The 72,089-nt window shown below is 45.1% G+C and overlaps 1 protein-coding gene and 4 non-coding genes across 5 annotated transcripts; 1 reads left to right on the top strand and 4 right to left on the bottom strand.

The window, feature by feature from the left end:
- Window positions 1-21,320: 21,320 nt before the first annotated feature.
- On the bottom strand, window positions 21,321-21,392 carry trnag-ucc (transfer RNA glycine (anticodon UCC)). Its single transcript has one exon. It is a non-coding gene; the product is annotated as a tRNA-Gly (tRNA).
- A 3,675-nt stretch (window positions 21,393-25,067) lies between these two features.
- On the bottom strand, window positions 25,068-25,139 carry trnag-ucc (transfer RNA glycine (anticodon UCC)). The gene has a single exon. It is a non-coding gene; the product is annotated as a tRNA-Gly (tRNA).
- A 3,677-nt stretch (window positions 25,140-28,816) lies between these two features.
- trnag-ucc (transfer RNA glycine (anticodon UCC)) lies at window positions 28,817-28,888 on the bottom strand. The gene has a single exon. It is a non-coding gene; the product is annotated as a tRNA-Gly (tRNA).
- Window positions 28,889-32,562: 3,674 nt separating this feature from the next.
- Window positions 32,563-32,634, bottom strand: trnar-ucu (transfer RNA arginine (anticodon UCU)). Its single transcript has one exon. It is a non-coding gene; the product is annotated as a tRNA-Arg (tRNA).
- Window positions 32,635-38,576: 5,942 nt separating this feature from the next.
- Window positions 38,577-54,875, top strand: LOC140486119 (large ribosomal subunit protein uL18m-like). The gene is made up of 4 exons (XM_072584769.1): window positions 38,577-38,663; window positions 38,765-38,939; window positions 43,233-43,470; window positions 48,361-54,875. The coding sequence occupies exons 1-4, from the start codon at window positions 38,594-38,596 to the stop codon at window positions 48,523-48,525; spliced, it is 648 nt and encodes a 215-aa protein (XP_072440870.1). The 5' UTR covers window positions 38,577-38,593; the 3' UTR covers window positions 48,526-54,875.
- Window positions 54,876-72,089: the final 17,214 nt, after the last annotated feature.

Raw genomic sequence — 72,089 nt, 5'->3', positions numbered from 1 at the left:
GGTAGAGTTTGTATCAAAAGCCTGGCCGGACATACGAAAGAAGTTAGAGAAAATGGATGATTGGGATAGTAAACCTCTAAGTGAACTACTACGGGAGGCGCAAAAGGTGTTTGTGAGAAGGGACGACGAGAAGCAAAAGAAGGCGACAAAGATAATGATGCAGACGGTGCAACAAGTGACAGCTGGAAGAAGGGAAAAGGGAGAGCCGTGGCAGGAACAGGAAAGGGGAGAGTCGTGGCAAGAGCAGCGGAAAAGAGGACCATGGCTGGAACAAAGGAAGAGTGGAGGAACACGAGACCGCGACAGGGAAACGAGGAGGATACTCAGATGTTACTACTGTAATGAAAAGGGACATTTTAAACGAGAGTGCCTCAGTCGTACACCCTGAGGAGGAAGATTAGGGAGGTCGGGGGTTCCTACCCTTGGGGCAAAAGGACTATCGACAGGAACCCCTGGTAAACTTGAAAGTAGGACCCCAAGGGTCGGAGATAACATTTATGGTGGACTCGGGAGCCGAAAGATCAAGTATAATCCAAATACCCCCCGGCGCCCGAGCAGGAGGAACAGTTATGGGGGTATCTGGAATTGGAGGACAGAAATTGCAAGTCCCAGTAGTGGAGGACGTGGAAATTGGGTATGAAAACAGAACTACTAAACGAGACCTCCTTCTACTGCCATCAGCGGGGTTTAATTTGTTAGGAAGAGACTTGCAGGTCAAACTAGGGATTGGAACGGTACCAAGTAACGGGGAAATGGTGGTAAGGTTGTTCACCCTCACCGAAGAAGATGATCAACAAATCGACCCAGACGTATGGTACTGAGAGGGGAACAGAGGGGGTCTAAACATCAAACCTCTCCAAATCACCATGTTACCAGGAAAAGGCCCGGTAAGAAGGAAACAGTACCCGATTGCTATGGAAGGACGGGAAGGGTTACAACCTGTGATAGAAAGATTAATCACAGATGGACTGCTGGAGGAATGTATGTCCTCTTTCAATACTCCAATACTCCCTGTGAGGAAGCCGGATGGGACGTATAGGTTGGTGCAAGACTTGCGGGGGTTGAATGAAGTAGTCCAGGCTAGATACCCGGTGGTACCCAATCCCTACACGTTAATGAGTAAAATTCCCCCCGAACATGAATGGTTCAGCGTAATAGATCTGAAGGATGCCTTCTGGAGTTGCCCCCTTGACAAAGAAAGTCGGAACCTTTTCGCATTTGAATGGGAGAATCCCTTCACAGGACGAAAACGACAGTTAAGATGGACGGTCTTGCCGCAGGGATTCACGGAGTCACCCAACTTGTTTGGACAAATACTGGAGCAGATCTTAGGAGGATTTTAGTGTAACGCGGGGAATCAATTGCTCCAATATGTCGATGATCTCCTACTCTCAGGACTAAGAGAGGAGGAAGTACGAGCAGACACCGTTGCCCTGCTGAACTTCCTGGGGAAACAGGGCCTACGTGTCTCCAGGACGAAACTCCAGTTTGTGGAGCAAGAGGTAAGATATCTGGGCCATCGAGTCAGTAAGGGGCATCGCCGTATCACGCCGGAACGAATATCGGGGATTACGGGTATGCAAATACCCAGGACGAAGAAGGAGATCAGACAATTCCTGGGGCTGGTGGGGTATTGCCGGATATGGATTGAAAGTTACACCACTCTAGTAAAATTTTTGTACGACAAACTCGGACAAGAAGGACAACAGGTGGACTGGTCAGATGAAGAGGAGCAGCGATTTAATATTATTAAAAATAAACTGATCCGAGCTCCGGTATTGGCCTTACCCACCCTGAAGGAACCGTTCCAGTTATATGTCAATAGCGCTGGCGGAATTGCCCAGGGTGTGCTTGCCCAGCTGCGTGCAGGGAAGCGTCAGCCGGTTGCATTTTTGTCAAAAATGTTAGACCCTGTGTCATGTGGATGGCCGACCTGTATACAGGCAGTGGCAGCTACGGCAATGTTAGTAGAAGAGGCCCGGAAACTTACCTTTGGAGGAAGAATCATAGCATACTCCCCACATTCAGTTAGCACCATACTGGCTCAGAAGGCTCACCGCTGGTTAACAGACTCTCGTATCCTGAAGTATGAGACAATTTTGATGACCGGAGACGATCTTATTTTTGCAAAACATCTCAGTTGTAACCCTGCCCAGTTTCTGTACGGACGTCCTGCAGATGGGGGACAGGAGCATGATTGTGTGGAATTTGTAGACCTGCAGACCAAAAGCCGAGAGGACCTGCAAGAGGCACCGCTGGGTGAGGGACAGGAACTGTACATCGACCGATCCTCCCGGTGCGTCAGTGGGGTCCGGTACAGTGGCTATGCTGTCGTAGATGGCGCAACAAAACGGACGATTGAGTCCGGACGACTGCCCGGGAAGTGGTCAGCCCAATCCTGTGAGTTGTACGCCCTCCAGAGGGCCCTGAAGTTGTTGGAAGGGAAAGTGGGGACCATATATACTGACTCAAAGTATGCATACGGAATCGTTCATACTTTCGGAAAAATCTGGAAAGAGAGAGGATTGATAACTTCCCGGGGAAAAGAAGTGGCTCACGAACAAATGATCAGCCTAACGTTGGAGGCCCTGGCGTTACCTATGGAACTCGCAGTAGTCCATGTACCCGGTCACCAGAAGGGGTCGACACCGGAAGCGGTGGGAAACCGGCTGGCAGATGAGGAAGCCAAGCGGGCAGCGGTCGAAAAATCCGTCCAATTGTTAACGTTAATACCGTTGAGGGAAGGGCTCGCTAAACAACCCGTCTTCACCCAGGGGGAGATTGATAAAATGGTTCAATTAGGTGCCCGGCTAGATACTAACGGGAAGTGGACGGTTCCTGATGGGAGACAAGTACTGAACAAACAGATCACCCGAGGTATTCTGCACCGATTACACCATCAGACCCACTGGGGGGTGCAAGCCATGTGTGACACGATCCTGAGAGACTATGAATGCAGGGGTATCTACACATTAGCCCAACAAGAGGTAGTCGGATGCCCCACTTGCCGGCGTATTAACAAGAAAGCCATGCGTTCTATGCCAGCCGGTGGTCAGCCCCTCGCAATTAGGCCATTCCAGAAGATCCAAGTCGACTTTACAGAATTACCCCCAGTACAGAGATGGAAATATCTGCTAGTAATAGTAGACCATTTCACTCACTGGGTAGAGGCTTTCCCAACTGCCAAAGACGATGCACCAACCGTGGCCCGACTGTTGTTAGAGAACATAATCCCGAGACATGGCATAATGGAATCTATCGACTCCGACTGCGGGACACATTTTATTTCTAAGCTACACCATTTGATCTGTACTGCCCTGGGTATCCAATGGAAATTCCATGCACCCTGGCATCCTCAGAGTTCGGGTCGGGTTGAGAGAATGAATGGCACGCTCAAGACCCAATTGACTAAGCTGGTGTTAGAAACTAAGTTACCTTGGCCGAAGTGCCTTCCCATTGCCCTATTGAGGATACGTACGGCACCTCGCCGGGATGTCGGGGTTTCCCCCTATGAAATGCTGTTCGGATTACCATATTGGAGTAAGGTTGATGGATGTCCCACTCTACAAGGGGGAGATGTATTTGTCAGAAACTATTTACTGGCCTTATCCCGTTCTTTTGCAGAACTCCGGAGGAAGGGTCTCCTGGCTCAGACTCCGCCGCTCGACTTCCTCTTGCATAAGGTGGAGCCCGGAGATTGGGTACTTGTTAAGACCTGGAAGGCCGAAAAGCTCCAGCCGCGGTGGGAAGGACCGTTCCTGGTTCTGTTAACAACTGAAGCAGCTGTTCGGACGAAAGAGAAGGGGTGGGTCCACGCATCAAGGATAAAGGGGCCTGTTCCGCCTGAAGGAGAAAGCACTTGGACATGCGAGCAAGGGGACAAGCCGTTGGTGGTAAAACTGAAAAGACAGCGATAATGAACTCTACTTGGACTGTATTGGTGGGGATATTGATCAGTTTACTCCTGTATGTGGGGGAGGGCGAGGGGAGATGTGACAAATGTCGGACTACAGTAAGGCTCGGGATTCGAATCTACTCGGGATCATTTGTGTCTCACTCCCATGTGGACGATTGGTGTTACGATGTGAGTGCACGACACGAATGTTGGGAGGGTGGAAGACCCTATTATCAGGTGTATAATAAGGAAACGGTGGCAAAATCCGTGGATGCCCTATAAATGACCGCTGGGTGTGTGTTAGCAAAACTGGGAGGTGGGGCCTATCCTCCGTGTTGCTCAGGGAGCAGGTTGACAGAGTCAAGGAGGCCAAGATACAGAACACTGATCGGGGGTTGGGGAAAGAGCAAGACCGTCAAGGAACGGTCGTGGTCTCTAAAGTGCCATCTGTATACGAAGAGGTAGAAGAAAAGATTGAACTCCCTGATGTAACACAAAAGCTGTTTATTGATCTCACCTCTAGAATAGCCACTGTTTTAAATGTTAGCAATTGCTGGGTTTGTGGGGGGCCACATATGTCAGAACAATGGCCGTGGACTGGTCAAAGCTTAGACATATGGGAATTGCTGCAAACCACTTGGACTCATGTCAACGAAAGGAAAAGCCAGGGGTGGAGACTGACAAACAGCCCTGAGGGCCAGTTCTGTGTTGAAGGCAAGGGGACCGTGGAGGTAGGGATTAGTCCCTGTCAGAATGTATTGGACGCGACCACGCGAGTATGTTGGCCTGAAGATATTACTTGGTACATTGCAAACCGAGGTCATGGAAATTGCGTTCCATTACGTACTAATTCCTCCTCTGACGAGCTGGGGGCTGATTACTGGAATTGCAGTGGTCCTGGTCCTTATGAGGGCATCCCCGGGGTGAAGGAACTGTGGGATGACGTTGTGAGGCAGGGAGGGCCTGCTCCAGATGGCCTATTTTGGATATGCGGTAATCAGGCATACTCCAAACTGCCCATGGGATGGGCTGGGGTATGCTTCCTGGGTCTAATACGACCTGCGTTCTTCCTATTACCCCGGAAGGAAGGCGACGATTTGGGAATTAAACTCTTTGACTCCCTCCGTAGGTCGCCAAGGGATATCCAAGTCGGTGAATGGGGGGATGAGTGGCCACCGGCCCGGATTATTGAATACTACGGGCCAGCTACATGGGCACAGGACGGATCATGGGGATACCGTACTCCTATCTATATGTTAAATCGAATTATCAGGCTCCAAGCAGTCGTAGAGGTTATTACTAACTGGACTGCCCTGGCCCTGGAGTTGCTGGCTAAGCAGCAGGATCAGATGAGGGCTGCTATATATCAAAACCGACTTGCCTTGGATTATCTGTTGGCCTCGGAGGGGGGCGTGTGCGGGAAATTTAACCTGACTAACTGCTGTCTAGAAATTGACGATAATGGTAAAGCGGTTTTGAAAATTTCCGATGAAATTCGGAAATTGGCCCATGTGCCAGTACAATCCTGGCGTCCTCTTAGTGGCATCGGATAGTGGGATGGTCTCCTGGGTGGCAGTTGGTGGCGCACGGCGTTGCTGGTGGTTGGGGGGGGCATGATGCTTCTCCTCATATTACCCTGCCTAACCCCCTGTATTCAGTTTTTAATTCAGAAAAATATTTCCCAACTCCAGGCAGTGGCGGTTCCACAACATGGGACACAGGAACTTAAGGTGCTGTTGCTGCGAAAGACCAAGGATTTCCTGGGCCCTTGAGGAGGGGAGGCTTATCTTGGTCAGGCACATCTTAAAAAGAGAAAGGGTGGAATTGTGAGAGGCAATTTCGGTTCAAACAATTAAGATGTGCCTGACCCAACAGGCTGCTCTATAATAAAAGACAAGACTTTTGCTTCTTTTCTAAAACATTTTGTATACTCAAAAGTGGGATAATTTAAATTGTGCAAATGCTGACATTTTGTGAGCAGAGTAAAAACAAGTCCTTGATTGATGAAACCATTAACACAGACAGGGAAGAATGAGTCCTTCACTGATAAGACTGCAGGATAGAAAAACAACTCGAGAGACATCTGCTACAGATTGATACAGAGACATCTGCTTCAGATTGATAAGACCGCTAGCACAGACAGAGAAGAATAAGTCTTTGACTGATAAGACTACAGGGTAAAAAAAACAACAACTCTGGAGACATTTGTTGCAGACTTTGTGATAAGGGTGCAAAATGGAGAATAATGACGGTTTAAGAATGTGAACCTCGTGGCTCGTTAGAGCCAAGGAGGGGAGGGACTTTTGCTGTATATAATGAGAAACTTTGTAAGCCTCTGGGCGCCTTTTTCTCAGAAGGGTGCCCAACTCTGCAGACTTGTAAATAAACCTTTGTTTTCCTGAATTTGTCTAGAGCGATTATTAAGAAGCGATTTTCGTTTCTAACAACCAGGTTATAGTCCAAAAGGTTTAATTGGAAGCATGCTCCTTCCAATTAAAGCTGTTGGACTTTCACCTGGTGTTGTGTGATTTTTAACTGTGTGAGACAGGCTGTGTGCCAATTCTTGATTGCGCGTTTGTGCTTCTGTACATGTGAGTGAGTTTGTAAGCATGTGTGCTTTTTTGATTGTGCAACTCCATGCACGTGTTTAGATTAGATTCCCTACAGTGTGGAAACAGGCGATTTGGCCCAACAAGTCCACACTGACCCTCTGAAGAGTAACCCACCCTCCTCTGACAAACTCACCTAACACTATGGTCAATTCACCTGACCGACACATCTTTGGATTGTGGGAGAAAACCAGAGCAAACCCACACAGACACAGGGAGAATGCGCAAACACCACACAGACAGTTGCCCAGGGCTGGGATCGAACCTGGTACACTGGTGCTGTGAGGCAGAAGTGTCAACCACTGAGCCACATGTGAGCACACGAGTGCATCTGTATGTGTGAATGCAAGCTTGAATTTGTGTGTATACATGTGCGTTTGCTTGAGCATGAATGAGTACGTGTGAGCGTATTATTGTCTGTGAGTGTCTGAGTGTATGGGTGTGTGTGACAGAGTTTGGGTGTGAGTGACTCTGTGAGTGTGAGGGAGTTTGCATGTCTGTGTCGATTTACTTGTTTGTGTGTGGAGAAACGGAGTTAATAGTCGGATTTGTGAAGTATTTGTTGAAGGTTGGTTGGGTGGCATGGTGGCACAGTGGTTAGCACTGCTGCTTCACAGTGCTAGAGACTCAGGTTCAATCCCTGTATCAGGAGACTCTGTGTGTGGCTTTTGCACATTCTCCCTGTGTCTGTGTGGGTTTATAGCAGTTTCCTCCCACTCCCTAAAAAAATGTGTAGGTCAGGTGAATTAGCTGTGCTAAATTGCCCATGGTGAACGGGTGAAGGGAGCGGGGTGGGTCGTGGGTCGTGGGTCGGTGTGGACTTCTTGGGCCGAAGGGCCTGTTTCCACGCTGCAAGTAATCTAGTTTTTCTACAAATCCGGACGACACAAGTTTCCATACAAAGGGAGATGCTTTATTATCAGACAGACAGTGAGAGATTCTCAGTGACACAAAAGAAGTCGTGGAGCTACTTGTGGTGGTACTTTGCAACGAATCTCTGCTCCACACACGGAGGCAGGATATTTTATAGGAATAATACAGAGGTCGACAAGTCACATGGTTGATTGCTGTTACATTGTTTAAGACAGGTAATTACAATTTTACAATGTCCAGTGATTGCCAATTTCCTGTGATAACTAGCGAATGGTTTACAGGGACTGGTTATTGTATTCTTCATCAGCATATGTTGATGGGTAGAGATTTAGACAGAAGGATTTTGCTTTGTTCTCATTGTTGGATTCACACACCTATGTTTATAGGTCGGGGACACATAATAATGGGAACAGGAGGCAGTTAATAAGGTTATGGCCAAGGCTATCAGTCTTATCCAGGGAAGACAAACACCTTTGTCTGAGGCTGGAAGTGAAATCCACATGTATGGCTCCAGAGGATTCGGTTCTCCGGGAGTCAGCCAGCAGTGGAATGCTTAACCCTTGAGTTCCCAGAATGTCAGAAAAAAGAAGTAAAAATGGAACTCCTTCTTTTCTGGCTTTCTAACTTCCTCACATTTGTGACATTTATCACATTCCTCTCACTCAAAAGATGTTGCCAGAAATGATGAGTTTCTGCAGAATATTGTGTATCCTGATTGGTTCTGGTCTCCAACAGGTTTTTTTTTGTTTTTCATTCTGTAACAGACCAATTTGTTTACATTTAATTCCAGTATAGGTTTCAAAAGAAAATCAACAATCGACTTATCAATAAAATGGGCTGAAAGTTAATATGAATTAGGTCATGATTGTCATTCTGATGCAAAGTATGTGTTTGGTATCTCCCCATCTCCTGCAGCTCCACACAAAGGCTGCCTTGCTGATCTTTAAGGGACCCTATTCTCTCCCTAGTTACCCTTTTGTCCTTAATGTATTTGTAGAATCCCTTTTTGATTCTCCTTAACCCTATTTGCCAAAACTATCCCATGTCCCATTTTTGCCCTCCTGATTTCCCTCTTAAGTATACTCCTACTGCCTTTATACCCTTCTAGGGATTCATTGGATTTCACCTGTCATATGCTTCCTTCTTTTTCTGAACTAAAACCTCAGTCCAGTGTTCCTGACACCTGCCAACCTTGTCTTTCACTCTAATAGGTACATACTGTCTCTGGACTATCATTATCTCATTTTTGAAGGCTTCCCATTTTCCAGCCGTCCCTCTACCAACGAACATCCGCCCCCTAATCAACTTTTGAAAGTTCTTGCCTCATACCATCAAAATTGGCCTTCCCCCAATTTAGAATTTTAACTTTCAGATCTGTTCTATCCTTTTCTATCATGACTTTAAGACTGATGAGGAGGTGCCTGTGTTGGACTAGGGTAGACAATGTTTAAAAATCACATAACATCAGGTTATAGTCCAACAAGTTTATTTGGAGGCACTAGCTTTCGGAGCACCGCTCCATCATCAGGTAGATAGTGGGGCAGGATCATAAGACTTAGAATTTATAGCAAAAGATCATCGTATCATGCAACTGATACGACATATTGAGCAAACCTAGATTGCTGTTAAATTTTTCATCTTGCAGATTTCGGTTCATTAATTTGCAAATCCCAGAACTTCATTTAAGTCACATTCTCGAGATGACTAAGGTTTTATTTTAAAAAAGGTGATATCTCAGCTCAGATAATGTATTAAAGGTGTGAGGTTAGAGTCTGTCTGTATCCCAAATCTTGAGTCAGACTGGTTCTATTTTCAAAGTTGGAACTTATAAAATGTCAGAGGGATTGACTGCTGCAGACTGTGTGCTTTTTGAGCAAAAATAGAATGTATTTCCAAATAGAATTTTACAAATGCAAATTCACACCAGAGACTTATATGTGTGTGTGTGAGCAGATGAGGGAACGAGAGAGAAAGAGAGAGAGACAGAGAGAGAGTGAATGAGACAGAGTGTACGTATGTGAGAGGATCTGTGTGAGTCTGTGTATGTAAGTGTGTGTGTGTGTGTGTGTGTGCTTGTGTAAGAATTTATAGCGCACTGGGGTCACCTGCAGTGTGACATGAACCCCAGGTCCTAGTTGAGGTCATCCCCATGGGTACCCAACTGGGCTATCAGCCTCAGCTCGTCTGCTCTATGTTGTCGCAACAAACAGGGAGTCAGAATATTTGGTAAGTAATCAAACTGGAAGGTTGTGGCTAGTGATGTCCCAAAGAGATCTGTGGTGGGGCCCTCAATTATTCGCCATTTCATTAACACTTTGGTAATGTTACCAAAAATCAAATATCCAAGACACAAAATTGGGCAAAATTGGAGCAAGTCTAATCAAATTGCAGCATAGATGAGGTGAATGGGCAAAGCTGAGACTGATGGATTTCAATGCAAACAAATGAGAAATTACCCAATTGGTTCGAACAAGGATAGATTAGGATTATTTTTAGAAGGCAATTTGTTTAATACAGTGAACGTCCAACAAGATTTTGAGGTTCAGTTTCAGAAAATACTCAAGACAGCTAATGGAATGCTGGGCTTCAAATCTAAAAAGCTGGAGTAAGGGGATGCATATGGTATGGAAAATCCTAGTTAGATCCCACTTAGAGTACTGTGAGCAGAGCTGGGCATCATACATTAGGAAGACTGTTTTAGCTCTGATGGGAGTTCAACATAGGTTTACAAGGATGATACCTGGGATTCAGGGGTCAAGATATGCAATCAATTTAATCAAATTTGGCTTTTATTCTCCAGAATTTAGATGGTTCAGGAGTGAGTTAATTGAGCTCTTCAGCAAATTAACAGGGAAAGACAGAGTTGATAGAGATAACTTTTTCCACTGGTTAAAGATTCTAGAAACAGGGGCATCGTGTAAGAATTAGGGCCAGGCCATTCACGAGGGACGGTGGTAAGCACTTATTCACACAAGACTTCAAGAGAATTGAATTCTCTTCCTCAAATTGGTGGTTGTTCCTCATTCAATTGTGAAATTGAAATCTGAGATAAACATTTTTAAAAGCAAGGATTTCAAGGAATATAGGCCTAATGCTTATGCAGTAAGGCCATGGATCTGGCTTTTGAATGGTGGAATATGCTCCAGGGGCAAAACAGCCCGTCCTTGTTCCTCTGTTTCGAAACCAACTTTCCAATCATGCAAATATGAGTCCATCATTACCGTTCACGTTGGTGTCATTATCAATCTAACCTGTTACTTTACCTTGCTACCACACTGTTACATGGGGTCATGGAACTAGAGACAGTTTATAGCAAAGAAAGAAGCATTGTCATTGTGTCAGTAAAAACCAAATCAACTCTTGTCCAACACCAGGTCAGATCTTCAGGCTAACGTTCTCACAACTGAGCTATTTCAGCCAAAAATCCACTATTCCTGTGATCCGTTTGACTAACATCACAAATGCTATCTCAATTAATAATCTTGTTCCTTCAAAGATAATCAGTTCAGTTCATCAGTCACGATCTTCTCTTAACGAGTCCATGCTGACTCTCCTGGATTAAAATTTCACACTCTATTTGATCATTTCTATTGTAGCTCAGAGATTTTCCAATCATTTTCTCACCACAGGAAATATAATAGCAGCTGGTCTCCACTCATTATTTCTAACTTGAACCGTCCGATACAAGGGGAACAAACCAGGGTGGGCTGTCCTAGAGGAGGCCGGAAGGTGTGTCAGGGTGGACTGAGAGCTGGAAGGGGCATGAGATAGACCGAGAGCTGGAAGAGGTGTAGGGGCAGGCTGCTTAGAGTGGCCGGAAGGTGGGAGGGACTGGTGGGTTGCTTGTGGTCTATATTGTATACATTTTTTAAAACGTAATTGGACTGTCTTGTATGTACAAATATTATTGGTAGTGTTTTGTAATGATTGAAAGTGGGATTTGAGGTTTGTCCTCTTTTCCCTGAAAACTGGTTGAGCTGGGAGGGTTGGGGCCTGGCTTTTCCACTCCTTTCCCTCGTAAAATTGCTGTTTCTCTGTGTACTGCTGTTAATGTTAATTCTTTTGCAAACTGCGTATTGTTTAATAAGACAAAAACAAACATAGACTTTAGGGAAATAAATGGTGACATCTTGCAAAATGTTGAGATTACAGAGGAGGAAGTGCTGGATGTCTTGAAACGGTTAAAGGTGGATAAATCCCTAGGACCTGATCAGGTGTACACGAGAACTCTGTGAGAAGCTGGAGAAGTGATTGCTGGGCCTCTTGCTGAGATAGTTGTATCATCGATAGTCACAGGTAAGATGCCAGAAGACTGGAGATTGGCAAACGTGGTGTCACTGTTTAAGAAGGGTGGTAAAGACAAGCCAGGGAACTATAGACTGGTGAGCCTGACCTCAGTGGTGGGCAAGTTGTTGGAGGGAATCCTGAGGGACAGGATGTACATGTATTTGGAAGGGCAAGGACTGATTAGGGATAGTCAACATGGCTTTGTGTGAGAGAAATCATGTCAGGCAAACTTGATTGAGTTTTTTTGAAGCAGTAACAAAGAGGATTGACGAGGACAGAGTGGTAGATGTAATCTATATGGACTTCAGTAAGGCATTCGACAAGGTTCCCCATGGGAGACTGGTTAGCAAATTTAGATCACAAGGAATACAGGGAGAACGAGCCATTTGGATACAGAACTGGCTCAAGGGTAGAAGACAGAGGGTGGCGTTGGGTGGTTGTTTTTTAGACAGGAGGCCTGTGACCAGTGGAGTGCCTCAAGGATCGGTGCTGGGTCCACGACTTTTTGTCATTTACATAAATGATTTGGATGTGAGCATAAGAGGTACAATTAGTAAGTTTGCGGATGACACCAAAATTGGAGATGTAGTGGACAGCAAAGAGCGTTACCTCAGATTACAACAGGATCTGGACCAGATGGGCCAATGGACTGAGAAGTGGCAGATAGAGTTTAATTCAGAAAAATGTGAGGTGCGGCATTTTCGGAAAGCAAATCTTAGCAGGACTTATACACTTAATGGTAAGGTCCTAGAGAGTGTTGTTGAACAAAGAGACCTTGGAGTGCAGGTTCATAGCTCCTTAAAAGTGGAGTCACAGGTAGACAGGATAGCAAAGGAGGCGTTTCGTACGCTTTCCTTTATTGGTCAGAGTATTGAGTACAGGAGTTGGGAGGTCATGTTGCGGCTGTTGGAATATTGCGTGCAATTCTGGTCTCCTTCCTATCAGAAAGATTTTGTGAAACTTGAAAGGGTTCAGAAAAGATTTACAAGGATGTTGCCAGGGTTGGAAGATCGGAGCTACAGGGAGAGGCTGAACAAGCTGGGGCTGTTTTCCCTGGAGCGTCGGAGGCTGAGGGGTGACCTTATAGAGGTGTATAAAATTATGAGGGGCATGGATAGGATAAATAGACAAAGTCTGCTCCCTGGGGTCGAGGAGACCAGAAGTAGAAGGCATAGGTTTAGGGTGACAGGGGAAAGATATAAAAGTGACTGAAGGGGCAACATTTTATGCAGAGGGTGGTACGTGTATGGAATGAGCTGCCAGAGGATGTGGTGGACACTGGTACAATTGCAACATTTAAGAGGCATTTGGGTGGGTATATGAATAGGAAGGGTTCGGAGGGATATGGGCCGGGTGCTGGCAAGTGGGACTAGATTGGGTTTGGATATCTGGCCGGCATGGACGGGTTGGACCAAAGGGTCTGTTTCCATTCAGTGCATCTCTGTGACTCTATGACTCTAACTTAAACATCACACACCAGGTTATAGTCCAACAGATTTAATTGGAAGCTCTAGATTTTGGACAACCACCTGATGAAGGAGCAGCGCTCCGAAAGCTAGTGCTTCCAATTAAACCTGTTGGACTATAACCTGGTGTTGTGTGATTTTTAACTTTCTATGCCCCAGTCCAACACTGGCATCTCCAAATCATGCCCTCCTGTGAAAACCCCTTACTGCTGACTGACACCTCCCCCTCTTTTACAAAGTAAAAGAGAAAACTGCAAATCTATCATCAGGATCGAACTTCAAATTATATATTCCTCAAGAGGGTTTTGCTTTTGGAACTGTTACCCGGAATCCCCTCCTCTCCACAATTACTGCAGCGAGGTCTCATTCTGACAGATCCTTTTGTCTTCCAAAAACCCTTCCTAAGTTTTAACACCCGAAAGAACTACGGACGCTGTAAGTCAGAAACCAAACCCGAAGTTGGTGGTAAAGCTGTATGAAGAGAAATCAGAGTTCACGTTCCAGTCCGGTGAACCTTTCTGAGATCTTCGCAAGTTTTAATTGTGTGATCGTTCCAGGTTTGCCCTGGGATTTTTGTGCTATTTTTCTTATTGATTGATTTCAGATGATGAGAAATCCAAAATGCTGCTTTGTGTGTATTAAAAAGTGAGGCGGGGCATCAGGAGACCGATCCACTCAGTAAAACTCGGTCTTTGATGACTTCTCAATTCTAATATTTCACTGCAAAATTTCCAACAAAACAACAACGAAATTTAGAGTCAAGAACTATTATTGCACATCAGCTGATTTCTAGAGGGCTGCTCGCTGTAGCGATGGTGGTATAGTGGTGAGCATAGCTGCCTTCCAAGCAATTGACCCGGGTTCGATTCCTCGACGTCGTATGCTGTGAAGTTTAAACCACTCCACAACCAAAAGGGCCGATCGCTTCAGTGGTAATGAAACACCTCTGTCTGCACATCACATTGAGTCTGCCAGACATCTGGAGTGTAGACACAACTTTGAAGTTGAGGATGTCCCCCGGAGGATTAAGGAGTCAAGTCGCTCCCGGTTCAAATAAACTAGAGTCATGGCAGAATTCCTTGGTTATCCATCTTATTTCGAAAGAAATGTTTCCGGATTTCAACATTACTCTCATTTTGATTTTTGTGAACGACAGCCTAATATCAAGTGAAATGTGGGTGGACAGTTCACAAATATCCAAACAACGTTATTTCTCATATCGAATCGGTAATGTTATTGTTTTAGGTGCAGGTCAGAAATAGGAGGAGTGGACACCAGCTGCTTTTATATTTCCAGTATGAGAAAATGATTCGTAAAAACTCTGAGAGATGATAGAAATGACCACACAGTGAGTGAAAGTTTAATCCAGGATAAAGTTAAAAATCACACAACACCAGATTACAGTCCAACAGCTTTATTTGGAAGCACTAGTTTTAGAAGAGCTCCGAAAGCTACTTGGACGATAACCTGGTATTGTGTGATTTTGAACTTTGTCCTTCCCAGTCCACCACAGGCTCCTCCACGTCATCATCCGAGATAGTCATCATGGATTTCTTAAGGGAAGGTCGTGTCTGATGAAGGTGACTGATTTTCTTTGAAGGATAAAGAATGGATGGAGTGTATCCGATGTAGATCAACCTGATGATAAGAAGGACCATAAGACGCAGTATTTATAGCAAAAGGATTACAGTTTAATGCAGCTGAAATGATATATTAAACACATTTAGTTTAAGCCTTTCATCTTGGATAATGGGTTTGCCAGTTTCCGTTCTTTAATATAAGAACCTCAGAACCTCTTTAAAGCTACGTTGTCGAGATCACTTCAGGTTGTCTAACAAGAGATGCCATCTCAGTTCCGACAATGCATTAATGGTGTGAGGTTAAAGTCTGTCTGTGTCCCAATATTCAGTCAGGCTGGTTTTAGCCTCCCAGTCGGAGAGCACGTCAGCGCTCTGGGCCTTTTGGTCTCGGACCCCTGGGTGACAATCCTCCAAGGCAAACTATGGGACAGCCAACAATGCAAAGTGGCCAAGCAGAGGCTGATAGTCAAGTTCGGTACCCATGGGGATGATTTTAACTGGGCACTTTGGTTCATGTCACACGACACGTGACAACACTGCACTGTATACTATTTCACCGACACTCACAAGTACACGCACACACACACACACAAAAGCACACTCCTACCGACCCACACACACATGCATACCCTCTCTCAAACACAAGCTCTCTCTCATCAACTCACTCAAACACTTCCACATTCACAACCACTCACGCACCTTCTCACAAACTGATACCCCAGTACACTCACACACATGCACCTACACACACTCTCACAGACCCGCATATCCCTACATGCACACACATACACAGACACACACACACAGCCACATACACCCACACATGCACCCACACACACAGACACCCACTCACACAGACACCAACACATGCAGCCACACACATAGACAGACACACACACACAGCCACACATACCCACACATGCACCCACACACAGACACACAGACAGGACACACACCCACACATGCACCCACACACACACATGCAGCGACACCCACACACAGACCCACACACACACACAGTGATTCCGGGTTCTCATGACTCTAAGCTGGAGACTATCATTGCCTGCAGACCCGACCTTCATCCCCCCACCACACCATGAAGGTTAACACTTGGTCATGCCCTTACACAGCCGTCCGTGCCCTCCCTTGACCCCGTTCTTTCCATCTTTCCCACCGCCCCTCCATGCCCCTCAACCTCCTTCCTGCGCTGGGTTGCTCTGACATTGTCAATTTCACGTCCTACGTCAATTTCACTTCCTATGTCAATTTCACCGCACTACGTTTTCTTTTTCCCCTCACGAACCGGGATCACCCTACTCTGTGCTTGCTGACCCCACCCCCTACGTGTGCCCTCCCGGATAGCGCTTTGTGTTTCGTTCGACCCGCGGGAGTAGCTGCGGACGTTCTGCTTAAACCTGAGCGGATAACACTGTTCTGCTCGGAGACAGGGAGGTCTGCAGATGCTGGAGCCCGAAACATCGATTTCCCTGCTGTGCGTTTCCAGCAGCACACTCTCAACACTGTTCTGCCAAGTTTCTGAGAATTTCAAAAGTTTTAATTGTGTGATGGTTTCACGGTTGCCCTTAGATTTTCTTGCTAATTTCGTTATTGATTGATTTCAGATGATGAGAAATCCGAAATGCTGTTTTGTGTGTAAGTGAGGCGGGGCATCATGAGACCAACCCTCACAGTAAATCTCAATTCTACCATTTCGCTGCAAAATTTCGAACCAAACTACAACAAAATTTAGAGTCAAGAACTATTATTGTACATCAGCTGATTTGTCGGGCGTTGTGGGCTGTTGTGATGGTGGTATAGTGGTGAACAGAGTTGCCTTCCAAGAAGTTGCCTTGGGTTCAATTGCCAGCCATCGCAAGCTGCCAACTTTAAACCACTCAACAATAAAACACAAAAAGAGCCGGTGCATTCAGTGGTAATTAAACACTTCCATCTGCCAGACCTTTGTAGTGAAACCACAATTTTGAAGTTGATGTTGCGCCCGAGCGGATTCAGGAGTCAGGTCAATACATGGTTCAAATAGACTGGAGTCAGGGCAGCATTCCTTGGTTTTTCATTTTATTTCAAAAGAAATGTTTCCGGATTTCACTCCTTTCAACATAACTCTCAGGTTTTTTTGTGAAATACAGCTTAATATCAAGTGAAATGTGGGTGGGAAGTTCACAAATATCCAAAGAACATTATTTATTACATCGAATCGGTAATTTTATTTTTTAATTGAAATGTACACCAATCTGATTGTGTCGTGCACAGACAGAATCTGTTTTGCTCACTTCATTCACCCGGACAGACTCTTGAGTATTTCTGCGGGTTGGTTGCAATTCCCACTTGTGGCCAGTAGTGGTCACTAACTTGTGGAACAATGAAGTTCCCTGATCAGAGAGAATGAGAGAACAGACAATAATTGTTGCCCTTGTGTTGGATGGTGCAGGTCAGAAACAAAAGACTGCACCATGTTCTTCGCAGACTGCAACACATTGTCGCTGAGGATGCGCACCTCGCCAAGACCTTCCCTCTGCCTCCACTGCTCAGCTTTAGATCGCCACCAAACCTGAAACAGATCATTGTTCACAGCAAACTGCCTAGCCTTCAGGACCACATTGACCATGACACCATATAACCCTGTCAGGGCAGCTGCTGCAAGATGTGTCAGAGTGTCAACACAGGTACCACCATTGCACGTGGGGACACACCCACCATGTACGCGGCAGGTACTTGGCCAAAATTGTCTATCTCAGAAGATGCAGGCGGCCTCAATGTCACGTAGAGATGGAAGTGTTTAATTACCACTGAATGCACTGGCTCTTTTTGTTTATTATTGTTGAGTGGTTCAAAGCTCAGAGCATGCGATAGCGGGGAATTGAACCCAAATCAACTGCTTGGAAAACAGCTATGCTCACCACTATACCACCATCGCGACAGCCAGCAGCGCCCAAGAAATCAGCTGATGTGCATTAATAGTTCTTGACTCTAAATTTCGTTGATGTTTTGTTGGAAATTTTGCAGTGAAATATTAGAATTGAGAAGTCATCAAAGACCGAGTTTTACTGAGTGGATCGGTCTCCTGATGCCCCGCCTCACTTTTTAATACACACAAAGCAGCATTTCGGATTTCTCATCATCTGAAATCAATCAATAACAGAAATAGCACGAAAATCCCAGGGCAACCCTGGAACGATCACACAATTAAAACTTGTCAAGTTCTCAGAAAGGTTCACCGGACCGAAACGTGAACTCTGATTTCTCTTCATACAGCTTTACCACCGACTTCGGGTTTGGTTTCTGATTTACAGCGTAGACATAGACATCGAGATAGAGATGTACAGCTCGGAAACAGACCCTTCGGTCCAACCTGCCCATGCCGACCAGATATCCCAACCCAATCTAGTCCCACCTGCCAGCACCCGGCTCATATCCTTCCAAACCCTTCCTGTTCATATACTCATCCAAATGCCTGGAAAATGTTGCAATTGTACCAGCCTCCGCCACTTCCTCTGGCAGCTCATTCCACACACGTACCACCCTCTGGATGAAAGCGTTGACCCTTTGGTCGCTTTTATATCTTTCGCCTCTCACACTAAACCTATGCTCTCTAGTTCTGGACTCCCCGACCCCAGGGAAAAGACTTTGCCTATTTATCCTATCCATGCCCCACATAATTCTGCAGTTCTTTCAGTTTCTAAAACTTCTCAAGAGTTTTCTTAGAAAACAAAAACGGCAAAACCAGAGGAACCATTAGACTGAGGCCACGCTGCAGTAATTGTGGAGAGGAGGGAATTCCGGGTAACAGTTCGGGAAGCAGAACCCTCTCGAGGAATATGTATTAATTTGAAGTTCGATCCCGTTGATAGATTTGCAGGTTTCTCTTTTACTTTGTAGAAGAGGGGGAGGTGTCAGTCAGCAGTGAGGGGTTTTCACAGGAGGGCATGATTTGGAGATGCCAGTGTTGGACTGGGGTATAGAAAGTTAAAAATCACACAACACCAGGTTATAGACCAACAGGTTTAATTGGAAGCACTAGCTTTCGGAGCGCTGCTCCTTCATCAGGTGGTTGTCCGAAATCTAGAGCTTCCAATTAAATCTGTTGGACTATAACCTGGTGTTGTGTGATGTTTAACTTCACAGCAAGGGGTAGTCATGGGCAGCTGTTTAGTGAAGGTCGCTTCCACTGATGTGGGAAGGCAGTGCACGCAAAACCCTCCCTGCCCTAGATAGGTAACCTGAACCAAGATGGGCTTTCCAAGGTCAGGGGGTGCAGAGTGCTGAGGCCGCTGTCATCATTTAGTTCCCATGGGTCCCAAGTCCTTGGGATGCCGTGGCGTCTTAATGATGAATGGGATTGTGTGCAACCGAGACAGGGTCGTGGCAGAACAGTGTCGAGAGTGTGTTGCTGGAAACGCACAGCAGGGAAATCGATGTTTCGGGCTCCAGCATCTGCAGACCTCCCTGTCTCCGAGCAGAACAGTGTTATCCGCTCAGGTTTAAGCAGAACGTCCGCAGCTACTCCCGGGGGTCCAACGAAACACAAAGCGCTATCCGGGAGGGCAAACGTAGGGGGTGGGGTCAGCAAGCACAGCGTAGGGTGATCCCGGTTCGTGAGGGGAAAAAGAAAACGTATTGCGGTGAAATTGACATAGGAAGTGAAATTGACAAAGGAGGTGAAATTGACATTGTCAGAGCAACCCTGCGCAGGAAGGAGGTAGAGCGTCATGGAGGGGCGGTGGGCAAGATGGAAAGGACGGGGTCAAGGGAGGGCACAGACGGCTGTGTAAGGGCATGAACAAGTGTTACCCTTCATGGTGTCGTGGGAGGATGAAGGTCGGGTCTGCAGGCAATGATAGTCTCCAGCTGAGAGTCGTGAGAACCCGGAATCTTTGTGTGTGTGGGGAGGGATCGTGTGTGTGTGTGTGTGTGTGTGTGTGTATGTGTGTGTGTCTGCGTGTGTGGGTGCATGCGTGTGTGTGTGGCTGCATGTGTGTGTGTGGGTGCATGTGTGGGTGTGTGTCCTGTGTGTGTGTGTGTCTGCGTGTGTGGGTGCATGCATGTGTGTGTTTGTGGGTGCATGTGTGGGTGTGTGTGGCTGTGTGTGTGTGTGGCTGTGTGTGTGTGTGCATGTAGGGATATGCGGGTCTGTGAGAGTGTGTGTAGGTGCATGTGTGTGAGTGTACTGGGGTATCAATTTGTGAGAATGTGCGTGAGTGGCTGTGAATGTGGAAGTGTTTGAGTGAGTTTATGAGAGAGAGCTTGTGTTTGAGAGAGGGTATGCAATAGTGTTTGGGTCGGTAGGAGTGTGCTTTTGTGTGTGTGCGTGTACTTGTGAGTGTCCGTGAAATAGTATACAGTGCAGTGTTGTCACGTGTCGTGTGACATGAACCAAAGTGCCCTGTTAAAGTCATCCCCATGGGTACCGAACTTGACTATCAGCCTCTGCTTGGCCACTTTGCATTGTTGGCTGTCCCATAGTCTGCCTTGGAGGATTGTCACCCAGGGGTCCGAGACCGAAAGGCACAGAGCGCTGAAGTGCTCTCCGACTGGGAGGCTAGAACCAGTCTGACTCAAGATTGGGACACAGACAGACTTTAACCTCACACCTTTAATGCATTGTCTGAGCTGAGATGGCATCTCTTGTTAGACAACCTGAAGTTATCTCGACAACGTAACTTTGAAAAGGTTCTGAGGTTCTTATATTAAAGAACGGAAACTAGTAAACCCATTATAAAAGATGAAAGGCTTAACCTAAATGTGTTTAATATATCATTTCAGCTGCATTAAACTGTAATCCTTTTGCTATAAATACTGCGTCTTATGGACCTTCTTATCATCAGGTTGATCTACATCGGATACACTCCATCCATTCTTTATCCTTCAAAGAAAATCAGTCACCTTCATCAGACACTACCTTCCCTTAACTAATCCATGATGACTATATCGGATGATGACGTGGAGGAGCCTGTGGTGGACTGGGGAGGACAAAGTTCAAAATCACACAATACCAGGTTATCGTCCAAGTAGCTTTCGGAGCACTCCTAAAACTAGTGCTTCCAAGTAAAGCTGTTGGACTGTAATCTGGTGTTGTGTGATTTTTAACTTTATCCTGGATTAAACTTTCACTCACTCTGTGGTCACTTCTATCATCTCTCAGAGTTTTATCGAATCATTTTCTCATACTGGAAATATAAAAGCAGCTGGTGTCCACTCCTCCTATTTCTGACCTGCACCTAAAACAATAACATTACCGATTCGATATGAGAAATAACGTTGTTTGGATATTTGTGAACTGTCCACCCACATTTCACTTGATATTAGGCTGTAGTTCACAAAAAACAAAATGAGAGTAATGTTGAAATGAGTGAAATCCGGAAACATTTCTTTCGAAATAAGATGGAAAACCAAGGAATTCTGCCATGACTCGTGTTTCTTTGAACCGTGCTCGACTTGACTCCTTAATCCTCCTGGGGACATCCTCAACTTCAAAGTTGTGTCTGCACTCCAGAGGTCTGGCAGACTCAATGTGATGTGCAGACGGAGGTGTTTCATTCCCACTGAATCGATCGGCTCTTTTGGTTGTGGAGTGGTGTTAAAATACACTGCTTGCGATGGCCGGGAATCGAACCCGGGTCACCTGCTTGGAAGGCAGCTATGCTCACCACTATACCACCATCGCTACAGCCAGAAGGGCTCTAGAAATCAGCTGATGTGCCACAATAGTTCTTGGCTCGAAATTTCGTTGTTGTTTTGTTGGAAATTTTGCAGTGAAATATTAGAATTGAGAAGTCATCAAAGACCGAGTTTTACTGAGTGGATCGGTCTCCTGATGCCCCGCCTCACTTTTTAATACACACAAAGCAGCATTTCGGATTTCTCATCATCTGAAATCAATCAATAACAGAAATAGCACGAAAATCCCAGGGCAACCCTGGAACGATCACACAATTAAAACTTGTCAAGTTCTCAGAAAGGTTCACCGGACCGAAACGTGAACTCTGATTTCTCTTCATACAGCTTTACCACCGACTTCGGGTTTGGTTTCTGATTTACAGCGTAGACATAGACATCGAGATAGAGATGTACAGCTCGGAAACAGACCCTTCGGTCCAACCTGCCCATGCCGACCAGATATCCCAACCCAATCTAGTCCCACCTGCCAGCACCCGGCTCATATCCTTCCAAACCCTTCCTGTTCATATACTCATCCAAATGCCTGGAAAATGTTGCAATTGTACCAGCCTCCGCCACTTCCTCTGGCAGCTCATTCCACACACGTACCACCCTCTGGATGAAAGCGTTGACCCTTTGGTCGCTTTTATATCTTTCGCCTCTCACACTAAACCTATGCTCTCTAGTTCTGGACTCCCCGACCCCAGGGAAAAGACTTTGCCTATTTATCCTATCCATGCCCCACATAATTCTGCAGTTCTTTCAGTTTCTAAAACTTCTCAAGAGTTTTCTTAGAAAACAAAAACGGCAAAACCAGAGGAACCATTAGACTGAGGCCACGCTGCAGTAATTGTGGAGAGGAGGGAATTCCGGGTAACAGTTCGGGAAGCAGAACCCTCTCGAGGAATATGTATTAATTTGAAGTTCGATCCCGTTGATAGATTTGCAGGTTTCTCTTTTACTTTGTAGAAGAGGGGGAGGTGTCAGTCAGCAGTGAGGGGTTTTCACAGGAGGGCATGATTTGGAGATGCCAGTGTTGGACTGGGGTATAGAAAGTTAAAAATCACACAACACCAGGTTATAGACCAACAGGTTTAATTGGAAGCACTAGCTTTCGGAGCGCTGCTCCTTCATCAGGTGGTTGTCCGAAATCTAGAGCTTCCAATTAAATCTGTTGGACTATAACCTGGTGTTGTGTGATGTTTAACTTCACAGCAAGGGGTAGTCATGGGCAGCTGTTTAGTGAAGGTCGCTTCCACTGATGTGGGAAGGCAGTGCACGCAAAACCCTCCCTGCCCTAGATAGGTAACCTGAACCAAGATGGGCTTTCCAAGGTCAGGGGGTGCAGAGTGCTGAGGCCGCTGTCATCATTTAGTTCCCATGGGTCCCAAGTCCTTGGGATGCCGTGGCGTCTTAATGATGAATGGGATTGTGTGCAACCGAGACAGGGTCGTGGCAGAACAGTGTCGAGAGTGTGTTGCTGGAAACGCACAGCAGGGAAATCGATGTTTCGGGCTCCAGCATCTGCAGACCTCCCTGTCTCCGAGCAGAACAGTGTTATCCGCTCAGGTTTAAGCAGAACGTCCGCAGCTACTCCCGGGGGTCCAACGAAACACAAAGCGCTATCCGGGAGGGCAAACGTAGGGGGTGGGGTCAGCAAGCACAGCGTAGGGTGATCCCGGTTCGTGAGGGGAAAAAGAAAACGTATTGCGGTGAAATTGACATAGGAAGTGAAATTGACAAAGGAGGTGAAATTGACATTGTCAGAGCAACCCTGCGCAGGAAGGAGGTAGAGCGTCATGGAGGGGCGGTGGGCAAGATGGAAAGGACGGGGTCAAGGGAGGGCACAGACGGCTGTGTAAGGGCATGAACAAGTGTTACCCTTCATGGTGTCGTGGGAGGATGAAGGTCGGGTCTGCAGGCAATGATAGTCTCCAGCTGAGAGTCGTGAGAACCCGGAATCTTTGTGTGTGTGGGGAGGGATCGTGTGTGTGTGTGTGTGTGTGTGTGTGTATGTGTGTGTGTCTGCGTGTGTGGGTGCATGCGTGTGTGTGTGGCTGCATGTGTGTGTGTGGGTGCATGTGTGGGTGTGTGTCCTGTGTGTGTGTGTGTCTGCGTGTGTGGGTGCATGCATGTGTGTGTTTGTGGGTGCATGTGTGGGTGTGTGTGGCTGTGTGTGTGTGTGGCTGTGTGTGTGTGTGCATGTAGGGATATGCGGGTCTGTGAGAGTGTGTGTAGGTGCATGTGTGTGAGTGTACTGGGGTATCAATTTGTGAGAATGTGCGTGAGTGGCTGTGAATGTGGAAGTGTTTGAGTGAGTTTATGAGAGAGAGCTTGTGTTTGAGAGAGGGTATGCAATAGTGTTTGGGTCGGTAGGAGTGTGCTTTTGTGTGTGTGCGTGTACTTGTGAGTGTCCGTGAAATAGTATACAGTGCAGTGTTGTCACGTGTCGTGTGACATGAACCAAAGTGCCCTGTTAAAGTCATCCCCATGGGTACCGAACTTGACTATCAGCCTCTGCTTGGCCACTTTGCATTGTTGGCTGTCCCATAGTCTGCCTTGGAGGATTGTCACCCAGGGGTCCGAGACCGAAAGGCACAGAGCGCTGAAGTGCTCTCCGACTGGGAGGCTAGAACCAGTCTGACTCAAGATTGGGACACAGACAGACTTTAACCTCACACCTTTAATGCATTGTCTGAGCTGAGATGGCATCTCTTGTTAGACAACCTGAAGTTATCTCGACAACGTAACTTTGAAAAGGTTCTGAGGTTCTTATATTAAAGAACGGAAACTAGTAAACCCATTATAAAAGATGAAAGGCTTAACCTAAATGTGTTTAATATATCATTTCAGCTGCATTAAACTGTAATCCTTTTGCTATAAATACTGCGTCTTATGGACCTTCTTATCATCAGGTTGATCTACATCGGATACACTCCATCCATTCTTTATCCTTCAAAGAAAATCAGTCACCTTCATCAGACACTACCTTCCCTTAACTAATCCATGATGACTATATCGGATGATGACGTGGAGGAGCCTGTGGTGGACTGGGGAGGACAAAGTTCAAAATCACACAATACCAGGTTATCGTCCAAGTAGCTTTCGGAGCACTCCTAAAACTAGTGCTTCCAAGTAAAGCTGTTGGACTGTAATCTGGTGTTGTGTGATTTTTAACTTTATCCTGGATTAAACTTTCACTCACTCTGTGGTCACTTCTATCATCTCTCAGAGTTTTATCGAATCATTTTCTCATACTGGAAATATAAAAGCAGCTGGTGTCCACTCCTCCTATTTCTGACCTGCACCTAAAACAATAACATTACCGATTCGATATGAGAAATAACGTTGTTTGGATATTTGTGAACTGTCCACCCACATTTCACTTGATATTAGGCTGTAGTTCACAAAAAACAAAATGAGAGTAATGTTGAAATGAGTGAAATCCGGAAACATTTCTTTCGAAATAAGATGGAAAACCAAGGAATTCTGCCATGACTCGTGTTTCTTTGAACCGTGCTCGACTTGACTCCTTAATCCTCCTGGGGACATCCTCAACTTCAAAGTTGTGTCTGCACTCCAGAGGTCTGGCAGACTCAATGTGATGTGCAGACGGAGGTGTTTCATTCCCACTGAATCGATCGGCTCTTTTGGTTGTGGAGTGGTGTTAAAATACACTGCTTGCGATGGCCGGGAATCGAACCCGGGTCACCTGCTTGGAAGGCAGCTATGCTCACCACTATGCCACCATCGCTACAGCCAGGAGCGCTCTAGAAATGAGCTGATGTGCCATAATAGTTCTTGACTCGAAATTTCGTTGTTGTTTTGTTGGAAATTTTGCAGTGAAATATTAGAATTGAGAAGTCATCAAAGACCGAGTTTTACTGAGTGGATCGGTCTCCTGATGCCCCGCCTCACTTTTTAATACACACAAAGCAGCATTTCGGATTTCTCATCATCTGAAATCAATCAATAACAGAAATAGCACGAAAATCCCAGGGCAACCCTGGAACGATCACACAATTAAAACTTGTCAAGTTCTCAGAAAGGTTCACCGGACCGAAACGTGAACTCTGATTTCTCTTCATACAGCTTTACCACCGACTTCGGGTTTGGTTTCTGATTTACAGCGTAGACATAGTCATCGAGATAGAGATGTACAGCTCGGAAACAGACCCTTCGGTCCAACCTGCCCATGCCGACCAGATATCCCAACCCAATCTAGTCCCACCTGCCAGCACCCGGCCCATATCCTTCCAAACCCTTCCTATTCATATACCCATCCAAATGCCTCGAAAATGTTGCAATTGTACCAGCCTCCGCCACTTCCTCTGGCAGCTCATTCCACACACGTACCACCCTCTGGATGAAAGCGTTGACCCTTTGGTCGCTTTTATATCTTTCGCCTCTCACACTAAACCTATGCTCTCTAGTTCTGGACTCCCCGACCCCAGGGAAAAGACTTTGTCTATTTATCCTATCCATGCCCCACATAATTCTGCAGTTCTTTCAGTTTCTAAAACTTCTCAAGAGTTTTCTTAGAAAACAAAAACGGCAAAACCAGAGGAACCATTAGACTGAGGCCACGCTGCAGTAATTGTGGAGAGGAGGGAATTCCGGGTAACAGTTCGGGAAGCAGAACCCTCTCGAGGAATATGTATTAATTTGAAGTTCGATCCCGTTGATAGATTTGCAGGTTTCTCTTTTACTTTGTAGAAGAGGGGGAGGTGTCAGTCAGCAGTGAGGGGTTTTCACAGGAGGGCATGATTTGGAGATGCCAGTGTTGGACTGGGGTATAGAAAGTTAAAAATCACACAACACCAGGTTATAGACCAACAGGTTTAATTGGAAGCACTAGCTTTCGGAGCGCTGCTCCTTCATCAGGTGGTTGTCCGAAATCTAGAGCTTCCAATTAAATCTGTTGGACTATAACCTGGTGTTGTGTGATGTTTAACTTCACAGCAAGGGGTAGTCATGGGCAGCTGTTTAGTGAAGGTCGCTTCCACTGATGTGGGAAGGCAGTGCACGCAAAACCCTCCCTGCCCTAGATAGGTAACCTGAACCAAGATGGGCTTTCCAAGGTCAGGGGGTGCAGAGTGCTGAGGCCGCTGTCATCATTTAGTTCCCATGGGTCCCAAGTCCTTGGGATGCCGTGGCGCCTTAATGATGAATGGGATTGTGTGGAACCGAGACAGGGTCGTGGCAGAACAGTGTCGAGAGTGTGTTGCTGGAAACGCACAGCAGGGAAATCGATGTTTCGGGCTCCAGCATCTGCAGACCTCCCTGTCTCCGAGCAGAACAGTGTTATCCGCTCAGGTTTAAGCAGAACGTCCGCAGCTACTCCTGCGGGTCCAACGAAACACAAAGCGCTATCCGGGAGGGCAAACGTAGGGGGTGGGGTCAGCAAGCACAGCGTAGGGTGATCCCGGTTCGTGAGGGGAAAAAGAAAACGTATTGCGGTGAAATTGACATAGGAAGTGAAATTGACAAAGGAGGTGAAATTGACATTGTCAGCGCAACCCTGCGCAGGAAGGAGGTAGAGCGCCATGGAGTGGCGGTGGGCAAGATGGAAAGGACGGGGTCAAGGGAGGGCACAGACGGCTGTGTAAGGGCATGAACAAAAGTTACCCTTCATGGTGTCGTGGGGGGATGAAGGTCGGGTCTGCAGGCAATGATAGTCTCCAGCTGAGAGTCGTGAGAACCCGGAATCAGTGTGTGTGTGGGGGGGGGGACCGTGTGTATGTGTGTATGTCTGTGTGTGTGTGTGTGTGTGTCTGCGTGTGTGGGTGCATGCGTGTGTGTGTGGCTGCATGTGTGTGTGTGGGTGCATGTGTGGGTGTGTGTCCTGTGTGTGTGTGTGTCTGCGTGTGTGGGTGCATGCATGTGTGTGTTTGTGGGTGCATGTGTGGGTGTGTGTGGCTGTGTGTGTGTGTGTCTGTGTGTGTGTGTGCATGTAGGGATATGCGGGTCTGTGAGAGTGTGTGTAGGTGCATGTGTGTGAGTGTACTGGGGTATTAATTTGTGAGAATGTGCGTGAGTGGCTGTGAATGTGGAAGTGTTTGAGTGAGTTTATGAGAGAGAGCTTGTGTTTGAGAGAGGGTATGCAATAGTGTGTGGGTCGGTAGGAGTGTGCTTTTGTGTGTGTGCGTGTACTTGTGAGTGTCCGTGAAATAGTATACAGTGCAGTGTTGTCACGTGTCGTGTGACATTGACCAAAGTGTCCAGTTAAAGTCATCCGCATGGGTACCAAACTTGACTATCAGCCTCTGCTTGGCCACTTTGCATTGTTGGCTGTCCCATAGTCTGCCTTGGAGGATTGTCACCCAGGGGTCCGAGACCGAAAGGCACAGAGCGCTGAAGTGCTCTCCGACTGGGAGGCTAGAACCAGTCTGACTCAAGATTGGGACACAGACAGACTTTAACCTCACACCTTTAATGCATTGTCTGAGCTGAGATGGCATCTCTTGTTAGACAACCTGAAGTTATCTCGACAACGTAACTTTGAAAAGGTTCTGAGGTTCTTATATTAAAGAACGGAAACTAGTAAACCCATTATAAAAGATGAAAGGCTTAACCTAAATGTGTTTAATATATCATTTCAGCTGCATTAAACTGTAATCCTTTTGCTATAAATACTGCGTCTTATGGTCCTTCTTATCATCAGGTTGATCTACATCGGATACACTCCATCCATTCTTTATCCTTCAAAGAAAATCAGTCACCTTCATCAGACACTACCTTCCCTTAACAAATCCATGATGACTATATCGGATGATGACGTGGAGGAGCCTGTGGTGGACTGGGGAGGACAAAGTTCAAAATCACACAATACCAGGTTATCGTCCAAGTAGCTTTCGGAGCACTCCTAAAACTAGTGCTTCCAAGTAAAGCTGTTGGACTGTAATCTGGTGTTGTGTGATTTTTAACTTTATCCTGGATTAAACTTTCACTCACTGTGTGGTCACTTCTATCATCTCTCAGAGTTTTATCGAATCATTTTCTCATACTGGAAATATAAAAGCAGCTGGTGTCCACTCCTCCTATTTCTGACCTGCACCTAAAACAATAACATTACCGATTCGATATGAGAAATAACGTTGTTTGGATATTTGTGAACTGTCCACCCACATTTCACTTGATATTAGGCTGTAGTTCACAAAAAACAAAATGAGAGTAATGTTGAAATGAGTGAAATCCGGAAACATTTCTTTCGAAATAAGATGGAAAACCAAGGAATTCTGCCATGACTCGTGTTTCTTTGAACCGTGCTCGACTTGACTCCTTAATCCTCCTGGGGACATCCTCAACTTCAAAGTTGTGTCTGCACTCCAGAGGTCTGGCAGACTCAATGTGATGTGCAGACGGAGGTGTTTCATTCCCACTGAATCGATCGGCTCTTTTGGTTGTGGAGTGGTGTTAAAATGCACTGCTTGCGATGGCCGGGAATCGAACGCGGGTCAACTGCTTGGAAGGCAGCTATGCTCACCACTATACCACCATCGCAACAGGCTGAAGCGCTCTAGAAATCAGCTGATGTGCCATAATAGTTCTTGACTCGAAATTTCGTTGTTGTTTTGTTGGAAATTTTGCAGTGAAATATTAGAATTGAGAAGTCATCAAAGACCGAGTTTTACTGAGTGGATCGGTCTCCTGATGCCCCGCCTCACTTTTTAATACACACAAAGCAGCATTTCGGATTTCTCATCATCTGAAATCAATCAATAACAGAAATAGCACGAAAATCCCAGGGCAACCCTGGAACGAGCACACAATTAAAACTTGTCAAGTTCTCAGAAAGGTTCACCGGACCGAAACGTGAACTCTGATTTCTCTTCATACAGCTTTACCACCGACTTCGGGTTTGGTTTCTGATTTACAGCGTAGACATAGTCATCGAGATAGAGATGTACAGCTCGGAAACAGACCCTTCGGTCCAACCTGCCCATGCCGACCAGATATCCCAACCCAATCTAGTCCCACCTGCCAGCACCCGGCCCATATCCTTCCAAACCCTTCCTCTTCATATACCCATCCAAATGCCTGGAAAATGTTGCAATTGTACCAGCCTCCGCCACTTCCTCTGGCAGCTCATTCCACACACGTACCACCCTCTGGATGAAAGCGTTGACCCTTTGGTCGCTTTTATATCTTTCGCCTCTCACACTAAACCTATGCCCTCTAGTTCTGGACTCCCCGACCCCAGGGAAAAGACTTTGTCTATTTATCCTATCCATGCCCCACATAATTCTGCAGTTCTTTCAGTTTCTAAAACTTCTCAAGAGTTTTCTTAGAAAACAAAAACGGCAAAAACAGAGGAACCATTAGACTGAGGCCACGCTGCAGTAATTGTGGAGAGGAGGGAATTCCGGGTAACAGTTCGGGAAGCAGAACCCTCTCGAGGAATATGTATTAATTTGAAGTTCGATCCCGTTGATAGATTTGCAGGTTTCTCTTTTACTTTGTAGAAGAGGGGGAGGTGTCAGTCAGCAGTAAGGGGTTTTCACAGGAGGGCATGATTTGGAGATGCCAGTGTTGGACTGGGGTATAGAAAGTTAAAAATCACACAACACCAGGTTATAGACCAACAGGTTTAATTGGAAGCACTAGCTTTCGGAGCGCTGCTCCTTCATCAGGTGGTTGTCCGAAATCTAGAGCTTCCAATTAAATCTGTTGGACTATAACCTGGTGTTGTGTGATGTTTAACTTCACAGCAAGGGGTAGTCATGGGCAGCTGTTTAGTGAAGGTCGCTTCCACTGATGTGGGAAGGCAGTGCACGCAAAACCCTCCCTGCCCTAGATAGGTAACCTGAACCAAGATGGGCTTTCCAAGGTCAGGGGGTGCAGAGTGCTGAGGCCGCTGTCATCATTTAGTTCCCATGGGTCCCAAGTCCTTGGGATGCCGTGGCGCCTTAATGATGAATGGGATTGTGTGCAACCGAGACAGGGTCGTGGCAGAACAGTGTCGAGAGTGTGTTGCTGGAAACGCACAGCAGGGAAATCGATGTTTCGGGCTCCAGCATCTGCAGACCTCCCTGTCTCCGAGCAGAACAGTGTTATCCGCTCAGGTTAAAGCAGAACGTCCGCAGCTACTCCTGCGGGTCCAACGAAACACAAAGCGCTATCCGGGAAGGTAAACGTAGGGGGTGGGGTCAGCAAGCACAGCGTAGGGTGATCCCGGTTCGTGAGGGGAAAAAGAAAACGTAGTGCGGTGAAATTGACACAGGAAGTGAAATTGACAAAGGACGTGAAATTGACATTGTCAGAGCAAACCTGCGCCGGAAGGAGGGAGAGCGTCATGGAGGGGCGGTGGGCAAGATGGAAAGGACGGGGTCAAGGGAGGGCACAGACGGCAGTGTAAGGGCATGAGCAAGTGTTACCCTTCATGGTGTCGTGGGGGGATGAAAGTCGGGTCTGCAGGCAATGATAGTCTCCAGCTGAGAGTCGTGAGAACCCGGAATCAGTGTGTGTGGGGGGTGCGGGGGGGACTGTGTGTGTGTGTGTGTATATGTGTGTGTGTGTGTGTGTGTGTGTGTCTGCGTGTGTGGGTGCATGCGTGTGTGTGTGGGTGCATGTGTGGGTGTGTGTCCTGTGTGTGTGTGTGTGTCTGCGTGTGTGGGTGCATGCATGTGTGTGTGTGGGGGTGCATGTGTGGGGGTGTGTGGCTGTGTGTGTGTGTGGCTGTGTGTGTGTGTATGCATGTAGGGATATGCGGGTGTGTGAGAGTGTGTGTAGGTGCATGTGTGTGAGTGTACTGGGGTATCAATTTGTGAGAATGTGCGTGAATGGCTGTGAATGTGGAAGTGTTTGAGTGAGTTTATGAGAGAGAGCTTGTGTTTGAGAGAGGGTATGCATGTGTGTGTGGGTCGGTAGGAGTGTGCTTTTGTGTGTGTGCGTGTACTTGTGTAGTGTCCGTGAAATAGTATACAGTGCAGTGTTGTCACGTGTCGTGTGACATGAACCAAAGTGCCCAGTTAAAGTCATCCCCATGGGTACCGAACTTGACTATCAGCCTCTGCTTGGCCACTTTGCATTGTTGGCTGTCCCATAGTCTGCCTTGGAGGATTGTCACCCAGGGGTCCGAGACCGAAAGGCACAGAGCGCTGAAGTGCTCTCCGACTGGGAGGCTAGAACCAGTCTGACTCAAGATTGGGACACAGACAGACTTTAACCTCACACCTTTAATGCATTGTCTGAGCTGAGATGGCATCTCTTGTTAGACAACCTGAAGTTATCTCGACAACGTAACTTTGAAAAGGTTCTGAGGTTCTTATATTAAAGAACGGAAACTAGTAAACCCATTATAAAAGATGAAAGGCTTAACCTAAATGTGTTTAATATATCATTTCAGCTGCATTAAACTGTAATCCTTTTGCTATAAATACTGCGTCTTATGGTCCTTCTTATCATCAGGTTGATCTACATCGGATACACTCCATCCATTCTTTATCCTTCAAAGAAAATCAGTCACCTTCATCAGACACTACCTTCCCTTAACAAATCCATGATGACTATATCGGATGATGACGTGGAGGAGCCTGTGGTGGACTGGGGAGGACAAAGTTCAAAATCACACAATACCAGGTTATCGTCCAAGTAGCTTTCGGAGCACTCCTAAAACTAGTGCTTCCAAGTAAAGCTGTTGGACTGTAATCTGGTGTTGTGTGATTTTTAACTTTATCCTGGATTAAACTTTCACTCACTGTGTGGTCACTTCTATCATCTCTCAGAGTTTTATCGAATCATTTTCTCATACTGGAAATATAAAAGCAGCTGGTGTCCACTCCTCCTATTTCTGACCTGCACCTCAAACAATAACATTACCGATTCGATATGAGAAATAACGTTGTTTGGATATTTGTGAACTGTCCACCCACATTTCACTTGATATTAGGCTGTAGTTCACAAAAAACAAAATGAGAGTAATGTTGAAATGAGTGAAATCCGGAAACATTTCTTTCGAAATAAGATGGAAAACCAAGGAATTCTGCCATGACTCGTGTTTCTTTGAACCGTGCTCGACTTGACTCCTTAATCCTCCTGGGGACATCCTCAACTTCAAAGTTGTGTCTGCACTCCAGAGGTCTGGCAGACTCAATGTGATGTGCAGACGGAGGTGTTTCATTCCCACTGAATCGATCGGCTCTTTTGGTTGTGGAGTGGTGTTAAAATGCACTGCTTGCGATGGCCGGGAATCGAACCCGGGTCAGCTGCTTAGAAGGCAGCTATGCTCACCACTATACCACCATCGCTACAGCCAGAAGGGCTCTAGAAATCAGCTGATGTGCCACAATAGTTCTTGGCTCGAAATTTCGTTGTTGTTTTGTTGGAAATTTTGCAGTGAAATATTAGAATTGAGAAGTCATCAAAGACCGAGTTTTACTGAATGGATCGGTCTCCTGATGCCCCGCCTCACTTTTTAATACACACAAAGCAGCATTTCGGATTTCTCATCATCTGAAATCAATCAATAACAGAAATAGCACGAAAATCCCAGGGCAACCCTGGAACGATCACACAATTAAAACTTGTCAAGTTCTCAGAAAGGTTCACCGGACCGAAACGTGAACTCTGATTTCTCTTCATACAGCTTTACCACCGACTTCGGGTTTGGTTTCTGATTTACAGCGTAGACATAGTCATCGAGATAGAGATGTACAGCTCGGAAACAGACCCTTCGGTCCAACCTGCCCATGCCGACCAGATATCCCAACCCAATCTAGTCCCACCTGCCAGCACCCGGCCCATATCCTTCCAAACCCTTCCTATTCATATACCCATCCAAATGCCTCGAAAATGTTGCAATTGTACCAGCCTCCGCCACTTCCTCTGGCAGCTCATTCCACACACGTACCACCCTCTGGATGAAAGCGTTGACCCTTTGGTCGCTTTTATATCTTTCGCCTCTCACACTAAACCTATGCCGTCTAGTTCTGGACTCCCCGACCCCAGGGAAAAGACTTTGTCTATTTATCCTATCCATGCCCCACATAATTCTGCAGTTCTTTCAGTTTCTAAAACTTCTCAAGAGTTTTCTTAGAAAACAAAAACGGCAAAAACAGAGGAACCATTAGACTGGGAGGAAGTGGTAGCCAGGCACAGTGATGTCGGGACAGGAATACCGATCAATGCAGGGGACACAGAGAGTAGGGTCACTGGACAAGGGATTATTGGATCACAGCCCCTATTGTAGCAGTCCACCCATGCACTACCCTCAGGTACTCAGCGAAACGGTGCCCATCCACAGAGAGAGCATCCGCAGGCCTCCTATATTATGATTGAGCCATTTCCCCAACACGCGAGACCCTTGGGCTACTGCAGGAGCGAGGTTTTGCAGGCTGTCTCTAAACGCTCCTCACACTCCCCGTCTGCGAATCCAATCCACGTGGAGGTAGGGGGGACATTTCATTGTCTCAGTGAGGAAGTCCTTGAGGAGTGGGATAGGTTAATGAACTCTCTGTCTCAGGAGCAAAGAATCCAGTTGAAATGATTGGTGCAGCAGCATGAAACCATATGCAGGAATAAGATGAGGAGGACTAATACTGTTGTGCATGAGCTGGAAGTTGGGAATGCTGATGCATAAAATAACACCCCTGCAGACTTCTTCATTTCAAAGCCACACAGGTCCAGAAGGAAGTGGATGTGATGCTTAACGGAGATATCTTCGAACTGAGTCAGAGCAAGTGGAGTTCGCCGATCGTGATAGTTCCCAAACCTGACAAGACTCAATGGTTTTGTGTGGACTATTGGAAGATCAATGCCGTAACAAAATCAGACTCATACAAGATTGGAGGACTGTAGGGTGAAGGTTGGATAAACTAGTTACATCAGAAAGTTGGACTTACTGTGTGGTTATTGACAGGTACCTTTATCAGAGAAAGTGAAAGAGGTTTCTGCATTTGTCATTCCAAATAGGCTATATCAATTCAAAGTCGAATGAAGAACACACCAGCCACATCCCAAAGATTTATGAACAGAGTCGTGGCTGAGTTAACAAACTGTGCAGTTTATCTGGATGATATATTGATGTTTAGCAAGTCATGGAAAGATCACATGGTACAGTTGGCAGAGCTCTTTGTACAATTAAGAGAAATAAAACCGTAATAAATGTAAAGAAAACAGAATTTGCGAAAACCGAGGTGATGCTTTTGGGGCATAAAATCTGTCATGGAAGGTTGACCTCAAGGATCGCAAAGACAAAGGCCATCAAGGAATTTCATCTGACAGCACGTGTTATTGTGAATTCAACAGATAAATTACAACTAAGATTGGACAGATACCTTATGTTATGTATATGTGTGCAGAAATTTAATATGATCTTAAATTAATGTCTTATGTATTTTATTGTAATGGGATTTAAGAATTAGAAAAAAGATGAAGCAGTTGTTTCATTATGATGGTCCATCTTTTTCTTAACCGGGGGGGAGGTGTTATGAAGTTGAAGTTTAAGAGAGAGTAAATGCTGTTCTGAACTGAGAGCTGACACGCACCTGTGGTGACTAGATGGCAGTTTCAGAGAGTATTGGAAATTTGAAAATATGTATAATTTGGCTGTGAAATGGATACATGAGTTGGTTGCTGCTTTGACAAGAATTCAAACTTAACCAATCATTTTGAATTATGCCCCAGGATACCTAAACCCAATCGCGTTTGTATTTATTGTTTTTGCACACATACAACCAGTGAGACGATCTGATGTTGGGGTATTAAAAAAAAAGCCGGCATTTAGAAAGTCTGACAGAGCAACTGTTATTGAGAGAGTAACTGCTATCAAGAAAGACTGCCATTCAAAAACACTCTCTGTCAGAGGTATCTTCTTCATATGAAATATCTTCACATTAAAAGGCAGAAAGCAACCCAGAGAGATCTTCAGCCAAAAGAAGACAGACACCGGAGACGACAGCCACTGTATGGTTTTGAAACTAAATTGATGTAATATTAATATATTTTTTATTGGAAGAGTTCATTGTTATAGAATTGTAGGCAGACAATAAGCAGTTAAGAGAGGGAGGAAGGAGCTTAGAGTTGTGATTTGTTGTTTCATGTTCACTTTTAGAGTTAAGGAATAAATTAATGTTATTTTCTCTAAATTGTGGAATTTGGATGTTCTCTATTACTCATATTTTAACAGATTATGAGGTGAGGTGAACCTTTTTGGGTGTTTCGTTTAATTAACAGAGGAGTTCACCACCTGTGTCATAATACAATACATAAAGCCATAGTATCATCACAGAAGACAGAATGATGCTGCCTCCGGAGATGAGTGACTGGGCTTGCAACAATGGTGAGCTGTCAGAGTAATAATGGACATGGTGATTGGCCATTGGTGTTGGTGTGATGATGTGGGCGGTCAGGCAGAGGAATGATGGCATGAATGCCAATAGGATGGGAATGTTGGTGAGGTATGTGTGAGAAAGAGAGTGATAATGTACATGGAGACTGGACATGGAGATGTGCATGCTGGGTTTAGAGTGATGGTGGGTTAGGTATGGAGTGCTATGATGGCCATGGTAACTGACCATTGGGATGCCAGTAATGTTGGATTCTGGGAATGGCAAATAGGATGTGGGAGATAGTGCAGAGGAGGTTTGGTGATGAACATGGAAACTCGCCAATAACATAGCAGTGATGGTGAGCTGGGCAGTAGGACACAGGATGAAGGATGTGGATACTGTATTTCAGAGTTTTGATTCAGAAATCTTTTGAGGTATCAAGTGGATTCAGTGAACAGTTAGGAAGGCAAATGCAATGTTTGCATTTGTTTTGAATGGACTAGAATACAAGAGCAGAAGTGAACTGTTGAGGCTGTACAAAGTTCTGGTCAGACGGCATTTTCTACATTGTGAGCAGCTATGAGCCCTGTGTCAAAAGAGGGATGTGTTACCCAAGGAAGTGACAGAGAAGGTCTACAAGAATGGTTCTGGGTTGTCATATGAGGAGAAGTTGAGGAATCTGAGCCAGAACACAAGGCTGAGTAGATAGATGATGTGGGGCCTCACTGAAAATTATAGACAGTTACCTTGGATGAGGGGAATGGCCAATTCGATGGGGGCTAATAGTTGGGATGAATGTGTTGCTTGACGTGGAGATTGTCCAATGGGATGAGAGAAATGGTGTGGGAAAGTGAGAGTAATGATGGACATGGTGTGTGGAATGAGGATGGTGTGGAGGTTTGGAACAGTGTAGGGATGGGGATGATATGAGATATGTGATAGTGTGGAGGATGAAGACAGGGGATGGAGATTGTTAAAAATCACACGGCACCAGGTTGTAGTCCAACAGGTTTATTTGGAAGTACCAGCATTCACAGCACTGCTCCCTCATGAGGGAGCTGTGGAGCAGGACTATAAGACACAGACTTTATAGAAAAAGATCACAGTGTCATGCAACTGAAATGATATGTTGAACAAACCTAGATTGCTGTTAAGTCTTTCATCTTTTAGAATGGGCTGCAGGTTTCAGTTCATTAATATGTAAATCCCAGAACTTCTTTCAAGTCACATGCTTGAGATAACTTCAGGCTTTATTAGAAAAGAGATGACATTTCAGCTCAGACAATGCATTAACTGTGTGAAGTTGGAGCCTGTCTGTATCTTAATCTTGAGCCAGACTGGTTCTATTTCCAAAGTAGGAATTTGTAAAATGTTACATGGATTGACTTGCTTGCATTGACTGCTTGCAAATTGTGTGCTTTTTGAACAAAATAGAATCTATCTGCAATTACAATACTGTAAACGCAAAATCACCCCATAGACTTACATGAGTGTGTGCGTGCATGTAAGTCTCAGAGACTCTGAGTGATTTTATGTGGGTGTGTGGTAAAGACTGTGAGTGTGTGCATGTAAGTGTTAATGCTTGTGAGAGGGTGTGTTTGCGTGTGTGCATTCTTGGTAGAGTGTGTGCATGAGTATGACGGAGAATAAGCCTGTGAGAGAGTGTGTACATGGGTGTGAGTGTGGGTGGTGTATGTGTGTGTATGATAGGGTCCATGTGAGTATGTAACAGTGTGTGGGTATTGTGTAGTGCGGTCCCCTGTAGTGTGGCATGAACCCAAAATCCTGGTTGAAGCTATCCTCATGGGTACCAAACTTATATGAGCCTCTGCCCGGCCACAGTGCAATGTTGCGTATCCCGAAGTCGGCCTTGGAGGACAGTCCCCTGAAGATCTGAGGCCGGATGTCCCTGACTGCTGAAGTGTTCCCTGACTGGGAGAGAATGTGCCTCCACATCTTGATTTATTGTAGTCACGTGTACCCAAGTAGAGTGAAATAAACAGGCAGGAGGCTGGAAGAACACAGCAAGCCAGGCAGCATCAGGAGGTGGAGATGTCGATGTTTCGGGTATAACTCTTCTTCAAGACCTCCTGATGCTGCCTGGCTTGCTGTGTCCTCCAGCCTCCTGCAGTATTTTTTGTCGTAATCTAAGTGCAGCTTTGTTTTGTGAGCAGAACAAGCAGATCATAACAAGCAAGGACATATAGATCAGAGGGTGTCTGGGCAGAGCCAGGCATACACGTTACACTGCACAGAAGGTGCACAAAGCAGTTTCAACAACAGCAATATCAACATTATTTTAACTGAGAGGGGTCCTTGCAGCAGTCTAATAACAGCAGGGGATGAGGCCAGTTCTGAGAGATTGAGGATGATATGTGGAATGGGGACAGATTGGAGGATAGTTGTGAGGGAAGGGGATGGTGTGTGGATTGGAGATGGGACTTCATCCAAACGCCAATCAAATGAAGGATACGAACGGAAGCCCCGCCCACTGCGACGGTTCCGTCACTGCCGTGAAGGCCAGCTTCCGGCTGAGCGGTCAGGGGGCGGGGCTAGTGACTAATCAAAGGTGTCGGGGACGACGGGGCTGGGTCTCCGGGTGGGGCGGGGCTTGATATTGGGGAAGAGACGTCCGTGGGCGGGGCGCGGTATCCAGGAGAGGCGTCGGATGCCAGGCGAGGTGTCCGGGGAGGATGTCCAGGGGGGCGGGGCTTGGTTGCCAGGGGGCGTGGGTTGGCAAACCGGGTGAGGCGTTAGGGGGCGGGGCTTAGTTGCCGGGGCGGGGCTTAGTTGCCAGGGCGGGGAATAAGTGGGCGGGGCTTGGTGTCCATGGGCGGAGGGCGAGGCTTCAGGGGACAGTGCTGAGTGTCTGGGAGTGAGGTCGAGGGGCGGGGCTACGTATCCCGTAGTGACGTCAGGGGGCTGGGTTCTCAGCGCAATGGCGGCGGTGGCGGTCGCTCTCGGGTTGCAGCTGGAGCGAGCGGCTGTGGCGGCTACCGCTCGAACAGGTACTGGGTGGGCAGAGTCATGCCCCTGTCACCCGGCCATTGTCAGCAGTGATGACCCATGTGCCCCTGCATTAACCCCGTCTCTCTCTCTGGGCCTGAAGGTTGGCGGTTGATGTCGGCCTCGGCTGAAGCCTCGATCGCCCCGGACACGCGAGAGAACGAGACGGTCTCGCCGCGATTTGTGAACCGCAACCCCCGGAACCTGGAGCGTCTGGCGCTGGCGAGGAAGGACAACGGCTGGCAGAGCACCTGGCCGAGGGGCAGCTACTGGCACCGGTGAGCACCGGACACCACATGGGACAGCACAATACAGGCCCTTCGGCCCACCATGTTGTGCTGAGCATTTATCTAACATCAACCACATCTACACACCCTGCAAATTACTGCCGTCCATGTGCTTGTCCAGCAGTTGCTTAAATGGCCCTAATGTCACTGACTTTTCTACCACCGCTGGCAGTGCATTCCACACACCCACCGCTCTCTGAAGAAAGAACCTACCTCTGACATCGCCCCGATACCTTCCTGCAGTCACCTTAAAATTATGACCTCTTGTGTCACCCATTTCTGCCCGGGGGTGGGGGGTGGGGAAGTCTCTGGCTACCTACTCTATCTAAGCCTCTCATTAACTTGTACACCTCTCTCGGGAAAAATCCACTCCATCTTCCTTCGCTTTGCCCTTGAATGCCCTCAGTTTGTCAACAGCATTCCGATACAAAGTTAAAAATCACACAACACCCGGTTATAGTTCCAACAGGTTTAATTGGGAGCACTATATTTCGGAGTGCCGCTCGTCCTTCTTCAGGTGGTTGTGATGATGGAGCGGCACTCCGAAAGCTAGTGTGCTTCCAATTAAACCCGTTGGACTATAACCTGGTGTTGTGTGATTTTTAACTTTGTACACCTCAGTCCAGCAGTGGCATCTCCAAATGATGAGCATTCAGATAGCAAGTCAAAGAGTCATAGAGATGTACAGCATGGGAACAGTCCAACTTGTCCATACCGACCAGATATCTCAACCCAGTCTGGCACCTCCCAGCACCTGGCCCATATCCCTCCAAACCATTCCTATTCGTATACCCATTCATTGCCTTTTAAATGTTGTAATTGTACCAGCCTCCACCACTTCCTCTGGCAGCTCATTTCATACACGCACCACCCTCTGTGTGAAAAAGTTGCCCCTTAGGTCTCTTTTATGTCTTCCCCTCTCACCCTAAGCTTATTGCTCTAGTTCTGAGATCTCCTTACAAATTTGTTTCTCAATTTCTCTCTGGCTATGAGGGAGTCTATAATACAAGCCCAACAAGCCCTTTCTTATTTCAGTTCCACCCAAATAACTTCCCTGGATGTATTTTCGAGAATATCCTCCCTCAGTACAGCAGTAATGCTATCCCTTATCAAAAACGCCACTCTCCCTCCTCTGTTGCCTCCCTTTCTATCCTTCCTCGCATTTGTATCCTGGAACATTAAGCTGCCAGTTCTGTCCATCCCTGAGCTATGTTTCTCTAATTGTTATGATATCCCAGTCCCATGTTCCTAACCATGCCCTCAGTTCATCTGCCTTCCCTGTTAGGCCTCTTGCATTGAAATAAATGCAGTTTAATTTATCAGTCCTACTCTGTTCTCTGCTTTGTTCCTGCCTGCCCTTACTGTTTGACTCGCCTTTGTTCTCAACTGTACCAGTCTCAGATTGATCTCTTTCCTCACTATCTCCCTGGGTCCCACACCCCCATCATACTAGTTTAAATCCTCCCAAGCAGCTCTAACAAATCTCCCTGCCAGTATATTAGTCCTCTTCCAATTTAGGTACAATCCATCCTTCTTGTGCAGGTCACCTCTACCCCAAAAGAGCTTCCAATGATCCAAAATTTTGAATCCTTCTCCCGTGCACCTGCTCCTCAGCCATGCATTCATCTGCTCTATCCTCCTATTCCTGCCCTCACTAGCTCATAGCACCAGGAGTAATCCAGATATTAGTACTCTCATGGGCCTCCTTTTTAAATTCCTGCCTAACTCCCTGTAATCTCCTTTCAGAATCTCAATCTTTTCCCTTCCTATGTCATTGGTTCCAATGACCTCCTGCTGGCCCCTCTTCCACTTGAGAACATTCTGCATCCCCTCTGAGACATCCTTGACTCTGGCACCAGGAATACAACACACCATTCTGATTTTATGCCGCTGGCCACAGGACCATCTGTCCTCAAATTCGAGACAGTCCTCAAATTCAATCGATCTCTTGGAACCTGATATACCTGTCATTGCATTAGAACTGGTCTCAGTACCAGAATCTTGGCTGTTTGCTACGTTTCCCTGAGAATCATCAACCCCACATGTTCCAAAACAGCATACTTATTTGAAATGGGGATAGCCACAGAAGACTCCTGCACGAACTGTCTACCTCTCTTACCTTTCCTGGAGTTAACCAATCTATGTGACTGGATCTGCATCTTTTCCCTCTTCCTATAACTGCCATCCTTCATGTCTCCCTGCTCTTGTAAATTCCTCATTACCTCGAACTGTCTCTCCAACTGTTCCATTCAATTTGAAAGGATTCTTAATCAACGGCATATATTGCAGATATAGTCCTCAGTAACCCTTAAACTCTCCCTGAACTCCTACATCCGACAAGAAGAGCATATCACTCTACTAAAGGCCATTTTTGCTTTTAGTCTACAGACACAGAAAATAGCACTGTCTTATTCCTCTACAAAACACTGCTCCAGGTTAAATTAATACTTGTGGCTTATATTTTAAGTTTAATCAAGAGGCATATCTCAAAAAAACATAATAAAACACCAACTCTACTCACAACTGCAGATTTACTGTAAGGCCATGCTTAAAATATCCACTTACCTGTTTCTGTGCTGTCCCCTCTCCCAAACAGGTTCCTCCAAGATTAGTTGTGAATTTCACTTGTTTGTTTTCCCAGATGTATTCCAATGTCCAGTGATTCACGAATTCAAACAGCAAAGGCAGTAACTGTGCAGGTTCACTGCTGTGTCAGTTTCTGCCAATTTCCCGTTTCCATTGCCAGTGGCTGTCAGCTCTTTGTCCCTGAGTTCTGCCTCTGGCCGAGTGAATGTGAAAATTCTTCAGTGAATAGTCCTCTTGTCTCAGACTTCCGAGATTCTGGGTTAGATGGGAGAGCAGAAATCTAACCACTGGTATCTGGGCTGATGTCAGAACTGTTGTACTGGAGTAGCACACTGTTGGAGGGTCAGTGCTGAGGGAGTGCCAGACTGTGTCCCTCTGTGACATCTAACTGGCTGACTGCTGTCTGAAGTCCATATTAAAGATTTCGTGACCTCCTTGGAAGAAGCACTGTGAATGCCAATTTGAATCTTTAAAACTTGTGTCCAGTTGGTGAAAACAGGCAATCAGCCCGATATCACAGTGCTGTTAGTCAGTTCTTGCTGTCTGCACGTTAGTTGCTGTGTTCCCTGAGTAACCGCAGTATCTACCTGACAGTCCATATGATGTTGGAACAGAGGTCAGCCAATTGAATGTACTCTTTTGTCCGATGGGGTCATGGCTGATTTGGCAATTATCAACTCCACTCTCCTGTCTTTCTTTATAATCTTTGATCCCTTCCAGATTAAAAATCTCATCGCAGCCTTCAATATAATTAATGACTCAGCCTCGACCGCCCTCTGTGGTCAAGAGTTCCGCAGATTCACTCCCCTCTGAGAGAAGAAATTCCTCCTCATGCTTCCCTTTTATTCTGAGACTGTGCCTCAAAACTAGAGTCGAAAAGTGTGGCGCTGGAAAAACATGGCAGGTCATGCAGCATCCGAGGAGCAGGAGAGTCGACGTTCCGGGGGTAAGTCCTTTATCAGGAATGTCAAAACAAGATGGAATATTCCATCTCACCAAAATTACGTGGAAGAAAATGGAAGACAGTTTAACGGCTGGACTCACTACTACTCATAAAAAGGCCAAAGGACTACTTGTTTTCCAAACTGCTAGCTGTAGCGCCATGTTCGCATTCATTGACTTAGAAATAAGGTCACACAGGGCTCATAGAAACATACAGTATAAGCAAAGGAGGAGGCTGTTTACCCCTTTTAACAATCCATGTGATCATGGCTGATCAGCCAACTCGGTTCCCTGATCCCATTTCATTCCTGTAATCCCAAGGACTTTATCTAACGCCTCAGAAGTATGGGAAGTGATTTTTGGGTCCCTTGCTGATATATTTGTATCATCGATAGCCACGAATGAAGTGCCAGTAGATTGGAGGGTGGCTAATGTGGTGTGATTATTTAAGAAAGGTAGTAAGCAAAAGCCAGGGAACTGATGTCAGTGGTGGGTAAGTTGTTGGAGGGGATTGTGAGGGATAGGATCTATGTGCATTTGGAAAGCCAAGGACTTATTAGGGATAGTCAACATGGTTTTGTGCATGAGAAATGGTATCTCACCAACTTAATTGAGTTTTTGATGAAGTGACAAAGACGATTGAAGAAGGCAGGGGAGTGCAGTTGTGGTAAGTGGTGCCTCACAGGATGATTTGCTGCTGATATCTCTCATTTCCTTTGTCATTGATTTTTCTGTCTCTCTACTGCTTGATGCCAGGTTGCGTTTCAGGAAGAGCCAGAGGCACGTCACAGCCTGTGTGGAGGCAGCAAGCAGTCAGGGCGAGGTGGTCATCTCAGCTTCGACCCAAGAGTGGTCCATCAAGAAGCACCTATACAGCACCCGGGACGTCACTGCAGCCGAGACTGTGGGCCGTGTGCTAGCTCAACGCTGTCTTGAGGCCGGGATTGGCTACCTCCAATTCCGGGCTATCCCTTGGGAATACCGGGCAGAGTCGGTAAGTCCCGAGAACTTTAAGAGAATGAGGGTCCTGATTAGTTTAGGAGGAAAGATGGGTGACTCACTTAAACAGGATTGTGGCTGATTGCATCCGGCCTCAACTCCACAGTCCTGCCCACTGTCTTGAAACCATTACTGACTAAAAAATTGTCTACCACCTCAAATTTATTCAGTGACTATCACACTCTAGAGAAGCAAATCCCCTTATGAGAACATAGAACATAGAAAAATACAGCGCAGTACAGGCCCTTCGGCCCTCGATGTTGCGCCGACCGAAGCCTACCTAACCTACACTAGCCCAATAACCTCCATATGCTTGTCCAATGCCCGCTTAAATGACCATAAAGAGGGAGAGTCCACCACTGCTACTGGCAGGGCATTCCATGAATTCACAACCCGCTGAGTAAAAAATCTACCCCTAACATCTGTCCTATACCTACCACCCCTTAATTTAAAGCTGTGTCCCCTAGTAACAGCTGACTCCATACGCGGAAAAAGGTTCTCACTGTCAACCCTATCTAAACCCCTAATCATCTTGTACACCTCTATCAAATCTCCCCTAAACCTTCTTTTCTGCAATGAGAAAAGTCCCAAGTGCCTCAGCCTTTCCTCATATGATCTTCCTACCATGCCAGGCAACATCCTGGTAAACCTTCTCTGCACTTGTTCCAATGCCTCCACATCCTTCCTATAGTATGGCGACCAAAACTGCACACAATACTCCAGATGAGGCCACACCAGAGTCTTATACAACTGCAACATGACCTCAGGACTCCGGAACTCAATTCCTCTACCAATAAAGCCCAGTACACCATATGCCTTCATCACAGCACTATTTACCTGGGTGGCAACTTTCAGAGATCTGTGTACATGGACACCAAGATCCCTCTGCTCATCCACACTACCAAGTAGTCTACCATTAGCCCAGTAATCCATCTTCTTGTTACTCCTACCAAAGTGAATGACTTCACACTTAGCTACATTGAATTCCATTTGCCACCTTACTGCCCAGCTCTGCAACTTATCTATATCGCGCTGTAACCTGCCACATCCTTCTTCGCTGTCCCCAACTCCACAGACTTTTGTGTCATCCGCAAACTTGCTCACCCAGCCTTCAAGCCCCTCCTCCAGGTCATTTATAAAAATGACAAACAGCAATGGTCCCAAAACAGATCCTTCTGGAACACCGCTAGTAACTGCGCTCCAAGATGAACTATACCATCAACTACTACCCTCTGTCTCCTTCCAGCCAGCCAATTCCTAATCCAAGCCTCTAATGCACCCTTAATGCCATATCTCCGTAGTTTTTGCATTAGCCTGCCATGGGATACTTTATCGAACGCCTTGCTAAAATCCATATACACCACATCTACTGCTTTACCCTCGTCCACTTCCTTGGTCACCTTCTCAAAGAATTCAATAAGGTTTGTGAGGCACGACCTGCCCTTCACAAAACCATGCTGACTATCCTTGATCCCATTATTCCTATCCAGATGTTCATTAAATCCTATCCCTTACAATTCTCTCTAAGACTTTGCCCACAACAGAAGTGAGACTCACTGGCCTATAGTTACTCGGGCTATCCCTGCTCCCCTTCTTGAACAAGGGGACCACATTTGCTATCCTCCAGTCTTCTGGCACTATTCCCGTAGACAATGACGACATAAAAATCAAGACCAATGGATCCGCTATCTCCTCCCTAGCTTCCCAGAGGATCCTAGGATAAATGTCATCAGGCCCAGGGGACTTATCTATTTTCATCCTTTCCAGTATTCCCCAGACCTCTTCCCTACGTACCTCAAGGCCATCCATTCTAATCACTTGTGACTCAATATTCACATCGGCAACAATGTCCTGTTCCTGAGTGAATACTGACGAAAAGTTTTGATTCAGTGTCTCACCAATCTCCTCCACCTCCGCACACACAACTTCCCACTACTATCCTTGACTGGACCGATACCTACCCTAGTCATCCTTTTATTCCTGACATACCTGTAGAAAGCCTTTGGGTTTTCCCTAATCCTACCAACTAAGGACTTTTCATTACCCCTTCTCGCTGCTCTTAGCTCTGTCTTTAGATCCTTCCTGGCTACCTTATAACTCTCAATCGCCCCAACTGAACCTTCACGCCTCATCTTTACATAGGCCGCCCTCTTCCCTTTCACAAGGGATTCCAATTCCTTATTAAACCACGGCTCCCTCACAAGACCCTTTACTCCCTGCCTGACTGGTACATACTTATCAAGGACACCCATCAGCTGTTCCTTGAACAATCTCCACATATCATTTGTGTTCTTCCCTTGAAGCCTATTTTTCCAATCCACGCATCCTAAGTCATGCCTCACCGCATCATAATTTCCCTGCCCCCAGCTATAACTGTTGGCCTGCAGTGCACACTTATCCCTCTCCATCACGAGAGTAAAAGTCACCGAGTTGTGGTCACTGCCCCCGAAGTGCTCACCTACCTCCAAGTCTAACACCTGGCCTGGTTCATTACCTAGAACCAAATCCAGTATAGCCTCACCTCTTGTTGGCCTGTCTACATATTGTGTCAGGAAACCCTCCTGCACACATTGGACAAACACCGACCCATCTAACGAACTCGAGCTATAGCTTTCCCAGTCAATATCTGGGAAGTTAAAGTCCCCCATAACAACCACCCTGCTACTTTCACTCTTCTCCTGAATCATCCTGGCAATACTTTCCTCTACTTCTCACGGACTATTAGGAGGCCTGTAGAAAACTCCGAACAGGGTGACCTCACCTTTCCTATTTCTAACCTCCGCCCACACTACCTCAGATGGCAAGTCTTCCTCCATCACCCTTTCTACTGCTGTAATATTATCCTTGACAAGCAATGCCACACCTCCCCCTCTTTTACCCCCATCTCTGACCCTACTAAAACATTTAAACCCTGGAACCTGCAACAGCCATTCCTGTCCCTGTTCTACCCACGTCTCTGTAATGGCCACAACATCGAAGTCCCAGGTACCAACCCTCGTCATGTCTGTTATTAAACGTGCCACATGTTAAGCCTAAAACGATGACCTCTCATATGAACGAGGACCGTAAGGAAGCCACTCAGCTCCTCCAGCTTACTCTGCCGTTCAATAAGGTCATGGCCGATCTGATTTTAACTTTGACTCAATGTTGCAGTACATCCTCCCAAATCTTTCAGCCTCTTAACCTACATTGCCCCACAAGGGGAAACATCTTCTCTGCGTCTACTTTGTTAATCTCCTTTAGCATCTTACAAACTTCAATTAGATCTTGTGGGTGAATTACCACAAGCTACCTTTAATTTGGCTACTTACTAAGGAATCTCCAAGACAATCCAGTCTTAAAACAGAGGAACCTCTATTATCTGAATGAGTTGGGCGAGCACCTTCTCGTTCGGATCGCAGTGCTCTACCAGACAGTTTGTTTCAATCAATAATTTTGATGAGTCTGCTATTTGAACAAACTAATCTTTGCATTCTGCAAATTGCAGGTTAAACTGAGAAGGACTTAAACCCTTAACATCACATAAATATATGAAATCCCTGCATTAAGCAAGGTCCTGAACAGCTTCTACAATCACAAGAGCATTTATCAAGTTTCTGTGAACTCAGTGTCACAGTAGGAAATCAGAAGCACTGCCTTGCGCGTGTTTACTTTCTCGGCAATTTTTTTCAAGAACTGCCCAGTAAAGTGCCGGAAATAAAGCACATACCTTTGAAAAGGACTGTGTAACTAACCCTTACGTGAAACCAAAAACTCCAGTCATTGTTGTTTGAGGTGCTTGTGTTTCTTTGATTTTGCCAGTGTTTTCACATGTTCTTCAGTACAGGCAATCCAAATTCACCTACCTCTTTGATGTAATATTTTTATTAGACCTTGAGACCTTGTTCGGATAATCCAAAATACGGATAATTGAGGTTAGTCTGTACTTAATCTTTATTGCACGTGGCAGCCAAAATAAGGACCTCCGGTCAGCGAGTTAGGCCTCACAACCCAGCTTGGGTATTACCTGATTCATGGTGGAATTTAGCTACGATTACGACCTACAATGTCTGTCTTTGGATGTCCAGGGTATCATCCTTGTACAGTGCCGTTCTTCAGAGTTCTGCTGCTGAGGAACCCTGAATCTGAAATCTTCTAGAATTTTCTGCCTTGTGATGTGACATGATTGATGCTCCTTTAGATTTGTTCATCCACAATATTGATTCTGGAGTATTCAAGTCTTTGGATTGCCTTCTTATTGGGAGTAGCTTTTCTGATCCTTGTTACACTTGATGCCAACTTTCTATTCAAAACATTGCATGTTGTGCCAGTAACCCCTTCACTTCAGTACATCCCTCATGCAGGGAATATTAATTACCTATTAGTCACAAGACAGCTGGTTGTCAAACAATTAACTTTGCTAACCCTGGAAACGGGTTATTTATGTTGCTTTGACTCCTTTTTCTCCCAGGTATGGTTAATTGGAATGTTGCCTTTAATTCCTTCATACCAACTTCTCCTTGTCCCTTACATCTCAGGAAACAGTTCAAGTCTGCAGTATCGCAATCTTCTAAACTGAGTTTTAACCTGGGATAAAAATGGGAGTTTGTCAGTCCAAATAGCAATCACAAAACCCTGGAATAATGAAAGAAAGTTTGTGGGGGAGGAGGAAACAATCAGAATTTTTTTAGGCTCATCGATTGAGGTAGGAATCACAATCCCATAGGGATAGTTGTCTGGGAGAGGTATTACAGAAGAAGAGGGTAGATTTGACTGGAGGAGAAGAATCACTGCCTCAGGATTGGGCAGAGAAGGGACAGCTACCCTGTGGGATAGAGAGAGGGAGGGCAGCAAGGGGCTATCAGCGAACAAACTCATCTCATCTCCATCTCTCTGTGCTCTGTAGGTCCAGCGATTCCGCTCTGCGCTAAAAGACAGTGGGCTGATCCTCAGCGAACCACGGAGAGTGTACCATTCGATGCATGGGAATTTGGGACCGAAGGTGAGATGGGGCAAAGGCATCGCAACAAGTTCCTTTCGATTCCTAAATAAAGCAAAAGATTCTGTCTGACTTCAGAACTCATTCTTTTCACGGGTTGTCATAAGGGATGCGGGGTGAGGGTGCAGGCTTCACACACAGCAAGATGATCCCAGATTGCTCCATCTCCCTCCCATCAGCCAAGGTTTATTCTGAGCTCACTGATCTTATCTGCTGGGGGACTGACTGGTCTCCTTCCTATTCCTGTGTAACAGGATTGAGGAACTGAATGATCTCCTGTTCCTGTGTTACAAGACAAGGGGAGTACTCAGTGAATGATAGGACACTAGGAAACTCAGAGGAACAGGGGTCTTGCCCACAGATCCCTGAAGGTGAAGAGACAGATTAGTAGATAGCTAAGCATCCATGACCATTTCCATTTAGAAGGACAAGGGCAGCAGATACATGGAACCCCAACCCCTCAAGTTCCACTCCAAGACACTCGCCATCCTGACTTGGAAATATATTGCCATTCCTACACCGTCGCTGGTTCAAAATCATGGAATTCCCTCCCTGAGGGGTCTACCTATATCTCATGGCCTACAGCAATTCAGGAAGGCAGCTCATCACCAACTTCTCAAGAGCCACTGGGCACTGGTGATAAATGCTGGCCAGCTAGTGATGCTCATGTCCCACAAGTGACTAAAAAAAATTCCATTCCACTGAGACTGTTCCAGAAAATGAGAGATTTCACCAATCGCCTCTTAATCCTGGGGATGCAAAAATCATCACAAATATGGGATTTTAATCCCTGCAGCACCTTGGCAGTGATTTTCTTTCTGGACACCATTATGTTCCTGTTAGAGTAAAGCTGGTAAATGCGAGTACAGTGGATGAAGACATAAAGTCGCAGAGACATACAGCACAGACTTCGGTCCAACTCGTCTATGCCAACCAGTTACCCTAAATTAATCTTGTCCCATTCACCAGCACTTGGCCCATATCCCTCTAAACCCTTCTTATTCATATACCCATCCAGAGGCCTTTTAAGTGTTGTAATTGTACTAGCCTCCAACAATTTCTCAGGCAGCTCATTCCATACATGCACCACCCTCTGCGTGAAAAAACTGCCCCTTTTAAATCTTTCCCCTCTCATACTAAACCTGTGCCCTCAAGCTTTTGACTCGCCCAACCCGAGGAAAGTACCTTGTGTATTTACCCTATTCATGCCCCTCATGATTTTATAAACCTCTGTAAGGTCACCCCTCAGCCTCCAGGGAAAATAGCCCCAGTGTATTCCACCTCTCCTTATAGCTCAAATCTTCCAATCCTGGCAACATCCTTGTAAAACTTTCCTAAACCCTTACAAATTTCACAACATCCTTCTCATAGCAGGGAGGCCAGAATTGCGCACAGTATTTTAATAATGGCCTAACAAATGTCCTGTACAGCTGCAACATGACCTCCCAAAGTCTATACTCAATGCACTATGCAATAACGGCATGTAACCCAAATGCTGCCTTCATTGAGGCTCTGTTTGAACAAGTATAAGGAGGCATATGTTAGGTATAGACAACTGGGATCAAGTGAATCCTTTGAAGAGTATTTCAAGAGAGATAGATAGGTCCATTATTAAGAGGGAAATCAGGGGACAAAAGGAGGTGAGATAACCATGGCAGATAAGGTTAACAATAATCCAGAGATTCAACACATATGTTAAGAGCAGCTAAGGAAAAAATAAGGCACCTTAAAGATGGATGAGGTTATCTTTGTGTGGAACCACAGATGATGGCAGGCATACTAAATTTTGTGCCAGTTTTTACTGTGGAGAAACATGAAGGCGAGAGAACTGAGAATAAATATTGATGTTTTGAAAACAATCCACATTACAGAAGAGGAGGTGCTGGAGATCTTAAAAACACATAAAGGTGGATAAATCTCTGGGACCTGATCAACTGTATCCCAGGACGTTGTGGATAGACAGAGAAGAAATTGTGGGCCCCCTACCATAGATATCTATGGGGCACTAGAGGACTGCAGGTCGATTAATGTGCCTTTATTTAAAGAAAGGCTCTAAGGAGAAGCCAGGGTACTATAGACCAGTGAATCTGTCATCGGTGCCACATGGAGTTATAGAGTCATAGAGATGTACAGCACAGAAACCGACCCTTCGGTCCAACTCATCCATGCTGACCAGATATCCTAAACTAATCTAGTTCTATTTGCCAGCACTTGGCCCAGATCCATCTAAATGCCTCCTATTCCTGTGCTCATCCTGTGCCTTTTAATGTTGTAATCGTACCAGCTTCCACCACTTCCTCTGGCAGCATATTCCATACATGCACCACCCTCTATGTGGAAAAGTTGCCTCTTAGGTCCCTTTTAAATATCTCCCCTCTCACCCTCAACCTATGCCCTCTAATTCTGGAGCTCCCCCATCTCAGGGAAAAGACCTTGTCTATTTGTCCTATCCATGCCCCTGCATGATTTTATAAACCTCTATAAGGTCACCCCTCAGCCTCAGATACTCCAATGAAAATTGCCCCACCCATTCAGCCTTTCCCTTTTGCTCAAACTCTCTAACCCTAGCAAAATCCTTGTAAGTCTTTTCAGAACCCTTTCAAGTTTCACAACATCCATCTTATAGCAGGAAGAGCAAAATTGCACACCGTATCCCAAAAGTGGCCTAACCAAGGTCCTGTACAGCCGCAACATGATCTCCCAACTCCTTTACTCAATGCTCTGACCAAACACCACCTTCACTATCCTATCTACCTGCGACTCCACTTTCAAAGAACTATGAACCTTCACTCCAAGGTCTGTTTGTTCAGCAGCACTCCCCAGGACCTTAGTGTTAAGTATACAAGTCCTGCCCTGATTTGCCTTTCCTAAATGCTGCACCTCACATTTATCTAAATTAAACTCCATCTGCCACTCCTAAGCCCATTGGCCCATCTGGTCAAGATCCTGTTGTAATCTGAGGTAACCTTCTTCGCTGTCCACTACACCTCCAATTCTGTGGTCATCTGCAAACTGACTAACGACACTTCACATCCATATTATTTATATAAATGACACAAAGCAATGAACCCAGCACCGATCCTTGTGGCACACTGCTGGTCACAGGCCCCCAATCTGAAGGCAATCATGCGTCAGCACACTATCTTCTACCTTCGAGCCAGTTGTTGAAGAGATTATAAAATATCATATTTATAAAAATAAAATTATAAAATACATTGCATTTGGAGAGGTAAAGACAGATTAAGGATAGTCAGTATGGTTTTGTGATTGGGAAATTGTGTCCCATCAATTTGATTGAGGTTTTTGAGGACGTAATTAAAAAGATTAATAAAGGTAGAGCATTAGATGTTGTTGACATAGACTTTAGTAAAACCTTTGATAAGGTTCTACATGGTAGACTAATTAGTATAGTTAGATCACATGGGATACAATTGGATACAAAATTAGCTTGACAATAGAAAACAGAGGAAGATTGTAGAGTTGTTTTTAGACTGGAGGCCGGTAACCAGTGGTGTTCAGCAAGTTTCGGTGCTGGGTCCACTGCTGTTCATCAAAACGATTTGGATCAGAGGTTGTTGACTTGCATGTTGGAAAGTTTGTTTGCAGACTTTTCAACACCGTATTAGGTAACATAATCAGTCCATCTCCCGTGAAGCGTTGGTGTTCTGTCCTGGTTGTTATTTATGTCTCCCGGTTTGCTGAGGTGGGTGGTTTCATATCTGGTTTTGTTTCTTAGTTGTTGGTGTATGGGGTATAATTCTACATGTTTGTTCATGGAGTTCTAGGTTTGGTGCCAGGCCTCCAGGGATTCCCATGCATGTCTTTAGCTTGTCCGTGGATAGGTACGTGTGTCCCAGTCAAATTGGTCTCCTTCTTTGTCCATGTGTATGGACACAAGTGATAGTTGATCATATATCTTGGTGGCTAGTTGGTGTTCATGTATCCTGATGGCTAGTTTTTTTCCAGTGTGCCTTTTGTGGCAATCTTTCCATGGTATTTTGTATATAATGTTGATTCTGTTAGTTGCAGGTATGGGATCCTTTATGCTCATCAGTAGCTGTTGTAGCGTAATTGCTGATTTGTGGGCGACCATAATACCTAGGGGTCAGAGTAGTCTGGTGTTTGTTTCAGAAATGTCCTTGACGTATGGCAAAGAAATGCACAGAAATTCCTGAAGGTCTGGCACTCAACCTGGCATTCCATTAACAAACATTTCGAGTCAGATCCCATATTCCAACCACTAAGAAACATTACCAGAAATGTTACCACCTACCTCAGCAAACACACAAATATCAAGTGGGAAGAACACAGAAAATGGGTGGCACAGTGGTTAGCACTGCTGCCTCACAGCGCCAGCAGACCTGGGTTTGATTCCCGTCTCAGGTGACTCTCTGTGTGGAGTTTGCACATTCTCCCCGTGTCTGCGTGGGTTTCCTCCGGATGCTCCAGTTTCCTCCCGCAATCCAAAAATGTGCAGTTAGGTGAATTGGCCATGCTAAATTGCCCGTAGTGTTAGGTGAAGGGGTAAATGTAGGGGAATGGGTCTGGGTGGGTTGCGCTTCGGTGGGTCGGTGTGGACTTGTTGGGCCAAATAGCTTGTTTCCACCCTGTAGGTAATGTAATGTTATGACATAGCTCTGGAGTAGTGAGGACTTAAACTTGGGTTTTCTGCCTTTGAGGTAGGACACTCACACTGCACCACAAGTGGCCCCTCATTGACTCTACTCCAGAAGCTAGGAGGTATAAGATTTATATTACTTTACAGGGAGTGTAAATGTTACTGACTAGGCCCATAGGGTAGTTATGAGTCAGCTACATTGCAGTGGGTCTTTAGTGACTTGTAGGCCAGGCTAGATAAGGATGACTATGAAATAAACCTGATGAAGGAGCAGTGCTCCGAAAGCTAGTGCTTCCAGTTAAACCTGTTGGACTATAACCTGGTGTTGTGTGATTTTTAATTTTATACACCCCAGTCCAACACTGGCATTTCCAAATCATTACTAAATAAGTGAACCAGACGTGTTTGATTTATATGACAATCAGCATTATTTACATGGTTGATTTTGGACTTGCTTTTTATTCCAGATTTTTACTGAATTTATATTATGCCATCTACCATGGTGGGATTTGAACCCATGTCCCCAAAGCATTAATGTAGGGTTCGAGAGTATTGATGTGGTGAGAATATCAATATACCATCATTTCCTCACATCTCCATATTGAACAATACTGCCCTCACTGCTGTTGTGAAACAACATGCTCAAGAATAGAAATGCTGGATTCTGGGACATTACTTTTAATCTGTGATTCAATATCTTATTATAAGGCTTTTTATTTTAATTTTTAGTATGTAGATTTCTTATTTTTGATAGAATCCTTCAGATATTTGTGTGTGAGTAAGTATTTGCCTCTTAAATCCACAAACTCTTTCCCACATCTACAAGGTGTAAGTCAACACAGTGATGGAATACTTCACTTACTTCAGATGAATCCTCCTCCAACAAGAATCAGAAAGCTGGATGTCATACCAGGCAAGAAGCTGCAGCTTCAAACTTAAAGCAGCAGAAAGCAAGTTTATAAGACAAATCAGCACAAATTTGTTCAAGAAATGAAATATCAGGTTCTCATTAGTGTTAGGAGCTCTGTTGTATTTGAAGAGACGTGGGACAGAAATACACTATGGTCATGGTGATATTCACACAAAGGGAAATACACATGAGACTGTGTGTGTGTGTGTTTTGTGCAAGTGCCCAGCAAAGGGAAATGCAGGCAACAATGGTATGTGATGGTTCAAAGTGTTAACAATTCGGAGACATTCCCAAGCATAAATCACAGGAACAAACGCACATGACTACAGCTAACAACAAATGCATTCATCAGTCTCTATATTCTTCAGCATGTTTAGTGCTTTCATAATCTCATGTTTAGAGTGATTTGGATACACACACCCTCCCACAGACACTCATAACCCGCCCCCCCCCCACCCACCACATGCACACATACACATATAAGTTTGTGGGGTGAAGTTGTACTTGCAGAATTACATTTTACTTTTCTCAAACACTGCGTGAATCCATGTAAGATTCTGTAAATATGTTTTTTAGATTAGAATCAGTTTGACCATTGTGGCACAGACAGCCTCACAGGGAGTTAACACCTTCAAGACCTTATCTGGGCCGACATGACACCAGTTGTTAAAGTGCACTTGAGAATGTAACTTTTTAAAAAAGGTTTTGCAATTTACATATGAAATAAGTGAAACTAACATGGTCATTCTAACAGATGACAGACTTAACAAACGTCTGGGTCTTTTTCAATATATAATTTCAGTTACATCACACTGTAAACTTTTGCTATAAACTGTGTCTTACAACCTTATTCTCCACAACCTAGTGCTTCTAAATAAACCTGTTGGACTATAACCTAGTGTTGTGTGATTTTTAACTCCTATTTAGAGGTCACAGAAGTGATTTTATTTAATGCTCAAATCTGTAACAAGTACATAGACTTTAATTTCCATTATATATTCTCCTGTTGATACCAGAAACGCAGAATGTTTGTGACTTGTTGATGAACCAATCACCAATGTAGAACAGTAGCATTCTCACTATCAGTTTGTGCATTTTCACTTGTGTAATGACCCCACTAGTCTGAGCGGAGAATTCTCTGAGACACAGATAGTGGGTACTTGGCTCGATCAGATGGTGGGACCTGCTCCAGTTGAATAAGTCCTGTATTATTTATCTTTGCCATAAATGGATTCAAGGTATAGTCATTGCACTGATACTGAGTGGGAATCTGGGATACTTTACACCCAAACCCAGGAACACTGAGCATAAATGTCTGTGTCCGTCGGCAGGCCAGACTGAGCTGGGATAATAGTCTAGTGATAACTCAACTGAGGCATCATCTCCGGCTGCACCCCCTGTTGCACCATCATTCTCCCTAGTATTCAGGACTGAATATCGATTTGTTATGAACCAGACCAAACCCCCTCAAAATATATCAAAGAGATAGCCTAGACCCGAATTTCTTCCTTATTTGAAGGCAAGTATAAGGTACTGCATTCCAGATGTGATTCAATTGGTCCACATAGGGCTTTAAGCAAAACATGCTTATTGTTATAATACAGTTAAATAAAATGATACAAAAGAAGAATTGGCATAACTCTATTGTAAAACCTGATAAAATAATATGTTTAATTACTAATCATCGACTATTCCAATATAGCAGCATCTCATAAACACACCCTAGGCGAGGGCAAATTCAATGCAACAGATTTTTCTCATGGAATATCTCCCTTCCAGACCAGGAGAAAGGAACACCAGAACAATCGAGCAGCAGAGACAGACCTTGGGCTTTTTGCTGTAGCGTAGAGGGAGCTGTATCTACACCAGCTTCACTAGGCAACTCTAAATGCCAACTGAACAAGTCTGCACAGGAACAGGCCCTTCGGCCTACCAACACATTTTGCCCTTCCATACTAAAACTGTCTTCATTTAAGGATCAGTATCCTACAATTCCCTTCTTATTCATGTCTTCATCCAGGTGCTTCTTGAATGCTGCTAATGTGTCTGTTTCCACCACCTCCTCTGGCAGTGTGTTCCGGGCACTCACTACCCTTTGTGTGAACAATTTGCCTCGCATATCTGTTTTAAATTCCTCCCTCATCCCATACCTTGAACCTGTGTCCGCTAGAAATTGACTCCTTCACCCTGTGAAAAAGCCTCATACTTTGCACTCTATTCATGCCATTCACAATCTTATAAACTTCAGTCAGGTTGCCTCTCAACCTCCTGCATTCTAGTCTATCCAACCTTTCTTCATAGTTAAAATGCCCCATATCAAGCAATATCCTGTAAAACTTTTCTGTACTCTTTCCAAAGCATCCACATCCTTCTGGTAGTATGGTGCCCAGAACTGTCCGCAAAATTTCCAATGCAACCTAACTAAAGTTCTATAAAGCTGCAGCATAACTTTCCTGTCCTTATATTCAGTGCCCCTTCCAATGAAGGCAAGCATGCCATAGGCCTTTATTACTATCTTATCCAGCTGCATTGTCATCTTTAGTGATCTATGGACCTGCACACGGAAATCCGTCTGCATATCAATACTCCTAAGGGTTCTGCCATTCACTATATAAATTCATCTTAAAGTCACAGTACCATCACAAGTTGTAAATGAGATGTGCTTGGAGATCTCCTCCTCTACTTGCCTTGTCTTGGTTGACAGGCTGAAGTTGTGTTCTTGTGAATAGAGGACACTGAAGTGTAAATAATTATTCAGGTCTGGCTGCAGTCTATAGGAAAGACCTATTCTGTTATCAGAGAGGTTGATAATCAGGGACAATAATGTACAAAATTAGAGGACAGGCACAGATGATTCTTTACGAATTAGAATTAGAATCCTGACAGTATGGAAACAGGCCCTTTGTCCCAATAAGTCTACCACTGACCCTCTGAATAGTATCCCACTCAAACCCATTCCCCATCACTCTAATGCACCTAACCTACACTTCACTGAACACTACGGGCAATTTAGCATGGCCAATTCACCTGGTCTGCATATCTTTGGGTTGTGGGCAGAAACCCACACAGACACAGGGAGGACATGCAAACTCCACACAGACAGTCGCCTGAGCCTAGGATTGAACCTGGGTCCCTGGTGCTGTGAGGAAGCAGTGCGAGCCATTGAGCCACCATGCTACCAGGGTGTGTTATACTCAGAGGGCAGTGGGTGTTAGGAACACTATTTGAAAGTGTGGTAATTCTTATCACAGTTATATAAAACCTCAGATACACACCTGAGAGATCACAACCTACAGACCAAGAGCTGGAAAGTGAGACAGGGGCTCCACCCCTTTTCCAATCTGCACTGATGCTTTGGGCCAAATGGCTTCCTTCTGTGCTGTAAATGTTCTCTATTTCTGTATTCTTCTCCTCGCTGGAGAGCCTGAGCCCTAGATTTGTAGCTGGGCACCTGCCGTTCAACCATGTCCTACTTAATGTGTCACCAGATACTGGGTCAGTTCCCAGGACTGAAACTGGAGTCTTGGTCCAGACCATATCCTGTAGATCTTTTTGTACATTATCCTTACATACCTGATCATTCCTTGATATCTGTAACATGGCTCAGTCATGCAGATGGATTTACATTTCATATCAATGTTAGTTTTGGTTCACCAGTGACACTTCTTTCTGAAACAGAGGACTGTGTATTATAAATCCTGTTAGGTTCCAACAAATACATGGCAAGGGAGAAGATTTAGAACAAAGAACAAAAGAGAAGGAAAGCACAGGACCAGGCTTTTCAGCCCTCCAAGCCTGCGCCAATCATCATGCCCTAACTAAGCTAACAAACAAACCTTCTACCCTTATTCTGTCTATATCCCTCTATTCCCTCCCTATTCATGTGACTATCCAGATGCTTTTTAAATGTTGCCAATGTCCCTGCTTCCACCACCTCTTCTGGCTCCTACCACTCTCGGCGTGAAAGGCTTCCCTTGCACATCTTCCTTAAACATTTCCCCCTCTCACCTTGAAACTTCAACCCGAGGAAAAGCCTCTACTTATGCCTCTCATAATTTTGTAGACCTTGATCAGATCTCTTCTTCGCCACCGTCCTTCCAGTGCAAACAATCCTAGTCTTTTTAACCTTTTGTCATAGCCAATGCCCTTGAGACCAGGCAACATCCTGTGAACCTTCTCTGCACTCCTTCCAAAGCTTCCACATCCTTCTGGTAGAGTGACTGTAAAAAATGCACACAATACTCCAAATCTGGAATATATAAAACAAGGGTTTTATATAGCTGCAACATGATTTGCCAGTTCTTGTACTTGACGCCTTCTTAATTTAACCTTTACCTCTTCACGATACACCATCACTATGGAACTTTGTGTGCTTTTCCTCCCAACCTAAAAGTGAATAATGTCTAAGATTGTTCTGTTGAATCATCTTGTGAAAAATCAAAACTGCATTATATACGTAAGCTTTACCCATCCTCAATTCAAATCCCCACAAGCTTCTACACAAATCTGTTTAATCTTTCTTGTCAAATGTTTTAAACAAGTCAGACAACATCTTGTCAACTGGCAATATTTAATTAACACACGAACACAATGAGCATGGATAGCACAGTGGCTCAGTAGTGAGCACTGCTGCCTCACAGCACCAGGAACCTGGGTTCGATTCTTGCTTCCGGTGACTATCTGCATGGACTTTGCACATGCTCCCCATGTCTAAGTAGGTTTCCTCCCACAGTCCAAAGATGTGCAGGCTGGGTGGATTGGCCATGTTACATTGTCCACGGTGACCAGGGATGCATCGGCTTGGTGGATTAGCCATGGAAAATGTGGTATTACAGGGATGGGTGAGATTCTGTTCAGAAGGTTGGTGTGGAATCCATAGGCCGAATGGCCTGCTTCCATGCTGTAGGGTTTCTATGAAAGTGTAATAAATTACATATTGAGTATATCAACAATTAATTTTAAAAGTTAAAGTTGCTGGATAACTGTGATTTAAACAACACAATTAATTGTGAAGAAAATAACACAATGAGTGAGAAAAAACCGATGGCTCAGTTATTCTGATGGCATCAGAAATCATTCATTATATTACAAATTACATCCTGTTCAGAAACATTTCTAGGTGCATGTCACTGCACAATACCACAGGAGTACAGCAAACATGAGATCTATTCACTGGTCCCTGCTTCCTCAGGTTTGCATCCTCAGGTCGATCTGTTTCAAAATTAAGTCTGCTAAGTACAAGATGTTAATTTTCACAATGATGCCAGTCTGGTTCCCTTGCTAATGCAAGAACCATAGGCAGATGAATCATAAAGTCATTCAACAAGGGAATAGACCCTTCAGCCCAACTAGTTCATGCTAACCATGTTTCTAAACTAAACTGGTCCCACATTCCATATGCTTGGCCCATATCCCTCTAAACATTCATTATTCATGTACTTACCCAAATGTCTTTTACATGTTGTAACTGTCCCGCATGTACCACTTCCTCTGGAAGTTCATTCCACAAATGAAACACTCTAAAAAAAGACATAAGAGGCAACTTTTTTAAAAAAACTCTTTCTCCTCTCAGCTTAAAAGCGTGCCTCTCATGTCTTTGAAATTCCCACCCTAGGGAAAAGGCACCCAATCTATACCGCTCATGATTTTATAGACCTCTTTGTAAGGTCACCCCTCAATCCAGTCAAAAAAGTCGCAGCCTATCCATATAACTCAAACCCTCCATTCCAGCGACAACCTGGTGCATCTTTTCTGTATCGTCCCAAGTTTAATAATATTCTTCCTATTACAAGGGAACCAGAAATGGACACAGTACTCCAGAAGATGCCTCACCAACATCCTGTATAACCTTAACATGACATCCCAACTCCTATACTCAAAGGAGCAATGAAGGCAAGCGTGCTAAACAGGGTGCTTAACCACCTTGTCTCTATGGGACGCAAACTTCAAAACGTTATGTGCTTGAATCCCTAGGTCTCTCTGTTCTACAAGATTACCTAAGACCCTACTTTTAATTGTGTAATTCCTGACCATGTTTGTTTTACCAAAATGCATTTATCCAAATTAAACTGTCTGCCAGTCCACAGTGCATTGACCCATTTGATCAAGATTTCTTTGTAGCCTTGGATAACCTTTCTCAGTGTCCACTGTCACGTGCAAACGTACTAATCATGCCGTCTATATTCTCATCACAATCATTTATTTAAATGACAAACAAAAGTGAACCCAGTACCGATTCCTGTGAAACACTGCTGGTAACTGGCCTCCAGTCCGAAAAAACAACTCTCCACTATCACCCTCGGTCTCCTGTTGTTAAGCCAATTTTGTATCCGTTTGGCAAATTCACCCTGAATCCCATATGATCCAACTTTACTAATTAGTCTACCATGCGGATCCTTGTCAAAAGCTTTATTAAAGTCAAAGTAAACAATGTCTACCACACTGTCCCTCATTAATCTTCTTGATTATTTTCTGAAAAATCTCAATCAAGTTTATGAGACATGATTTCCCTTGCATAACACCAAGTCATTAAACAGTGCCAATGCTCCTTCATACCAAGGAGCAGCACGCCCATTCGGCACATGCCCCATTTCTTCTTTCGGTCTGCTGATCCATCCTGGCTACATAAATCTCAGAAACCTGCCAACAAGGCTGCTCTCTCTCGATCTCTGAGTAACTCCGGGTATTTGCTGGTGGGCCCTTTCTGATGATGGGTCCACCTACAGATCCTGTCTCCAATCCGGTTCCCTTCCTGGAAGGAACATCAAGCATGAGCATGAACCCCGGAATATCGAGTGCAACTATCAGCATGCCACTGCAGCCAGACTCAGCATCACCCTGGCTCCTTCCCAGAAATAACCAGCAGGATTTCAATCTGGAGTGCAGCTGCTTAAAGGGAAGGGGCAGGAAATAAGGCAACAACATTCACATGGTGAGAGCAGCTTATAAAGTGAAATGCTCATACTGTCACACACAACCTAGGTCTGGTTCCTGTTGCAACACTGAGCCTCTCTTTCTAGATGGACTGAACAGATTCTCCTGCAGTCTGAAACAGATTAAAATAATAAACTGAGTGAACAAGAGTAAAATACAGGAAAACTGGAGTTATTATGCTAATACTTCATAGCATTGACCATAACCTTGACTTAATCCAATTTTATTTATTACGTAAACTAACCCAAAACTTTTCAGATCTGTTGCATACTCCTCAGACCATTATCAGCTGACAGCTTGTGGGGACAGATTTGTCTGTGACAGTATATGATGCCAGGTTCAGAACTATTAGTGACCAGTATGTGCTGAAATTGGAGGCAAGATTATCAATACTAGAATCTGAGAGACTGACACCCCATCGTCTGGGGTTCAGAGAGAAAAATATCAGGAGTCAGAGTTTTTTAAAAAAGTGTTTATTGATGACAGTATTATGCATAATAATAATGATATACAGCATTTTTAAAACACCACTTCACAGATGACCCCAGTTTCTGTATTTTACAAGCCATGTTCCTCAGAACTGCAGACCCCAGTTTCATTCCTGAATCCGCCAGTACATTATTCATCGGGTTCAGATTCATCAGCGATTGGTTAGTTCCGAGGGCAGAGGTGAAGTCCTTGACACAGAAAACTGAGAGCCTGACAGCTTTCAGCCTGGGAATCAGAGCGAGAAGTAACAGGAATCAGAGGAAACCCCTGGTGTTTGTCAAAAAAGTGATTGCAGGAACTATTAAAAATGCACAGTGCTTAATATTAACGCTACTGATGACACAAATAATGTGCAGTTGTAATAATAACCTTATTACTGACACTAAAACTGTAATGTTTATTAAAAACACCTACCGATTCCACTTATGATTAATGTAGTCATTTCGAACAACAATTATTATAAACATTTTCAGAAAGTCTGATATTCAAGTGTCTGTATTTTACAATCCTGATTCTTCATAACTACAAACAATTGCTTCAATCCTGAATCTCCCAGTTTATTCTTACCTAGGTTCAAATCCATTGGTGACTCACTTTAACAGTGAGCAGAGGTGTGATCCTCAACATAAGGATCTTTGATAGCACTATGATCAAGGGTAAGCAATGGCCTAGTGGCCATTTGACTATTGACTATTAATCCCAGATACCCAGAATAATGTTCTGGGCACCTGGGTTTGAATACTGCATCAACACATGGGGAATTTGAATTCAATTTTTTTTAAAATGATGACCATGAAACCATTGTCAATTGTTGGAAAAACCCATCTGGTTCAGTAATGTCCTTCAGGGAAGGAAATTCACCATCCTTGCCTGGTCTGGCCTACATGTGACTCCAGACCCACAGCCATGTGGTTGACTCTCAACTGCCCCCTGAAATGTCACAGACTGATGCTTTCAGAGTGCAGTTGAGAGTCTAGCAATCCACTTAGTTGTATCAATCACTAGAAAGTCACAACAAAGAAATGAAACTGGATGGACCACCTAGCATCAACCTTGGAACAGGAAAAGAAATGGCAAAAACACAAGCAGTCCTGTTGACGATGCAAAGTCCTCCTTACCAACATCTGGGGGCTAGTGCCAAAATTGGAAGAGCTGTCTCAAAGCTTAACATAGTCATTCTTACAGAATCATACATTACAGATAATACCCCAGACACCACCAGCAGGACAGACCCAGCAGCAGTGGCGACACAGGAGGATACAATCGGGAGGAGTTGCCCTGGGAGTCCTTGACATCGACTCCAAACCCCATGATGTCTCTTGGCTTCAGGCTAAACATGGGCAAGCAAACCTCTTACTGGTTACCACGTCCCGCCCTCCTTCGGCAGATAAACCAGTACTGCTCCATGATGAACAACAAATGGAGGAAGCACTGAGGGTGGCAAGGATGCAAAATGTACTCTGGGTGGGGGATTTCAATGTCCACCACCAAGAGGGTCTTGGCAGCAGCATTACCGATCAAACTGGTTGGGTCCTAAAGGATATGACTGCTAGATTGGGTCTGCAGCAGGTGGTGAAAGAACCAACAAGAGGGAAAAAAATCCTTACTAATCTGCCAGCTGCAGAAGCATCTGTCCATGACAGTATAGGTACAAGTGCCCACTGTCCTTGTGGAGACTAAATCCCGCCTTCACATTGAGAATAACTTCGATCGTGTTTCTTGGCACGATCACCATGCTAAATGGGACAAACTTCTAACCAATTCAGCAGCTCAAGACTGGGCATTCACGAGGTGCTATGGGCCATCAACAGCAGCAGAATTGTACACCAGCTCAATCTATAACCTCAAGGCCTGGTATATCCTCCACTCAACTATTACCATCAAGCCAGGGGATCAACCATGGTTCAACAGAGAGTGCAGGAGGGCATGCCAGCAGCAGCATCAGCCATACCTAAAAATGACGTGTCGACCTAGTGAAAATACCAACAGGACTACTTGTGTGCCAAACGGCATAAACAGCAAGTGATAGAGCTAAGTGATCCCATGACCAACGAATTAGATCTAAGCTCTGCAGTTCTTCCACATCCAGTTGTGAATGGTGGTGAACAATTAAACAACTCACTGGAGGAGGAGGCTCAACAAATATGCCCATCCTCAATGATGGAGGAGCCTAGCACATCAGGGCAAAAGAAACGGCTGATGATTCGCAACAACCTTCCAGTGGTCCCCAGCATCACAGATACCAGTCTCCAGCGAATTTGATTCACTCCATGTGATATCAAGAAACAGGTGGAGGCACTGGATACTGCAAAGGCAATGGGCCCTGATAACATTCCAGCAACAGTGCTGAGGACCTGTGCTCCAGAACTTGCCACTCCCTTAGCCAAGCTCTTCCAGTACAGTTACAACACTGGCATCTACCCTACAATGTGGAAAATTGCTTAGGTCTGTCTGTACACAAAACGCAGGACAAATCCAACACGGCCAATTACTGCCCAGTCAGTCTACTCTCCATCATCAGTAAAGTGATGGAAGGGGTCATCAACAGTGCTATCAAGCAGCATCTGCTCAGTGATTCCCAGTTTGGGTTCCACCAGGGTCACTCAGCTCCTAATCTCATTACATCCTTGGTTCGAACATGGACAAAAGAGCTGAATTCCAGAGAGAATGTGAGAGTGACAGCCCTTGACATCAAGGCCACATTTGACCGAGTATGACATCAAGGAGCCCTGGCAAAACTGTAATCAATGGGTATCGGGGGCAACACTCCAGTGGTTAGAGTCATACTTGGCACAAAGGAAGAAGGTTGTGGTTGTGGAGGGTCAGTCATCTCAGCTCCAGGGCATCTCTGCAGGAGTGCCTCGGGGTAATGTCCTAGGTCCAACAATCTTCAGCTGCTTCATGAATGACATTCCCTCTGTCAGAAGGTCAGAAGTGGGGATGTTCACCAATGATTGAACAGTGTTCAGTACCATTTGTGACTTCTCAGATACCGAAGCAGTCCGTGCTCAAATGCAACAAGATCTGGACAATTTCCAGGCTTGAGCCAACAAGTGGCAAGTAGCATTCGCGCCACACAAATGCCAGACAATGACCATCACCCCTCGACATTCAACGGTATTAGCATCACTGAATCGCCACCTTGGGTTACCATTGACCAGAAACTCAATTGGACTCACCACATAAACACAGTGGCTACAAAAGCATGTCAGAGACTAGAGGTAATGTGGCGGGTGACTCACCTCCTGACACCCCAAAGTCTGACCATCATCTACAAGACACAAGTCAGGAGTGTGATGAAATATTCCCCACTTGCCTGGATGGATGCAGCTCCAACAACACTCAAGAAGTTTAACACCACCCGTGACAAAGCAACTCACTTCATTGTCACCGCATTACAAACATTCGATCCCTCCACGACTGATGCTCAGTAGCAGCAGTGTGTACTATCTACAAGGTGCACTGCAGAAATTCATCAAAGATCCTGAGCATTTTCCAAACCTATGACAACTTCCACCTGAAAGGACAAGGGCAGCAGATACTTGGGAACACCACCACAAGTTCCCCTCCAAGCCACTCACCACCTGGATTTGGAAATATACTGCAGTTGCTTTACAGTTGTTACATCAAAATCCTGGAATTCCCTCCCTACTGGCATTGTGGGTTAACCCACTGCAAATGGACTGCAGCGGTTCAAGAAGGCAGCTCACCACCACCTTCTCAAGGGCAAATAGGGATGGGCTATCAATGCTGGCCAGCATCGATGCCCAAGTCCAACAAATGAATAAAAAAAAGCTCTCTCCTTGAAAATCCTGGGGTGGAGTCCATCTGGTCCATGTGATTTTTCCACCATCAGACATTTAAGTTTTTCTAGCACTTTCTCCTTGGTGATAGCCATGATATTCAGCTCTGCTCCCCAACTCCCTTGAATCTTTGGGATGTTACTCGTGTCTTTAACCGACTCCCTTGTCAGATCCACACCTCCCCCAGCAGCACACACCCTTCCCACCAGCACCTTCCCCCGCCACCACAAGAAGTGCAAAACCTGCGCCCACACCTCCCACCTCACCTCCATCTTCGGCCCCAAAGGATCCTTCCACATCTAAAAGAAATTTACCTGTACTTCCATAAATGTCACATACTGTATCTGTTGCACCTGATGTGGTGTCCTCTACAACGGGGAGACAGGACACCAACTTGCAGATCGCTTCAGAGGACACCTCTGGGATACCTGCACCAACCAACCCCACCGCCCCATGGCTGAACATTTTAACTCCCCCTCCCACTCCATCAAGGACATGCAGGTCCTGGGCTGCCTCCATCACCAAATCCTAATCTCCCATTGCCTGGAGGAAGAATGCCTTATCTTCTGCCTTGGGATCCTGCAACCACATGGAATTAATGTGGATTTCACCAGTTTCCACATTCCCCCTCCCCCCACTTTATCCCAGTCCCAAGCCTCCAACTTGGCACCGCCCTCTTGACCTGTCCATTGCCTTTCCCATCTGTCTGCTCCATTCCCCTCTCCGACCTATCACCTACTATCCACCTTCATCTACCTAGCACATTCTCAGCTACCTTTCCCCCAGCCCCAATGCCTCCCTGCCCATTTATCTCTCATCACCCCCAGCCCACAATCCTCATTCCTGATGAAGGACTTAAACCCGAAATGTCAATTCTCCTGTTCCTTGGATGCTGCCTGACCTGTGCTTTTACAGCTCCACACTCTCGACTTTGATCTCCAGCGTCTGCCGTCCTCACTTTCTCAGAGTCTTCCACCGTGAAGACTTATGCAAAGTACTAGTTCAATTCCTCCACCATTTCTTTGTTCCCCATTACTATTATTTCAGCATTACTTTCCAGTGGCCCAATATCCACTTGTGCCTCTTTTGCTCTTTAAATTTCTCTAAAGTAATTCTTGCAATCTTCTTTTTATATTAGCTCACTCTCATATATAATCTTCTCCCTCCTTCATTTTTAGTTGTCCTCTGTTGATCTATGTAAGCTTTCTAATTCCGTGGCTTCCCACTGCCCTTCGCCACATTATATGCTTTTGTTTTGCTTTTATGCTGTCCCTAACTTCTCTTGTCAGCCATAGTTACCCCATCCTCCCTTTAGAATGCTTCTTTTTCCGAGGGATTAATTTTTGCTGTGTCTCCTGAATTACTCCAGAAACTCCTGCCATTTCTGTTCCAATGCTTCCTGCTAGGCTCCTCTCCAATTCTGGCCAGCTCCTCCCTCATGCCTCCATAGTTACCTTTATTCAACCATAACACCATTACATCTGATTCCAGCTTCTCCCTCTCAAATAGCGGAGTAAATTTTATCATATTGTGATCACAACCTTCTAAGGATTTCTTCACCTGAAGCTTCCTTATCAAATCTGCCTCATTGCACAACACTAAATCTAGAATTGCCTGTTCCCTATTGGGATCCATCACAAACTGCTCCAAAAAGCCATCTCGTAGACATTCCACAAATTCCTTTTCTTGCCATCCATTACCATCCTGATTTTCCCAGTCCAACTGCATGTTGAAACTCCCCCATGATCATTGTAACCTTGCCTTTCTTACACGCCTTTTCTGTCTCCTGGTGTATCTTGTGCCCCATATCCTGACTACTGTTTGGAGGCTTGTACATAATTCCCATTTTTTTTTACCTTTTGTGGTTCCTCAACTCTACCCACACAGCTTCTCCATCATCTGACCTTCCACTGTTTCTTGCTATTGTTATGGTGTTGCCCCTTTAACAAGGTTATTGTACTCCTTTTTTTTGAGAGGGGTCATAAAGGCAGAGATGCCAATATGTCTGAATTGGCTATTTTAATAATGGCTAACAGATACTGCTGAAGTCAACAATCAGAGAAGGCCTTCAGGTTTTTTTAAAAACAGTTGTATAATGAAAGGGGAGTGGCCAATTCTCCCAGCTCAGTTTTTTTTTGTTTGGTTTACTTTGAAGCTGCTAGTTAAAGAAAGCTGCTGGGGATAAAGATTTCCGGATTCAACAGAGCTTTCTTGGCGGACTGTCTCTCTCTCTCTCTCTGACATCTCTTCTGTAAGAACCTGTGTTTGATTTTACCTTTTTTGCCAAAGGGATGTTTATGGGGATGTTGCAAAGAATTGGAACAGCATTAAGTTGCAATAGAGTCGCTTTGGTTTTCAGATAGATTAAGTTATTCTCTATTCTGTTCTCTTGCTCATGTTTCATTTGGTAGTCTGAAAATAAATTCTTTTTTTTAAACTATGTGGTTTGACCAGCTGTATCACTTCTGGAATATCCATCTTACACTTGCTTAAAACAAGCAAAGTTAGGGTCTAGGCTACTTTCCTGATATGTTTTGAGGGGCTTTGGTCTGGTCCATAACGCTATTGATTTCAATTCATTTCTCACTCATGAGGCAACCCCATCCCTTCTGCCGACCTGCCTCTCTTTTCATAGGATGTATATCCTTGGAATTTAAGCTCCCAGTCCTGATCCCCTTATAGTCATGTGTCTGTAGTGCCCACCATATCATACCTGCCAATTCTGATCTGCTCCACAATTTCATTTACCTTATTTCATATACTGCGTACATTCAAATACAACAACTTCAGCCCTGTATTTTCCATGACTAGTCTCAATGTCATTCCTTTATCCGATGAGCTTGAGATTAGATTCTCAATTCTTTCCAAACACTCTGTCCTATTTTATCTTCTGGAGGCTTGAATAAACTCTCCAGAGTTCTCCTTTCATAGAATCATAAATCCATACAATGGGGAAAAAGGCCCTTCAGCCCAACAAGTCTATACCAATCCTCCAAAGAATAACCCACCCAGAAACATTCCCCTACCCTATTATCCTATGTTTACCCCTGACTAACGCACCCCACCTACAAATCCCTGAACAGTATGGGCAACTTAGCATGGCCAATTCACCTGACCTGCACATTTTTGGTAGGAAACCGGAGCACCTGGAGGAAACCCACGCAGACATGCGGAGAATGTGCAAACTCCACACAGATAGTCACCCGAGGCTGGAATCGATCCCGGATGCCTGGCACTGTGAGCCAGCACCAAGCCACCACACTCTTTCATTTTTTTCATACTTTTCCATGCAGTTGAATCCAACACCACAGATATTAACCTGCTGTTTTGTTTCCAATTAGCCATTATACTTCTTGGAGTTTAACCTCCCCCTCCTCCCGCCCCCCACTCACTTTCTAGTTTAATATCCTGTTGACCGTCCTATTTACCCTTTTCGTTAGGTGCCTCCTGAAACGTCGACTCACCTGCTTCTCTAATGCTACTTAACCTGCTGTGCTTTTCCCAGCTCCCACTTTTTTGACTGTGACTTTCCAGCATTGGCAGTCCTCATGATCTCCAAGCTACTACATATTAAACATATGAAGAGTTCAACAGAGTGACATTCATTGTCAGTGATAGAAAAATTTATTCTACTGATTGCCTGACTTTTATTTTCAGTTCTTCTAATATCTGGGATAGCAAAACTGGTATCATCAGGGCGGAAGTTTGATTCATTTTGTTTCTCACTCCACATATTTAGATTGGAAGAATAGAGGCATAAACTATTTTTTAAATGGGAGAAAGTTTAAAAGTCTGAAGTGCAAAGGGACTTGAGAGTACTAGTTCAGGATTCACATTAGGTAAACTTGCAATTGAGTCAGTAGTTAGGAAGGCAAACACAATGTTTATAGAATCATCAAATCCCTACAGTGTGGAAGCAGGCCATTCGGCCCAACAATTCCACACCAACTAAAGACTATCCCACCCAAACCCATTCCCCTATCCTAATTACTTTATGTTTCCCCTGACTAATGCACCTAACCTACACACCCCTAAACACTGTGGGCAATTTAGCATGGCCAACTTACCTAACCTGTGGGAGGAAACCCACGCAGACACGGGGAGAATGTGCAAACTCCACACAGACACTTGTCTAAAGCTGGAATCTATCCCACGTCCCTGGCGCTGTGAGGCAGCAGTGCTAACCACTGAGCCACCTTGCCATCTATGTTGCCATTTATTTCGGGGGGACCCTAATATAAAAGCAGGAATGCACTTCTGAGGTATTATAAGATTCTGGTCAGGCCACATTTAGAATATTGTGAGCAATTTTGGGCCCCACAGCTGGATGATCCCAGGAATACAAATTTTAACATATACGGAATGTTTGACGTCTCTGGATCTATACTCTATGAATTAAGAAGGATGAGGAGGAATGTAATTGGATTTTACAGAATACTAAACAGCCTGGACAGAATGAATGTTGGGAAAATGTTTCCATTGGCAGGAGTGACTATAACTCGTGGGCACAGTTTTAGAGTGAAAGAAGACCCTTTAGAATGGAGATGATGAAACACTTCTTCAGTCGGAGAATGGTGAATCTATAGAATACATTGCCACAGAAGGCTGTGGAGGCCAGGTCACTGAATATATTTAAGACAGAGATAGATTGCAATGAGGACCAAAGGTTACAGAGAGACAGTGGGAAAATGGAATTGAGAAACTTATGAGCCACGATTGAATGGCGGAAGCAGACTCAATGGGCCAAATGGCCTAATGTTTGCTCCTATGTCATATGGTCTTATGGCTTGAGGACACGGACATGCTGAGAGGTTTACTCTCCTGAGCTGGAACTTCCACAGAATTGGCAATTGCAGGCAGGATGGAGGTGGAGGTGCTGTATGTTCTCTCAGGGGGATTTTGTTCAATGTGGATGTCAACTGGCATCATCCTGTCTTGTTGTGAGGAAGGGGCACTTGGAGTGAGGGCAATGCTCATCATCTCCTCCTCTTCATTGCCACAGATGAAGATCAACATCTGAATTTTAATTTAGTTCATTCTCCAATTGTTCTTATTTTAATTGTGCTCCACATTTCCTTCACTGACTCAAATATATTTTCTTTGACTATTCTCTCATCATGTTATTTCCTTAACATGGCAAATTCGTCGATTTTTCTTTTCCCCCTCCCATTCAGAGAACTCACTATATATTTCACATCGTTACATTTCGCTTTGATTTGATGAAATATAGCTGAAGCGATGACATACAGGCCTGCGTGCAATTCCAGGAGGTTCTGCTGGAGCTGTGTCTCCATGGCACCTGTGAAGCTGCCAGACATATGCATGCTGAGACTGATTCCTCCCACCTTCCAGATAGATAATCGAATATTTCTAACAACTATTTGGGTAGCATGGTGGCTCAGTGGTTAGCACTGGTTCAAGTAATTGGGTAGGGGAATGGGTTTGGGTGGGTTACTCTTCGGAGGGTCGGGGTGGACTTGTTGGGCCAAATGGCCTGTTTCCACACTGAAGGGATTCTATGTCTATGTACAAATCTGCCTCCAGCTCCTGGATCTACCCATAGATTTGCTCAAAGTAATTAATCATCAATCCCACCCTGGAGTCATCTAGTGCTTAAGGTAAAGCAGAAGCCTAGTCACCAGCAGTCCTGAGTGCCAGAGAACTGGGATGCTTTTCCCCCGAAACTGCTGCAAAGACATGCCAGAAATGTGCTCACCAGATGTTGTTCCCAAATCAAATCTCTGAAGTGAATTAAACAAGGTGACAGGCTCTGGGCTGGTGGAGGGTGAGAAAGTGTTGCAAACACAATAGTGCTCCCTTTTGAGTGTTCAGTAACTTCATCCTCAGTCGGAGGGGGGGGGGGGGGTGAAAACTGATGGGCTGAGGATGCGGACTCGGTGGTGAATTTGTATGCAGGGTGAAAGAGACAAGAAACAGTTGGGTCATTTTCAGAGAGGAAAGCAGTGATTAGTTGCATATGGCAGATATCAGTTTTTGAGGCTCAGCTATTCACAAGAGTTATGATTGATATGGATGAGGGAATCAAATGTAGTAATGCCATTGTTGCTGACAACACAAAACTAGGTGAGATGGTGAGGAGGATGTAAGAAAAATAACTGAGTTTAAAATGTTGAGTGAGTGGGCAAATTCATGGTCAATGCAGTACAAGGTGGTTAACTACAAAGCTGTCCACTTCGGAAGGTAACAAAGAATGCTGGAGTATTATTCAAATTGTGATAGATTGGGAAATGTTGATGTACGAAGAGATTTGGCTACCCTTGGGCAGTGGTCAATGAAAGAAGAATACAGCAGCACTTAGGAGATCAAATTGTCCAACATTGCAAGATGATTTGAATAGAAGGACAAGGCAGTTTTACTGCAGCTGCACAGTGCCTTGGTGAGATCACACCTGGACTATTGCAGACGGTTTTGATCTGCTTAGAGGGAGTATGGTGAAGATTCAGCAGACTGATTCTTAGCATGACACCCTATGTGGAGAGATTGGGCCAACTGGGTATATATTCACTTGGCTTTAGAAAACTGAGACAGCATCTCTTTGAAACATATAAAATTCTGATACAGCTGGTCAGATGTGACTCAGGCTGGATGATGTTTGCCCAGACATGGGGATATGGGGTAAACTATTTTGAACTGTGATTAGGAAGCTGATGAGTCACCAAATATTCTAAAGAAGAAATAGGTCGTGTCCAAGAGGCTTAAGGGTGTCAATGGGTATGGGAAGAGCATGGGAGCATGACATTGAGGCAAATAATCACTCATGATCATGTTGAAAGGTGGAGCAGGCTTGATGGTCTGAATGGCCCACTCCTGCTCCTATTTCCTATGTTTCAATGTTCCCCAACTTTTAGTAAAATTCAGCCCC

Source organism: Chiloscyllium punctatum, chromosome 15, assembly GCF_047496795.1.
Source record: "Chiloscyllium punctatum isolate Juve2018m chromosome 15, sChiPun1.3, whole genome shotgun sequence".
Taxonomy (NCBI): Eukaryota; Metazoa; Chordata; class Chondrichthyes; order Orectolobiformes; family Hemiscylliidae; genus Chiloscyllium; species Chiloscyllium punctatum.
This window is presented reverse-complemented; position numbering and strand designations above follow the sequence as displayed.

Coding starts and splice junctions, on each gene's coding strand:
- LOC140486119 (XM_072584769.1), top strand. CDS start 38,594: ATGGCGGCGGTGGCGGTCGCTCTCGGGTTGCAGCTGGAGCGAGCGGCT. Junction 38,940..43,232: donor AGGGGCAGCTACTGGCACCG/GTGAGCACCGGA, acceptor GCTTGATGCCAG/GTTGCGTTTCAGGAAGAGCC. Junction 43,471..48,360: donor GGGAATACCGGGCAGAGTCG/GTAAGTCCCGAG, acceptor TGTGCTCTGTAG/GTCCAGCGATTCCGCTCTGC.